At 40.6% G+C, this 72,089-nt stretch overlaps 1 protein-coding gene across 1 annotated transcript; it reads left to right on the top strand.

Moving 5' to 3' along the window:
• The first annotated feature begins 18,006 nt into the window (after positions 1 to 18,006).
• LOC131240151 (probable membrane-associated 30 kDa protein, chloroplastic) lies at positions 18,007 to 58,532 on the top strand. Its single transcript, XM_058238221.1, has 11 exons — positions 18,007 to 18,243; positions 27,458 to 27,582; positions 27,701 to 27,811; positions 27,979 to 28,043; positions 28,139 to 28,220; positions 29,267 to 29,341; positions 54,897 to 54,967; positions 55,056 to 55,138; positions 56,621 to 56,685; positions 56,783 to 56,857; positions 58,091 to 58,532. The coding sequence occupies exons 1-11, from the start codon at positions 18,117 to 18,119 to the stop codon at positions 58,208 to 58,210; spliced, it is 999 nt and encodes a 332-aa protein (XP_058094204.1). The 5' UTR covers positions 18,007 to 18,116; the 3' UTR covers positions 58,211 to 58,532.
• The last annotated feature ends 13,557 nt before the right edge of the window (positions 58,533 to 72,089 follow it).

Genomic DNA, 72,089 nt, shown 5'->3' with positions numbered 1-72,089 from the left:
AGGTTGTCCTACGAATCAGTTTGAATCAACGTTTTAATACTAGTGTGATTGAGATTTCTGATTTATTTACTTATTCAACATTTCATTCGATTATTTGGCATAGTCCTATTCACCCCCCTCCTCCTCTAGGACTTTTTAAGCTCACCTTTTCAAAGACCAAAGCACTCGTACAAATTTTGCCCATCAATGGGGTACAACACCCATTGTTTATTTATTTATTTATTATTATTTTAATTCTAATGAGTGGTGTCCATGATTCAATGATCCAAATTAGTGAACTTTTGTATCCCATTGTAGATATACCGGATCCCCATTAATGGAATTTCCTCAATTGGGTGGGTGCTGCTACTTTTCCTTTTTTAACCGTGTATTTTTACTCTACAAACTAAAAGGTTAGGGTTGTAATATGAAGAGATCTTTCGGTAATGGGACATCACTGGTATGATGTAACATGCAGCACTGTTCATGACGTCGTGTCCCGCAGATGGACAATTAATAAGGGAAATAACAAAAGATCCAAATGCAATTGATAAATATCCCCAATATGGATGAGATCTTCCAATCTGGTTGATCATTTGTTGTGATTTTTAGTTAAGGGTCAGTGATGGAAAGGACCCAACAGATGGACGGCTAGGATTCATTGCTGGACCTCCCACCTGCCATGCATTGAACGCAACGCACCGTATTGGATTGAGGGCAAAACTGAAAATGAATTGGCTATTACCCCTGCCACCAGCCCGGTGGCTGGTGGTCGGTGCTCTATGGGCCCCACCATGATGTATGTGTTTCATCCATTCCGTTCATCCATTTGTACAAATCATTTTAGTCTTGATCCCAAAAATGAGAGGAATATAAATCTCAGGTGGACCACACCACAGGAAAACAATAATGTTTGGATATCCACCATTAAAATCCTCCTAAGGCCCATTGTATTGTTTATTTGACATCCAATCTATTGGTTAGGTTGACATCCAATCTATTGGTTAGGTCATTAAAGATCCAGATGAAAGGAAAAAAACAAAGATCAGCTTGATCCAAAACTTTTGGCTTCCAAAAAGTTTTTAATGGTCGATGTTCATTCAAAAATGTTTCTTGTAATGTGGTCCACTTAAGATTGGAATATATCTCATTTTTGGTCTTATACCATAAAATGATCTATAAAAATAGATGGATGGCATGGATGAAACACGTACATCATGATGGGGCTCACAGAGCAGCGATCACCAACCATTGGCTGGTGGCAGGGGGAGTAGCCAATCCGTTTCTGGCAAAACCTCCCCTAGAGAGACTTCACTTTTTATCCCCCCCCCCCCCCCCTCTCAAGTCTCACATGTCAAAACTGATCACACGAGTGCGATCCTTAGTTGGAACAAACGGTCAAGAGAAATCAATAAATGGACCATATCTAAAGAAAATAGTTGGACCACTTGACTTTTGAGACAAGGAATAAAAGCATCGGGACATGCATGATGAGTGGATTTAGATCTTTCACACATATGCCATATCACCCACATGCCATATGCGGATGCCCGTGATTCTGGTATATTCTCATACAAAACGTATGCCACATCAGCACATTTTTATTGTAATACATTCTGGTATATTCTCATATGAAACATCGGGACTTGAACGGTTGGATCGAATGTCTTGCCAATGATCCTAACCGTTTATATGGTGCGCCTAACAATTGATAAAGATACCCACAAAAATTACTAGACTGAAGTATTTGAACCAATTGATTATTCAAAGCTGAATGAGACTGTCTATCCGTGGAATAGAATTTACATTGATGTAGAATTAAATGAAGGTTTACAATAGCACATCATTTTGTGGATGGTACATGATCATCACTAAGGGCCCCACATAACTTTTTCCTAATGCAAAGCAGTGAATGTTCTTATTTTTTTAATATCAAATTATGATTAATGGACCATTATCCTCAAGGTGTAGGTGATAAATAAGTAATGGATGACTTGGATGAAGAAAAAGTGGCCGCATGTATATTTATTCTTGCTGCAGGAGCATGCGTCTTTGCAGTTTGTGAATACTCTTGTACATACATGTTTAGACAACAATCACGACAAGGCAACGATGAACGAACCAGATTCATCAACTCCATTGTGCGTACTAATGACACAGGCTGTCTAACTCAATTTAGGATGAGTAACATAGGTTTTTCCCGCCTTGCTCAATAGTTACGAGATAAGACACATTTATGTGATAGTAGAAATGTATGTCTGGAGGAGCAACTAGTACTCTTCCTGCACACTATTGGACATAGTGTACGTAATCGGGTTATAGGATACTGATTCATAATTTCTGGCGAAACGATGTGCCATCACTTCCATCGCATACTTGATGCAATCCTTTCTCTCTACCCCAAGTACGTTAACCAAGCTAGACCAGAAACATCTCATGAGATAGCTTTGAATCCCTATTGGACAACATACTTTCAGGTAATACTTGTACTTTTGAATATTCGAAACAATAATACCTTGCCAACACCTTAATATGTAAGATCAATAATCTTTATTTAGGACTGTGTTGGTGTAATCGATGACACCCACATTTTTGCCCATGTATTAGCCTATAATAATGCAAGCTTTTGAAATAGAAAAGAGTTTTTATCCTAAAATGTACTCACAGCTTATTCATTTAAAATGTAATTTTTGTATGTTCTAGCTGGTTGGGAAGGTTTAGCTTCAAATGCAAGGGTTCTTCATAATGCTCTTACCCATACAGATGATCTGTTAATGGTCCCACATGGTAACATTCACGAATGAAAACTAATAACAATCTCTCTCTGATATTTTACTTCTAAATTTGCACTTAAGCATGTTCATGCATTGATAATTGTAGAAAAATATTATGTCGTTGATGCTGGATATGCACATTGGCCGGGTTTTATGACTCCTTACTGTAGTGTTTGTTATCACCTATAAGAATATTGGACTGGGAGAGCTCCCACGAACAAGGAGTTATTTAACTATCGTCACGCACAACTTCAGAATATAATTGAACACTGTTTTGGTGTTGTAAAACCACATTTTCCTATATTGAAGATGACTATTCCGTATTCGTTCGAAACGCAAGTTCAAATTGTAGTGGTGTACATTGTGCTACATAATTTCATACTTTTGGAGGACGAGTCGGGTGAAAGTCTTCATGCTGCTGGGATATCTGAAGGAGATAGAAACTAACCCGACGCCGATTAAGGTTTTATAAATGATGAGAGACAATGGCTAGTTCAAGTAACCCAACACCAAAAGGATGCATGGATTACAATGTGCGTCGAAATTGCCAATCGGATGTGGGCAGACTCCCAAACCAGCAGTAGGAATATATATGATGTTTTCGATATATTCTTAATAACAGTTAGTGATGACAATATGTAGTATAGCTTCAGAATCTCCTTTGCTACACTATTAAGAACTCTTTCTTTTTTTTTTATCGAAATGTATAACATCCGCATCCACATTTTCATGTAATCATTTTTTAATTGCTATATATCTTGCCACATTTAGAGTCGACTTAGTTTATAAGCATATTTGCTTTTCGTAGGTAAGATGGCCGAGTCATGGAGATCACCTTAGAAGACACTTTCACCGTCGCCTACTAGAAATTCACCTGGACCAACTCGTTGCTCACTGTTGAATAGGACTCAAAAGCCCTTAGTTGAGCATTTAGGTAGAGCAGCAAAAGTGAAGTGGAGGAAGTGTTATTCTCTACTTTACTAGAGCAAATTGCACTGAGATGTAAGTCTGATAATGGGTTCAAAAAGTCGGCGTACAAAGTTGCAGCAACTGAAATTACAAAACACACAAATGTGAGCGTCACATGGACGAATGTCTCTAATAGAATGAGGTATCACAAAAGAGAATACAATGATGTGAAAGAAATGCTTTCTGTGAGTAGGTTTAGATGGGATAGTGAGTGAATGTTTGTGACGGCCCCAGATAATGTTTGGGAAAGATGGCTAAGGGTAACATATCGGTCACCACATATTGCATTACATGAATTCTATAAATTATCTTATTATATACTGGTCATTTGTTTCCTGATCATTAATCCATTTTTCTTTATCGTAGTCTCATCCATATGCGGATCGTTTGCGGGGCAAGAGGATAAATCACTTGGGATGATTTAGCTGCAATCGTCAGGGATAATCAAGCCACTGGACGATATGTGAAAGGAAGTAGGAATTTGCGTGCCTCATCATCTCGAGTACAATGGGATTTAAATGAGGCTTGGTCAGACATGGATGACATGATGAATGATGATATTGATCTATCTTCGGATAATTTGGGTGATTCGGGATCGAATTTACGCTACCTAACCGATGGTCACCATTTTAATTTAAATTGATCATTTCGCAATAGTCCAACCCCACCTTCAGCTTCTGACAATATTCTTAGCAGTAGCTCTTCTAAGAAAAAGACACGACCTGCTTGTCCATGTGAGGTACTCGGTGCATCTATAGATAATGTTGCCAATGCAATGCATGAATTTGGCATTCGCATGGGTGATGGTAAGGAAGCCAATTGAATGACTAAAGTGTTATGTGCCTTGGAAGAGGTAGAAGGACCGACGCAAGCCGACCTATTCAATATCAGTGAATTACTCTCCATGGATGAGCGGCTTGCTATCATGTTTGTTAACCTGCAAGGACAAGATCAGTATGATTGGCTGAAAAAAGTTGCTCAAAATGTATGGGGTCCACCTGGTGGAATTAATCCGCCTTAAGTTCACACACCACTCAACTTTGGACCTTCGCGCTCCATTTTTTCTATATCGTAGAAGACAATTTACAATTTGAAGTTTAGTAGCGGTGTGTTTAAGTAAAGGACTTGTTTAAGATTTGCTTAAATATTATTTTGATATTTTGATATGGTATTAGTATAGGTGGACATGTAATATTTTTTACTTTTGTATGTGGTGGATATGACATTTAGACCTTTTGGACTCATATGATTTATTATATCATTTTACTGTTTTTTTACTATTTGTTTACTTAAACAAATTATATGCCTATTGGTATGTCATATGCATATATCCTTGTATTAGCAATATTGTATGTTTTAATTGTTAATGCAAATGCCGAAGGAAAAGTATTATGTTGTATTAGTTGGTCGTCGACCTGATATATATACTTCATAGAAGGAAGTACGGCTGCAGGTCGAAGGATTTACGGTAATAATTATCGCTCGTTCACACGTTTGAAGGATGTGATGGAGGAATGAGAGAATTTTTTGAGCTCCCATACATCAATTGGATCAGGCCAGAGACGAGTGATGGAGACGTCTCCCCTTGCTGACATGGAGTCTTACGTAAATATTTGGACTCTGAACTCAAACATCTCAACCCAACCCCAATGTCGGACATCAACAATGGTTCCATAAGGTACATCAATGGAAAACTTGAATATGACATTCGGGATGCCCATAACGGTTTCAAAGGGTACATCCACAGATGACTTAAATCTGATCATTGGGACGGCATTTGTTTTCTTTTTCGTTTCGATTCTAATTTTTTTTTCATTGTACGTTGTGATCAAACTATATGAACTTTACTTACGCTGTCTGCATGTTTGTTGTTATCTATCGCAACTTCTAACTTGGACCATAATACTCTCTGTTATGTTACATGTAGCTATTCAAGTATAGGTGAGAGCAATCCATGATCGGCACAATTTTTGTTCAAATCTCTTTCATTAATTGGGTGTTCATATAAATTAATTGCCGAGGTGAATCGATGGTGTGGATTATGAACAACATATGTGGGTCATGTACAATCCAACTATTGCAATCCCGAATCTATTTTCAAACATGAACAACATATGTGGGTCATGTACAATGCAACTGTTGTAATTCTGAATCTATTTCCAAACATGAATAGAGAGAAATAGTATGTAACTTTTGCAATCCCAAATCTATTTTTAAACATGGATTTGGTTCAATACCGCGGGATTAAAGATACTCTCACATCTTCAAAACATGGCATTACAAAGCATGGGATAAACCCACTTTATAACCAATACCTTGCATATGCATTAATTGCAACTTTTTTAATTCCATCTACTTTAATCCCACTTAATGCAGGTGACCAAACAGGGCCTCCATGTATAGAAAATTTTCAGTAAAATTCTCAATATATATACACACACGCGCGTGCGCGCGGAAACGCTCACCTGCGAACCGGTTCGTACGTACTACATACGAACTTTTTTGAGAACCCATCATATGTGATGTGGATCTAAAATCTGAACCGTTCATGTGAAGCAGCACCTCGTAAAACCCCTTGGGACCAAGTTTTACTTTGATCTAAAACTTTGATGGCCATAAAAAATGAAAACAGTTTCCTCCCTTGATTTGCATTTCTCTTTGCTATGGCCTGCCAGAATTTTATATCAGGTTGAAATTTTGTCACAGAAGGTTTCATGGGATTCTGCATCACATGGACCGTTCAGATTAGACACCCATGACACGTGTGCAAAGGTGCGCATGTGCGTAGGTGCGCAGGGGAGCATGACTCTATATCTATAGAGAGAGAGAGAGAGTGTTGTGCTTCTTGCACCGACAGCCTCTTGAGAGGCGGTGGAACACCCGCAGAGATTTGGGCATACAGGGATCGGGCCATTCATCGCGTTGGGTGCACTTTCCACTTGCTATGGCTAAAAATAAAGTTGGCCAAAATGGGGCATCATAGAAACAAAGTTCAACGGTCTAAATTCAAGGCACATGTGTGGCTACTCGATGAGTGTAATATGGTATATGGCACACTCACAGTGCTAGGCGATGGATGGCTCAAATCTCTGACGCGTGTTTGTGGTTGCCTGGATAGCTGACACTTGTTCACCTCTTCACCTGATAGGCCCTCATTGGATAAACGACTCTAATACATCCCACATACAAGTCACGTGTATTTTCTAACTGCGCGATTGGTGGACACTCAATGGACGGTTGAATGAAAGAAATCAACGGTCAAAATCCCCCAAAAAAAAAAAGAGAGAAATTTGCGACTGTACGACCCATTTACGGCCCATTTAGGAAACTACGCCCACCTCATTTTCCTTTGCGAGAATATGCCCGAGCTGTACGGAAGGCTTGCCAAAGGTCGAAAATGCCCCTGCTTGTTCCTTCAAGCGGATATGTGGCGCTCGAAGACAAGCGCTGACACTCCTCGAACTTCGAGTTGTACGAACGGTTCAAAAGATATCAGAGTTACATGGGCCCCACAGTTACGTATTTATTATATCCACAACGTTCATCCATAGTTCGAGATCATTTCGGAGCATTATCAAAAAAAAAAATCCTATCCAAAGATCAACTGGACCACACCACAAAGAGCAACGGGAAAAATGATTTTAACCGTTAAAAATTTTGTAGGACCCACCGTAACATTTATTTTCCATCCAATATATTCATAATGTCACAAAGACCTGGATGAAGAGGAAAAACAAATTTTGTAATGGTCCAAAACTTCTGGGACCCCTAAAAGGGTTTCAATGGTAGACGTTCAATCTTCCACTGCCTTTTACAGTGTGGTCCGCTTGATAACTAAATCTGTCTTATTTTTCTTCCCAAGCGTTAGTACAAGTTCGCCAAATAGATGAACGGTTTGGATATAACACATGCCTCATAAAAGGACCCACAAAGGCGGTGGGGATTACAACAGGAAAAAAAAGAGCTGGTATCTTTGGCTACGGATTATAACCGTAGCGATAACCGCAGCCAATGCTTTTTCAATATGTCCTCTACTATACATCGAAGGTCTTTCGATATATACTTCGATATATCGAATGTCTTTCGATTAATCGGAAAAGGTCCAAAACTGTCCAGCAACTTTGCATAAAAAATCCTGCAATTTTTGATTAATCGAAGTGTATTCGATATGTATCGAAGATATAGCTACAGATTATAGCTGTAGCCATAACTGTAGTCCGTAAAAGTCTATGCAAATTTTTTAATTTTTTTAATTTTAAATTTTTATTTTTACATGGAGAACTTTATTCTACCTACAATTTTCTCTAATACATATTTATATAAATATGTATATATAAGCATATAAAAAAATTCTCTCTTTTTCATTTATTTCTCTATTCATTCAACAAGAATATCTTATAAACCAAAATTAGTTACTTGATGTACCCTATATGATTTTGGGGTAGGAGAAGATACTTTAGCCAACTAACCTAGTTATTTTCTAAGATTCCATCAGGTCGATGGTTGAAAATCCATTTCATTCACTTTGCGGTCAATTTCAATCAGTTCGTGGTCATTTCCATGCATTTCACCGTCAATTCCCTCCACTTCATGGACAATTCCATGCATTTCACAGTCATCCCAAACTATTTCGTATTGATTCATGGTCGTTTCATTGCATTTCGCGGTCAATTCCCTTCACTTCACGATCATTTGCATGCATTTTGCGCTCAAATCGCTTCAAACCATGATCATTCCCATGCACTTCACGGTCATCCCAAACAATTCCGTGTTGATTCACGGTCGTTTCGAGGCATTTCGCGGTCAATTCCCTTCACTTCACGGTCAGTTGCATGCAACTAACCGCTGATCATGAATTGATGCGATTTGAGTGCGAAATGCATGCAAATGACCGTGAAGTGAAGGAATTGACCGCGAAATGCCTCGAAACGACCGTGAATCAACACGAAATTGTTTGGGACGACCGTGAAATGCATGGGAATGATCATGGTTTGAAGCGATTTGAGCGCGAAATGCATGCAACTGACCGTGAAGTGAAGGGAATTGACCGCGAAATGCCTCGAAATGACCGTGAATCAACACGGAATTGTTTGCGTCAACCGTGATTTGCGACTGAAAATGATCATGGTTTGAAGTGATTTGACCGTAAAATGCATGCAAATGATCGTCAAGTGAAGGGAATTAACCGCGAAATGCCTCGAAACGACCGTGAATCAACATGGAATTGTTTGGGACGACCGTGAAATGCATGGGAATGATCATGGTTTGAAGCGAATTGATCGCGAAATGCATGCAAATGACCGCGAAATGAAGCGAATTGACTGCGAAATGCCTCGAAACGACCGTGAATCAACACAGAATTGGTTGGGACGACCGTGAAGTGCATGAGAATGATCATGGTTTGAACCGATTTGACCGCGAAATGCATGCAACTGACCGTGCAGTGAAGGGAATTGATCGTGAAATGCCTCGAAACGACCGTGAATCAACACGGAATTGTTTAGGATGACAGGGAAATGCATGGGAATGATCATGGTTTGAAGCGAATTGACCGCGAAATGCATGCAACTGACCGTGGAGTGAAGGGAATTGACCGCGAAATGCCTCGAAACGACCGTGAATCAACACGGAAATGTTTGGAATGACCGCGAAATGCATGGGAATGATCATGGTTTGAAGCGAATTGACCGCAAAATGCATGTAAATGACCGTGGAGTGAAGCGAATTGACCGCGAAATGCCTCGAAACGACCGTGAATCAACACAGAATTGTTTGGGACGACCATGAAGTGCATGGGAATGATCATGGTTTGAAGCGAATTGACCGTGAAATGCATGCAACTGACCGTGAAGTGAGGCGAATTGACCGCGAAATGCCTCGAAACGACCGTGAATCAACACGGAATTGTTTGGGATGACAGTGAAATGCATGGGAATGATCATGATTTGAAGCAAATTGACCACGAAATGCATGCAACTGACCATGGAGTGAAGCGAATTGATCGCGAAATGCCTCGAAACGACCGTGAATCAACACGGAATTGTTTGGTATGATAGGGAAATGCATGGGAATGATCATGGTTTGAAGCAAATTGACCGCGAAATACATGCAACTGACCGTGGAGTGAAGGGAGTTGACCGCGAAATGCCTCGAAACGACCGTGAATCAACACAGAATTGTTTGGAATGACCACGAAATGCATGGGAATGATCAGGGTTTGAAGCGAATTGACCGCGAAATGCATGTAAATGACCATGGAGTGAAGCGAATTGACCGCGAAATGCCTCGAAACGACCGTGAATCAACACGGAATTGTTTGGGACGACCGTGAAGTGCATGGGAATGATCATGGTTTGAAGCGAATTGACCGCGAAATGCATGCAACTGACCGTGCAGTGAAGGGAATTGACCGTGAAATGCCTCGAAACGACCGTGAATCAACACGGAATTATTTGGGATGACAGGGAAATGCATGGGAATGATCATGGTTTGAAGCGAATTGACCGCGAAATGCATGCAAATGACCGTGGAGTGAAGGGAATTGACCGCGAAATGCCTCGAAACGACCGTGAATCAACACGGAATTGTTTGGAATGACCGCGAAATGCATGGGAATGATCATGGTTTGCAGCGAATTGACCGCGAAATGCATGTAAATGACCGTGGAGTGAAGCGAATTGACCGCGAAATGCCTCGAAACGACCGTGAATCAACACAGAATTGTTTGGGACGACCGTGAAGTGCATGAGAATGATCATGGTTTGAAGCGAATTGACCGCAAAATGCATGCAAATGACCGTGGAGTGAAGGGAATTGACCGCGAAATGCCTCGAAACGACCGTGAATCAACACGGAATTGTTTGAAATGACCGTGAAATGTATGAAAATGATCATGGTTTGAAGCGAATTGACCGCGAAATGCATGCAACTGACCGTGGAGTGAAGGGAATTAACCGCGAAATGCCACGAAACGACCGTGAATCAACACGGAATTGTTTGGAATGACCGCGAAATGCATGGGAATGATCATGGTTTGAAGCGAATTGACCGCGAAATGCATGTAAATGACCGTGGAGTGAAGCGAATTGACCTCGAAATGCCTCGAAACGACCGTAAATCAACACGGAATTATTTGGGATGACCACGAAATGCATGGGAATGATCATGGTTTGAAGCAAATTGACCGCGAAATGCATGCAACTGACCGTGAAGTGAGGCGAATTGACCGCGAAATGCCTCGAAACGACCGTGAATCAACACGGAATTGTTTGGGACGACCGTGAAGTGCATGGGAATGATCATGGTTTGAAGCGAATTGACCGCGAAATGCATGCAGATGACCATGAAGTGAAGGGAATTGACCGCGAAATGCCTTGAAATGACCGTGAATCAACACGGAATTGTTTGGGATGACCGCGAAATGCATAGGAATGATCATGGTTTGAAGCGATTTGACCGCGAAATGCATGCAAATGACCGTGGAGTGAAGGGAATTGACCGCGAAATGCCTCGAAACGACCGTGAATCAACACGGAATTGTTTGGAATAACCGCGAAATGCATGGGAATGATCATGGTCTGAAGCGATTTGACCGCGAAATGCATGCAAATGACCATGAAGTGAAGGGTATTGACCGCGAAATGCCTCGAAACGACCGTGAATCAACATGGAATTGTTTGGGACGACCGTGAAGTGCATGGGAATGATCATGGTTTGAAGCTCATTGACCGCGAAATGCATGCAAATGACCGTGGAGTGAAGGGAATTGACCACGAAATGCCTCGAAACAACTATGAATCAACAGGGAATTGTTTGGAATGACCGGGAAATGCATGGAAATGATCATGGTTTGAAGCGAATTGACCGCGAAATGCATGCAAATGACCATGGAGTGAAGCGAATTGACCGCAAAATGCCTCGAAACGACCGTGAATCAACACAGAATTGTTTGGAATGACTGCGAAATGCATGGGAATGATCATGGTTTGAAGCGAATTGACCGCGAAATGCATGTAAATGACTGTGGAGTGAAGGGAATTGACCGCGAAATGCCTCGAAACGACCATGAATCAACACGGAATTGTTTGGGACGACTGTGAAATGCATGGGAATGATCATGGTTTGAAGCGAATTGATCGCGAAATGCATGCAAATGACCGTGAAGTGAAGCGAATTGACTGCGAAATGCCTCGAAACGACCGTGAATCAACACGGAATTGTTTGGGACGACCGTGAAGTGCATGGGAATGATCATGGTTTGAAGCGAATTGATCGCGAAATGCATGCAACTGACCATGGAGTGAAGGGAATTGACCGCGAAATGCCTCGAAACGACCGTGAATCAACACGAAATTGTTTGGGATGACCACGAAATGCATGGGAATGATCATGGTTTGAAGCGATTTGACCGCGAAATGCATGCAAATGACCATGAAGTGAAGGGTATTGACCGCGAAATGCCTCGAAACGACCGTGAATCAACACGGAATTGTTTGGGATGACTGTGAAATGCATGGGAATGATCATGGTTTGAAGCGATTTGACCGCAAAATGCATGCAAATGACCGAGAAGTAAAGGGTATTGTCCGCGAAATGCCTCGAAACGACCGTGAATCAACACGGAATTGTTTGGGATGACTGTGAAATGCATGGGAATGATCATGGTTTGAAGCGATTTGACCGCAAAATGCATGCAAATGACCATACAACTTAAGAGATTAGAAGAAGCACACTATGAACACAACTTGGAAAACATGGAGTGTGTACCGACATGGGTGTGTACTAACAAGCTAACCTAAAAAAGTAAAATAAAAAAAATATATAAAAAAACACATTAGAAAAAAAATAGAAAAATTGCACTAAAAAGCAGTTCGACGCTGGACATTTTCTGACAATTTTCGATATATCAAAATCTAGTCGATATATCGATACCTCGATATATCGACATCTACTCGATTATATCGATAATACAATTTAAAAAGTATTTTGTCGCTGGACAGTGTGTGACTATTTTCGATCAATCGAATAATAGTCGATATATCGGTCGGTTGTAAGGATGACTTACTAATATTATATCGACTAGATTTCGATATAATCGACAACTTACTCTACCATTAATCGATTAGGTTTCGATTATATCGAAGAGTTTCGATATATCGTGTTCTATTCGATATATCGAAGTTTATTTTTCTGTTTTTTTTAATGTGTTTTTTATTTTTTTAAATATATTTTTGTTTTACTTTTTTTGTTTTAACACACCCATGCCACACACTCCATGTTTTCCAAGTTGTGTTCATAGTGTGTTTATGAACATAGAGTTGGGGTCATTGATGCATTTCATCAAATGCTTCAAACCATGATCATTCCCATGCATTTCACAAAAAAATTTTATTCCAAACCCAAATTCACTTATTTTTTTCGGGCCCAATTCCCAAAATTTTGCATTTCCTATCCCAAACAATTCCGTGTTGATTCACGCTCAAGCATATCGCGGTCAATACCCTTCACTCCACGGCAATTTGCATTTCGCTGTCAATTCGCTTCAAACCATGATCATTCCCATGCATTTCGCGGTCATTCCAAACAATTCCATGTTGATTCACGGTCGTTTCGAGGCATTTCGCGGTCAATTCCCTTCACTTCACGGTCATTTGCATGCATTTCGCGGTCAATTCGCTTCAAACCATGATCATTCCCATACACTTCATGGTCGTCCCAAACAATTCCGTGGTGGTTCACGGTTAGGCATTTCACGGCCAATTCCCTTCACTCCACGGCCATTTGCAGTCCAAATCGCTTCAAACCATGATCATTCTCATGCATTTCGTCATCCCAAACAATTTCGTGTTGATTCACGTTCGTTTAGAGGCATTCAATTCGCTTCACTCCACGGCCATTTACATGCATTTCGCGGCCAATTCGCTTCAAACCATGATCATTTCCATGCATTTCACTCATTCCAAACAATTCCGTGTTGATTCACGGCTGTTTCGAGGCATTTCGCGGTCACTTCACTCCACCCCGATGCATTTCCCCAATTCGCTTTAAACCATGATCATTCCCATGCATTTCCCATCCCAAACAATTCCGGTTGATTCACGGCCGTTGAGGCATTTCACACGCTTCACTCCACAACAGATGCATTTTGGTCAATTGCCAAACCATGATCATTCCCATGCATTTCCCTATCCCAAACAATTCCGTGTTGATTCACTCTCGTTTCGAGATTTCGCGGTCAATTCTTCACTTCATGGTCATTTGCATGCATTTTCCGCCAATCGTTCAAACCATGATCATTCCCATACACTTCACCCCCAAACAATTCCGTGTTGATTCATTGTCGTTTCGAGGCATTTCGCTCTCAATTCCTCACTTCACGGCCATTTACATGCATTTCGCGAATTCGCTTCAAACCATGATCATTCCCATGCATTTCCGGGCATTCCAAACAATTCCGTGTTGATTCACCGCGAGGCATTTCGCTAATTCCCTTCACTCCACTGGCCAGATGCATTTCGCACAATTTGCTTCAAACCATGATCATTCCCATGCATTTCCTTATCCCAAACAATTCCTGGGATTCACCGTTTGAGGCATTTCGTTCAATTCGCTTCACTCCGGCCCGATGGCATTTCGCCCAATTCGCTTCAAACTATGATCATTCCCATGCATTTATTTCATCCCAAACAATTCCGTGTTGATTCGGTCGTTTCGAGGCATTTCGCCAATTCGCCTCACTTCACGGTCATGCATCAATTTCCTTCAAACCATGATCATTCCCATGCATTTCATGGTCGCCCCAAACAATTCCGTGTTGATTCACGGCTGTTTCGAGTTTTCGGTTAATTCCCTTCACTGACGATCATTTGCATGCATTTTACCCAAATCACTTCAAACCATGATCATTTTCAGTCGCAATCATTCGAAATAATTCCGTGTTGATTCACTGTCATTTGCATGTTTCTCGTTCAATTCCCTTCACTTCACAATTGCATGCATTTCGCACTCAAATCGCTTCAAACCATGATCATTCCCATGCATTTCACTTCCGTCCCAAACAATTTCGTGTTGATTCACGTTTGTTTTAGGCAATTTTCACCCGGTCCAATTTCCCTTCCACTTCAGGCATTGGCCATCAATTTACCCAAACCTCAAACGCCAATCAAATTTTTTCCAATGAGGGTTCGGTTTCGAAAATTTGCATGCAAAGCGTGAAGGAAGGGAATCGCGAAATGCCTCAAACGACCAATCAACACAAATGTTTGGGGCGTGAAATGCATGGAATTGTCCGTGAAGGGAGGGAATTGCGGTGAAATGCTGGAAATGAAAAGTTGAAATTGAGAAAGTGAATAAATGGATTTTCACCATCGACTGATGGAATCTTAGAAAATAAATAGGTTAGTTGCTAAAGTATCTTCTCCTACCCCAAAATCATATAGGGTACATCAAGTAACTAATTTTGGTTTATAAGATATTCTTGTTGAATGAATAGAGAAATAAATGAAAAAAAGAGAGAATTTTTTTTTTAATATGCTTATATATACATATTTATATAAATATGTAATAAAGAAAATTGTAGGTAGAATAAAGTTCTCCATGTAAAAAATAAAAACTAAAAAATAAAAAATAAAAAAATAAAAAAATTTGCATAGACTTTTACGAACTACAGTTATGGCTATAGCTATAATCTGTAGCTATATCTTCGATATATATCGAATACACTTCGATTAATCGAAAATTGCAGGATTTTTTTATGCAAAGTTTCTTTTCGATTTTTTTTCGATTAATCGAAAGACATTCGATATATCGAAGTATATATCGAAAGACCTTCGATGTATAGTAGAGGACATATTGAAAAAGCATTGGCTGCAGTTATCGCTACGGTTATAATCCGTAGCTAAAGATACCAGCTCTTTTTTTCCCTGTTGTAATCCCTGCCGCCTTTGTGAGTCATTTTATGAGATATGTGTTATATCCAAACTGTTCATCTATTTGGCGAACTCGTACTAACGCTTGGGAAGAAAAATAAGACAGATTTAGCTATCAAGTGGACCACCGTAAAAGCGTGGAAGATTGAACGCTACCATAAACCCTTTTAGGGGAAACCATTACAAAATTTGTTTTTTCTCTTCATCCAGGTCATTGTGACATTATGAATATATTGGATGGAAAATAAATATTATGGTGGGCCCTACAAAATTTTTAACGGTTAAAATCAATTTTTCCGTTGCTCTTTGTGGTGTGGTCCAGTTGATCTTTGGATAGGATTTTTTTTTTGATAATGCTCCGAAATGATCTCGAACTATGGATGAACGTTGTGGATATAATAAATACGTAACTGTGGGGCCCATGTAACTCTGATATCTTTTGAACCGTTCGTACAACTCGGAGTTTGAGGAGTGTCAGCGCTGGAAGGAACAAGCAGGGGCATTTTCGACCTTTGGCAAGCCTTCCGTACAGCTCGGGCGTATTCTCGTAAAGGAAAATGAGGTGGGCGTAGTTTCCTAAATGGGCCATAAATGGGTCGTACAGTCGCAAATTTCTCAAAAAAAAAATGTCCATCAATAAGTGGTTAAGATTGCTCAAGCGTCCAGATTTTGCAATGGAGATATACACCATCATAGGTCCCAACAAATGGGCGGTTTATTTTGAGTCGACGTATACTACGGGTACCATTTTCTGAGTGCCTGCGTATCAACGGTCATACTACTGGAGTAGCGAGTACCATTCGCTGTGCTCGCGCGAATCGCCCCATCCTTTTATCTACGAGGCTTCAGCGGATCACCGAATTCACCGGGTCGGTGGATCGCTGATTATGAAGCCCACCTAGATGTACGTGTATTATATCCCCTCCGTCCATCCGTTTCCCCCGATTATTTTAGGGCATAAGCCCACTAATTTAGCAGATCCAAATTTCGAGTGGACTAGAAAGTTTTAGGGCGTGTTTGGGCGGTGGGATTAGAAGGGATTGGGTGGGATGGGATTCGAAAAACAAAATTATTACCCATTCAAAAAACATAACTATTACCCATGGCAGGGATTGTCCCTGTTGGCTTGGGATAAGATTAATGCCATGGTTTGTTGATAAAACGGTGGTACATTAAATAGATATACCAACCATCTATTGAAATTACTTAGAATAACAAACATATGTTATATCTAAAGCGTTCATTTGTTTTGTAACCTTATTTTATAGCATGGGCCTAAAAATAAGTAGATCCAAAACTTATGTGGCCCCAAAGAAATTTTCAACGGTAAGTATTCAATCCCCGTTGCTTTCTCTGGTGGGGTCCACTTGAGTTTTAGATTTACCTGTTGTTTTGACCCATGCTCTAAAATAATCTCAATAAATGGGTGGACGGTGTGGATATAGCCCACACATCATGGTGGACCTACACAACTTGTTAACATTGAGTAAAGTTGGCACGGAACCCAATGCAAGTCCATTTAAGGTAATTCTAAGCTTTTCCAATCTTCCCAGGAGTGGAATTGGCACAGAACCAGATGAATCCCATCCCATCTAAACCCTTTAATCCCACCGCCCAAACAGGCCCTAGTGAAGCTGTGGTCCATTCATCCAGGTCATTGTGACAGGTTGGATGGCAATGGTAAATAAACATTTCGGTGGCCTCAAGAAGTTTTTAACGGTGATCATTCAATCACCACGGTTTCCTTTACTCTGGTCCACTTGAGATTTGGATGTTCATTTTTGAAGTCATACCCTACAATGAGCTGTCAAAACGGATGGACGGCGTGGATATGAGGCACATGTATCCGAGTGGCGCACAGTCTGGGATCTACCCAGCTCGGAAGAAGATGGTGAATATATCCACACCGTCCATCAATTTTTACACATAATTTTATATCATAAGACCAAAAATTAGGAAGATACAGTGATCAAGTGGACCACACAGTTGGGATTAAACTCCTACCATTAAAACATCCAGGGAGAGGCAGAAGTTTTGGATCAAGCTGATATTTGTATTAAATAAACATGATGGTGGGCCCTAGGAAGGTTTCAACGGTGATCGTCATTTTCACAGCTGCTTCTCGTGATGTGGTGCATTTGAACCTTGGATCTGCCACAATTTTGGACTTTTACCCTAAAACGATATGGAAAAGTGGATGTAAGGTGTGGATAAACCCATACATCACGGTGGGCCCTTGGAGCCCCAGCTTTTTCCGAGTTCGGAACCGGCGGGGGTAGTACCCAATCCGTGTCCGACCCAGGAATCCACCGAAGCGGGTTCTCATTCCCCTCCAAAGCACAAACGGGCCCACACCTTACAGTCCATCTTCCCACATTAGTCCAAAGAAAATCTCTGATCTATCGGCCCTGTTTCTTCAAAGGGCTCTTTTCTATTCCTTAATTCAGCAATTGGGTCGGACCTGAAAATGGCAATCAAAGCCCCAATCAGCGGATTAAGCTTGGCTGCATCACCATCTTCTTCGTTTGGAGCATCTTCTCACAGGGTTGTTTTTCCCAGAAAACCCTTCAAAACATCGTTTTTCAATGGTGGAGGTATGGCACTTCGATAATTTCAAATCTATTCATTTCTTGTGTCTTCTTTTTGCATATTTTTCCATTGGGAGCGAAGAGTTCGAATTGGTCCTCGACCTGGCCTGACTCGGCCGTTTATATATATATATATATATATATATATATATATATATATATATATATATATATATATATATATAGGAAATTAGTTGAATTTGACGGGTTGTTTGGATGTTGGTAAATCTCACTTCACAAGTAATGCAAAAATCTCACTTATATATTAGTTGAATTTGACGGGTTGTTTGGATGTTGGTAAATCTCACTTCACAAGTAATGCAAAAATCTCACTTCACAAGTAATGCAACTAGATTGAAAGGCTGAAACTAATAGCGGGAATGAAATTCTACATTCTGGATCGAGTGACCAAAATCACAAATTAGTGTAGGAGAATCCACAAAACAAATAGATAGAAGGAGCAAGACTGTGAGCAAGCTCAACAGCCCTCTAGTTGGCAACTAGAAATCACCAAAACCCACTCTCCGATGCATGTACTGTTAGAGAATTCAACAACTTTTATTAAAAAAAGATATCATTCTGTCCCTCTACGTATGGCTATAAAGCCATTTTTATGGAGTTGTTTGGATACTTGTAGAGTCTTTACCAGATAAACAGTTTGTGTGTTTGGATACTGGTAAAGAGATTTTAGACATACATTGTGGGTATTCACGCGGAGCTTGAAGAGGTTAATTGCGCACCACTTTCAAACCACACATGTGCACAGGATAAAAGATATGTCCATTGGGCTGAGGAATAAGCTAACCCAATCATCTGGTGGACCTTGAAAGTGGGCCCACTAATTTAGATGTATTTGTTGTGTTAATATTCAAGTAACCAAGAGGCAAACATGAACTAGTCCATATTATGCAGATACATAGCATTACTATATAAGTGTGATACCATTCCAAAAAAAAACTATATGAGCGAGAGATCATCCAATCCATATGAGTGAGTGATCAAGGTGCAAATATGGTGATAAAGAGCAAATATTTTAGTGAGTGTGATACCATTCCGGGGGGGTGTCCGCGGTTACCTTTGCCCGCGGTTGCCTCTGCTGCACTATTGCACAGTGGCCAGCTTCGCTGTCAAACCCTCTTCTTTACTTTTAATTTTTTTTTTATTAAATCTCTTTCATTCATTTTATTTTTATTTCATCCCTTTTTTTCTCTCTCTCATTTGTCTAATCCATTCTTTTCAATTACTCTATTTTACCATTTTCCTGACCCCTATCTCCATACATCCATGTGTAAGCTAAGAAAGTTTTAGCCTTGATCTTTTGATCCATGGTCAAATTATTTAGGTTATAATAAAAAAAGGGTGTAATATGATGAACGATATATTTAATTCAAAAAAGGATTTGTAATATCTATATATATATATTGTTTTTGTTTTTTGTTTTTTGGGATTAAGTAAGAAAAGGGTACTTACAAGTTACAACAATCATAGACTACACAAGTTGGATATCCGTGCTAAATTGCTTTGATACTATTGAAAGACAACCCATATGGGTGGGCCTGTAGGATTTGACGTTCTACATGATCTTGAAATCTTCGTAAAAAGCTAAAGATAGATGGTCTATGTCCAATGGTCTGCCTAACCACTATGGGAGCAGAGAAGATCTTGTCACCCCTCTGATTTTACAATTAAGATGGCCTCGGATCTGATCAATGGCTTGAATTGTGTAGAGGCAGGGCTAGATGGACAAAAAGATATTTTCCTCCCTATTTACTCTCTTGGGACTCTCATTTTGGGATAATTTAAACAAGTGAATTCTTTCCCTTTTTATAAGGGAGGGACCGATAGTTAAGGTGGAGTTTGGATGAGGCAAGAGTTATCCCATCTCATCCGATCTCTCCATTTCCCCAGTCGAATTCTTTAATTTGAATTCAAATTTAAATTTAAATTCAATAATTTGGAAAGATAAAGCAGAAAGAGGGATACGAAAGAAACTCGTGTTGGATCCACCCACTAGCGGTTACCCACAAGTAGGGCTCATAAGCCCATGTCTAACAAGTAAAGAGTCAAATATTTGAGCTAGTGAGAGTTCTAGCACACCCGAGCGCATAGAATGGGCCACAATTTGGACTCTAGATTGGACCAAATGGAGTGCTAGCACAAGTACGTGTATAGAATGGGTCATAACTTGGACTGTCTAAACCATTAACATTCAATCTGCATATGCTGTCTTCTTGATGAGCGTACAAGCCCCACATCCCATGGGTTAGGACGTCAGCCGAACCCTCCTCGTGGGCCCCACTTCACATGGACCCGCCTCACACGAGCCACCTACCTCAAACGGGCTGCCCACCCCGTGTGTGTCCCTGCATCCCACATGCTACCTCACTTGAGCCCAGTGTGAAAATGCTCCTGCATTAATCACTCCTAGTAAGGAGTCTCGAACACGAGACCTCCTGCTCAGATATCAATTTGACTCAGGACAATTAGCCATCTGCTCTAAAAGCTCGAACTGATAGAGAATGGTGAATCAATGTCTTTATCTCATAGCCCGGGCTCCACATCCCATGGGTTAGGACGTCGGCTGAACCCTCCTTGTGGGCCCCACTTCACATGGGACCGCCTCACACGAGCCACCCGCCTCACATGGGCCGCCCACCCTGAGTGTGTCCCCGCATCCCACAGCCTACCCACCTCGAGCTCGGTGTGAAAATGCCCTTGCATTATACATAAATGGAATTGATTTATTTTTGGGCTCATCTAACACCAAGGTCAGTGCCCCATACGTGTGCCATGGTTGGCATATGTGGTAGAGTGAGGGTGCACATGGGCCTTGGAGAATTTATGAAATGCATGAGTGAGAGGGAGAGTGATTTTGCAAGGGGAGAGCAAGAGAGAGTGAGAGAGTTACAAGGGTGTAGGGAGAGACGTCACATCTCCCCTTTTATAAGGTATAAGGGCATTCAAAAAATAGAGTCAGTGCTCCGTAAATACTTGTAAAGTGTTACTCAGCTTCTAAGGAGGAAATGTAAAAGGGGGGTTTTGGGTAAAAGAGTTTACACAGGTAACTTGTTTCCTCTGTTTTCACCCCATCTAAATGTGGGCAGTGGAGTGGTTTAGGTCAAACTATTTACCTTAGTGGGATTTTACCCACATCCAAAGGACCTGTAAAATTCAATGGAATTGTGAGATGCAAGAATCATACATTTTATTTTTCGAAAGGCGTGATTTTATTATAAAAGACCAAAGCTTGAAAGAATACATAGAACAAAACAGGAGATAGAAAAAAAGGAAAAAGTTACAACCCTAGCCCATTCCATTGCATACATTTTAGCCCTCTTGAATAAGTCCATTGCCCGACTACTTCGATTATGAAAACATCTATTGTTTCTTTCTTCCCACAGAAACTAGATGCTGATCATTAAAGCTATCCGCCAATTTCCCTTGTCTTCTTTGCTAAACCTTCCCCCATTCCAAGCTTGAAAAAAAATCTTCAACGGAACGTAGCATGACCCAATATGCACGAAATCTTTGAAGAAACAATCTCAAACCTGATTTTCAAATGAGCAAAGGATGAAAGGATGATCAATTGACTCTCCATTTTGCATACACATCAAACATGCATTTGTCAACACCATCCCTCTCCTTCGAAGACTATCAATGGTTAACACCTTTTTCCTTCCCATTAACCAAGTCAAAGCTACCACTTTGGGGGAGCCTTGTACTGCCGCACACAAGCTGTATGACTGATTTGACCAACCGATGAAACCCCATAGATGAAAAGTTAGAAGGATTTACTAAAATTTGCCTGATTTTGCTTTAGTCCACACTATAAAGTCTCTATTTCCCACCAACGGTGAAGCCTTTTGAAGCAATTCCAATAAGATGAGCATTTCTTCCTCTTCTTCTTCCAACCAGTTCCTTCTACATAGTGGTGTCCAACACACCTCGTTCCCTACTTTATAAAAACAATGAGCAACTAAGATGTATGAATTGACCAAAATTCTAGCTAGGCGAGGGAAAATTTCTTAAAGTGGTTGATCTCCCAACCAAACATCTTCCTAGAACTGAATAACCTGTCCATCACCCAAAGAAAAGCCTATCCCCTCCTTGAACTTGTCCCTCATTCATCTAACTCCCTAATATTGATATTTCCACCCCTACAAGACTTATTTGTTCAGAGTAATATTTTGTATGGGTCCTTTTCAGACTTTGTAGTGACCAAATTGCCTTAATGGAGGCATACTAGCAAATAATGATGGATAGGCTTTTGAGAGGTACTTGGATTTTTCATGATATGTGTTTTCAAGAGTGTCTACGAGTGTCGTCGTCGTCATCATCATCATCATCTAAGCTGTATTCCAACCAATTGGGGTTGGTTACAAAAATTTTGTTTCGCCGTTCCACTCTTTCAAGGACCATTTCCTCAGTGCTTTTCTTACTACTTGCTCCACGACCTTTTGGGCCTTCCCCTTGCCCTTTTAGAGCCTTCAACCGACGGAACTTGCTCGTAACTATTGCAGTTCTTGGTTTTTGTTACACATAGCCAAACCATTTAAGTCTACCGTCCCTCATCTAATTACCTATTGGTGTTACTCCTAAGTTTTCCTAAAATGCATTCATTTCTAATTCTATTCTTCCTTGTCTTGCCACTCATTCATCTCAACACCCTCATGTTTGCTCATCCTGTGAACATGTTAATTGCCCAACATTCTATTCCATAAAGTAGGGTTAGTCTTATAGCTATCTTACAAAAATTTCCCTTTCAGTTTGATTGGTATGCGACAATCACATAGAACTCCAGAGGTGCTTCTCCACCTCTTCCGCCTAGTTTGAATTCTATGAGTAACATTCTTCTCAATCTCTCCACTCTCATGAATTATCGACTTGGGATATAAAAGCGTAATTTTGCATTACTTTCTTTTTGAAAGGTAACAAAAAATTTTATTAACAAAAAGCACCAAAGCGGCGCAAAGACTATAGAAGGAGAAGAAAAACACCCCAAAATTTACAGCAGAAATTTACAATCTATATTCCCTCCCAAACTTGACACCCACTCACTAACAAGGCCCACCACCTTGACGGCAACCCAACCTGGAGAGTGGCTCACATTTGGACAATGATGTTAACTAATTCCTTGTTTCCACTCCTATAGTTACTAAAATTGCATTCCATATACTTGTTATTAGTCCAACTAATTATAAAATCTTTAGATTCTAAAGCATCCCTCCATAATTCTAGCTTTGTGTTTTCCCTTTTCTCGTCTCGTCAATCAAAACTATGTCATATGCAAACAACATACAAGATGGGTGCTCTTCTTGTAAATGCCCTTGTAGATGCCTTGTTGACTCATCCATAGCTGGTGTAAAGGATATGGGTTCCATGCTGACCCGTTGTGTAAGCTTACAATAGTTAGAAACTCACTTGTCTCTCCACTAATGGTCCTCACTCTTCACGTTTGTTACATTCCCTCATACATATCCTTAATTATGTCAATATATCCTCTCGAGACTCTTTTATTTTCAACACCCACCAGAATAACTCTCTAGGGACCGTATTATATGCTTTCTTTAAGTCTTTGAAGATTATGTGGAGATCCTTCCTCCTCTCCCTGTATTTCTCCTTTAGTTGTCTAAAAGGGAAAATAACCTCATTGGTTGGCCTTCCTAGCATAAATCTGAACCTTTTTTTTTTAATATACTGTCTCGCGCCCAACCTTTGCCTAATCACTTCTCCAAAAGTTTCACATCATGATTCATAAGTTTAATCCTATGATAGTTAATGCAGCTTTATATGCTTCTTTTGTTATTGTAAAGGCACCACGGTACTTTTCCTCCATTCACCTGAATTTTCTTTGATCTTATAATCTTGTTAAACAACATTCTCAACTAAAATAAGCTAGTCTCTCTCATGCTTACAAACCTCCGTGCCCAACCTTTGCTTAATCACTTCTCCAAAAGTTTCACATCATGATTCATAAGTTTAATTCTATGATAGTTAATGCAGCTTTATATGTTTCTTTTGTTATTGTAAAGGCACCATGGTACTTTTACTCCATTCACCTGTATTTTCTTTGATCTTATAATCTTGTTAAACAACATTCTCAACTAAAATAAACCAGTCTCTCTCATGCTTCCAATCCTCTACTCGTATAGCATCCAGTCTTAGGGCCTTTCCTATCTTCATCCTTTCCAAAGCTTCTTTCACTTCTAATATCCTAATCATATGAAAATATGGTCTTTGGCGTCATTTAATTTTATAATTCCTTCTATCTCTATGCTCTTAAAGTGCTCATCATTTATTCATTTAACAAGTTTTGAAGATAGCTTCACCACCTTTCATTGATCTCATTGTTTTGAACTAGTACCCTCTAGTTACTACCACTGTTTTAAATATCGATGATATCAGCCGATATATTCTACGATATATCTTGCATCCCACTTGTGTGATACGAAATGCACAAAGTAGTGGGATATATCCCACATGTTCTATCCAGTGAGCATTTATTATTATTTTTTTCCGATCATTTTTTTTCTGGAAATCATGTTAAATTAGTGACAAATTGTTACAAATCCATGATTTTTCATGTTTGTATGAAAAATCATGGATTGGGAGCTTTAATTTCGAGATTTCACGAAGAAGAACCGAGTTGCGGAAAATTGAAAAAAAATCAAAATCGAACATGTAACCTAATCTAATGATTTTTCTTTTGCTTTTGAATGTATTGCTTGTGTTTCCACACATCTTCTTACATTTATAAATTATATGAATAGATTTTGAATATATTTGTACCAATTCAGTTAGACAACACATAGATTAAGATCCCATACAAAGAAAACCTATTATGTGCACTTGTTTTTTGTAATGTTTTGATTTATAGGTGTGTATTGATGTCTTTTTTAACAATCATTGAAATTTCATTGAAAAAATCGACCAATTTCCAATGTTTCCCCATGTTTCCAACAACAACGATACATTACGCGATACAACCGATATATCCCATGCGATAACTGATATGTATCCGTATCCCAAGGGTGCGATACATAATGCGATACGTAATGCGATACTGATATTTCAAACACTGGTTACTACTCTTAATGCATCTAACATGATCTATGTCCCAAAACTCCTCTTAATGCATCAACATGATCTGTCCCAAAACTTATTCTCTCATTAATGCAAGTTTGAATACATCGTTCTCACATTATCTTGTTCAATAATCTTTTATATGGACCATCATATGCCTTAAGTTTAGCCTCACATGCTACTTTCGTAGCCCTCCTTTTGTTGTTCCTACATTCTTCAAAAATTTCCTTGTTTCTAGTTGCTTGTCAGGCCTTGAAACAAGATTGTTTCTTGCTAATAGCCTTTTGGACGTCATCGTTCTACTCCTAACTTTCCTTATTTGAGTGGCTTTTCCTTTTAGATGCCCCCGAACTTCTTTCGCCACTTCTCTAATTCACTCTACTATCTACTTCCATATATCCTTAACTTTTCCTCAACATTTGACTTTCCTTCTTCCATCAATTTATTACTAAATAGACTACGTTCTTTTCTTTTAAATTCTACCACCTTGTTTTTGGACACCTACTAATTCCACTCTCTGTTCCATCTCTTAATAACATCCATAGCCATTAACCTACGTTGCATAGTCAAATCCTCTCTTGGTATAACCTTGCAGTCTTTACATATTGATCTACTGCATATGATTTGCCTTCGAAGGTTATTACATGTTCATCTTGTTTTTTTTTTTTTTTTTCCAGTATTTGTTTGCTAGAGCCAGATTGTATGCCATGACAAAATTAGGGACATCATCTCCTACCTCATTTCTTCTCCCAAAACCATATCCTCCACGTACCCTTTCATTTCCTATAATATCTTTTCCTACCTTGACCTCTCAAGTCTCTGTCAAACAACCATTTACTCTAAAAGCTTAAGCTGTCAAAGTGTGGTGTATCAATGTATATTGAGGGACTTTATCACTTCAACACCCCCCCGCACGTGCGAGGTGGGAACTCTGCACGGGAACATATTGACGAAGGTGGAGGGACACTCACACCATAAATAGGCCGGGCTTAATTTCCCGGTCCCTGGGCCGGACCTGATTTTCCTGACCCCTCGTGGGAGAATAATATATTAGCATGGCATATTTGCTGCTCTCGAGATTCGAACATAGGACCTTCCGCTCTGATACCATGTCAAACAACCATTTACTCTAAAAGCTTAAGCTGTCAGAGTGTGGTGCATCAATGTATATTGAGGGACTTTATCACTTCAACAGTCTCTTCCTACAAATATCCTCTGTCCATTTGGAACTCCTTGCATCAGTCCATTTATGCTTCACAGATTTCTCTTGATTCCATCCTCCAACCCTACATATGGCGCACATGCACTAATAACATTGATTATCTCCTCATGTGACACAAGCTTTATTAAGAAAAGCCTATCACTTACTCTCTTATGAATCCACAGGTCATCCATTATATCTATGGCTTCGTGAATGTTTCTTCTCAAGCTTTTGCAGTTTATGGTAACATAATCATGGAACCATCTTAATGAAAATATCGTCTTCCAGGACTGCAGATTTGGGCTGCTCACATGCATTTAGTTTATCCAGCCACTGATTTCATTATTATGAATGCAATCTGCATATGTCGCTTAGAAACAGGTGTGCTTTTATGTCAGATACAGGAAAAAAACTGTTCGACGTGGTGACCCCTGCTAACATGAGAAAACATTGTCTGTGCAGTTATATGATGAATTGAAAGATGTATTATTAATTTATCACACAATTGGGAAAATACTTGAGAATTTTCTATTTACTCATAGATATAAAAAACTATATAAATAAGTTGCCACTATTTACACCCCCATCTTTTGATGCCCATACCTGTTTTTTCTACTTTTGGTATTAGAATAGTTTTGAACCATTCTAACTGCATAGTAGAAGAAAAGAGAAGATGCCTATGAATACTGTATAATGAGCACCTAGGGTGTCTACAATAATCATAAACTAGAACTAGAAAACAAGTAAAAGAGATGCATTTAGGTTTTGTCCGAGCAACCATGTTGATGTGTACCTGTATGGATTTTTTTAGAAAGTGGAGTGCCTTTTTTTTTGTATTTTTATTGAAAGATGCATTATAGATATTCCTTTGTCTTGTACTTGAATTATATGACATACTAGGAGCTTATGATATTTCACCATGTCTCTTGTTTCTAGTGGGAGCTCTAAAGGCTACAGGGATACAAACAGCAATATCCAACAGACCCAGATGTGATGCACACGGTGGGGGTGCTCTTGGCGCGCAGATGAACATTTTTGGTCGGCTTGCTAGAGTTATCCAGGTGAGATGTTGGAAAGGTGTTTCAAGTTAATCTGATATTACTATACATGGCTCATAGTTCAATTTCTTTGGTGGTTCTTTTGCCAACGTTACATTTATTATTTCTCCACCAAGTGTAGTCATATGCAAATTCAATTTTAAGTTCTCTGGAAGACCCAGAAAAGATATTGGAACAATCCGTGACCGAGATGAATGATGACTTGACAAAGATGCGACAAGCCACTGCACAGGTACTTATCAATTCATCGCCTTGGAGTTAGTTCTGTGAGAAAAGTTGTTACCTTGCCTGCAATGTAGATTTCTTTCCCACGCACGAAGTATTGATCTTTTAAACTGTTACTTTTCATCCCCTGCGATGCATATTACTAATTTTCTTTTGGTTTTGTCTTGTTTTAAGGTTTTAGCTTCTCAGAAGCAGTTGGAAAACAAATATAAGTCAGCACAACAAGCTTCTAACGATTGGTAGAAGTTTCGGATGAATTTTTATTTTCAAGCAGCTAGGATTATTGGTCTACATGTGAATGTTACCTTTACCTTTTTCCCCCTCCTAAATATAGGTACCGTAGGGCACAACTTGCTCTTGCAAAAGGTGAAGAGGATCTTGCTCGTGAAGCTCTTAAGAGGCGTAAAGCTTATGCTGTAAGTATTTCTCACAAAAGAGAGTAAACCAGTTGCTTAATCATTCTTCAATATGTCATGATACTCGCGCATATTCATTTCACAAGAAAGAGAGCAAACTAGTTGTGAGATTTTCTGTTTCTGGTTAATTACCTAACCCCCCAACTTTCTGTAATGAGTTGGGTGTTTATGTGGTTGGATCGCTTTACAAGCAGTTATAGTAGCCCATGATTCAAAGATCCAGCCTGTTGATTTGATGAACCCCACCATGGATAGGGTATGCCATTTCCCTGACAATCTCCCAGGCTGGAAGATCTTATCTTACAATTTTGGCCTTTTCCCCATCCTTTGCTGTTATTTTTAACAGTCTATTTATGGGTCATCAATCAACGGCCTGGATCAATGAACTTTGGCATCTTGTTGCATCCTGATGCATCAGGGCACCATTCGCATCTTGTTGCATTAGGACCCTACAATTCATCTTGTTTTGTCATTGTCAAAAAGTGTGTAACCATATCTCCTAACTTTCAGTAATGAGTTAGGTGTTTATGTGGTTGGATCGCTTTACAAGCAGTCAGTAGCCCATGATTCAAAGATCCAACCTGTTGATTTGACGAACCCCACCATGGATGGGGTATGCCATTTCTCCAACAATCTCCAAGGCTGGAAGATCTTATCTTACAATTTTGGCCTTTTCCCCAGCCTTTGCTGTTATTTTTAACAGTATTTATGGGTCGTCGATCAATGGTCTGGATCAATGAATGTTGGCACTTGTACATCCTGGTGCATCAGGACACCATTCACATCTTATTGCATTAGGACCCTACAATTCATCTTGTTTTATCACTGTCAAAAAGCGTGTAACCATATCCACTTCCTTTTCTGAGATTACAACTTTGTTCATGCTTGTTCCCTTATGGAGACATATTAGAGAAGGTGGCACAAATCCTTTCAGATGGATTTGGACGAAAGCGACATTTAAGTTCTGGAAAATTGCTATGATGCTTGGTAGCTGCTAACTTAAGGTCTAGAGTCTGATCAGTTTGCATTTTTGTTTTGTTTTGCAGGACAATGCAAATGTGTTGAAAAATCAGCTTGGTCAACAGAAGACTGTTGTTGATAATCTTGTCTCCAATACTCGGGTGTGTTGCTGTTTTCTGTTCATTACCCTATTCCCATGCGTAAATGGTTCTTATTCGTCTTTCGTCACATGTTCTTACTCTATTCCTGCCAGTGTTTTAAATAGCAAATAGCATGTAACGTAGGGTTCACCTGCTTGAAGCGTGAGGCATAATCTATGTAGCATGTAGCATGTAGCATAAGCTACCTGCTACTTCTAGATTTATAGTTATTATAATATGATAAACAGGCAAATAGTAAACATAAAGATTAAAAAGCAATGAAACTTATTTAATACTATTCGTCATCGAGAACATTAACTGATTAGTATTTTAGTGAAAAATAGCATGCGGCATCTGCTACATAAGGTGCAGCATACCCTACATGCAACTTGCTCTAGTTTCATACACTGCATAGCGTGAAGGCAATGCTACATTATGCAGCATACACCACATGCTATGTAGCATACACTACTTAAAACATTAATTCCTGCTAAAATTAGCTGAACTTTAATATGTTGAAAGTTCTCAGTTAGTCTCTCTTTAAATATGTTCACAGCACAATTTACATCTCTAGTTGCGACTTCATGGCCTGTAGTTGTAAGATTTGGTGGTTGTGTGCGCGTGCGCGTGCATGTGTGAAGGTAGGCCATATCATTTGGAACCAAGTACGTTGTTGTAGTTGACAATGAGCTCCATATATATTGACTTTCCACCATCCCTTCCCCCAGAGTGGAGAATGGCTGCGGTCTCACCCCTAATGGAGAAAACATCCCACAAATCTCAGCTGAAGCATGTGTCCTTCTGGCCCTCTTGTGCAAACCTATGAATCTTAAGCACAGGATTGAAACTCGTTGAAACCAAATCGACTTGGTTTCACTGTAGAATGAAACAAAACATACATCATCAGCAATTCCTGACCAATTGGAAGTATGCTGCTATGGCTACCTGGGCAATGGGTTGTCTTTGTACTTCGTGGCATACCTCACCCACATGGAGTTTATATTCAAACCCTTGATTGTCTTTTCCTGAGCTTTCTTAGCAACCGGATAGGCACATCCCCTCTATTGCTAGCAAGTGACCCTCCATGGGCCTATCACAAGGCTGCCATTCTACTAGCAGACCTCCAATTACATGAGCATCCTCTAGCGAGACACTTCTCTTGGTTGGTGATGAAGGTGCATATGTGAATGCACCACAGGGGCATCAATGTCCTTAACACTAGTGTGTATTTCAGAACTCAAGAGGTGGAGAACCGGATTGTGTCCATAACTTCAGCCCTCACGAAGTTCTCTAAGAACTTGGCCACTCCTATGCTGCCTTAACGCTATAAGAGCATCAACTTAACACCAATATGCATTTCAAAACTCGCGAAGTAGAGAACTGGACGGGGTCGTAAATCCAGCCCTCACAAAGTTATCCAAGAGTTTGGCCACTCCTAGGCTGCCTTAATCTAGGGCTTCCGCTCTTTGCTTAGACTTAACCAACCCATGAACTTAGTTGTGGCCAGCTCATTCATATTAGTTATGCAGTTAGCAGGTAGCTGGGAACCCTGCCACGAAGGTATTCCATAACGGTAATGGTGACCATAATGCCAGCGATCATAAAAGCCCTGCAACGGTCAAAATTTTGTTTAAAGGAAAAAAATGCACCGGCCCTGTACAGGACGTCACGGGCTCGTATTGGCTTGTTACGCCCTCGTATTGGCTCATTATGATCTCATAACAGTGTTATGCCCATTACAGGGCTGTTATTGGCCCATTTCGATTATGTCTAACTTGTTTGGAATCAAATCTTGGATTTGGGGGAGAAATCACAACTCGAGTGAAAACGGGCTGGAAATCCTAGGAGAAAGATATAAGGAAAATTCTATTTATTTGCACATTTTTTTTTTTTGAAAGATAACGATTATATTAAGATGAAACTGAGAAAAACAACACGGAGAAAAAAGAAAACGCAGGAGGAAAGATCCGCTGAGATAGCAGAAACTAACAAACTCCAAAAAAGAAAAAATCAGCATCCTAGAAAAAGAAATTCAGCATCCTTAAGGGAATCAACTTGAGCGGCCCATTCGATCACCAATCTTTTGGCTTTTGACCCTACGACCTCGGCTGAGTTAGAGGAATTTCTGAAGCATCTATCATTTCTTTCTATCCAGACGGACCACCAAATAGCGAGAATGACCATTCTCCATATCCGTGTCTTCTTTTTCCCTATCCTGATACCATGCCAGGCTTTGAGGAGAAGGTCTGTCGAGCCAGGGAGACACCTATTGACTTGAAAACGAGAGAAAACATCAGCCCAAATGGTTGATATGAAGGAACAGTGGATAAGCAGATGGTTGGGCGATTCTGTGGTTGTCATGCAACAGAGACAGATGTTGGGGATCACCATCCCTCTTTTCCTTAAATTATCAATAGTCAGAATCTTCTTATTGGCAGCCAGCCAGCCAAAAGCCATTATCTTTGGGGGGGAATAATACCAGAAGTGGGCGGAAGGCTGAGCAGAAATAGGATGATGGGACGATAGAATCTGGTTGTAAAAAGATTTTACCGAGAATGAGGCAGATTTATCCCATCTCCAGGTGATTTTGTCAGCACACTCCTGACTTGGGCTTGTTTTGTAGATGCAATTCATCAGATTAAGGTCTAGAATCTCCCAATCTTCCAAGTTTCTTCTACATCGCAGATTCCAAACAGTCTTCCCATCCTCTATAGCATAGCAATCCGCCACGGATATGTCTTGATTAGGGGAGAGGCGGAAAATTGACGGGAACCGATCTTTAAGAGGGATATCCCCCTCCTAGGGGTCTTTCCAGAAACGGATCCTATCACCTTTGCCTAACTCGAAGCGAATGCCTTTGCAGATTTCGTTTTTAAGGCGGAGAATGCCTTTCCAAATGGTGGAGGCCCTATAAGCTAACGAATCTTTCGTCCACCACCCACTCGGCAAGCTTCCGTATTTGCTTTTGATTATGTTGTTCCAGAAATTGCTGCTTTCCGACCCTAATCTCCAAATCCACTTTCCGAGTAAGGCCCTGTTCATCAACTTGAGGTCTTTTATACCTGCTCCCCCTTCTTTAAAATGCTTGCACACCTGATTCCAATCCATGAGGTGAAATCTCTTCTTATCCTCTTTCCCGTGCCATAAGAAGTCACGTCTGAGTTTGTCTATAGCAGCCAAAACAGATGACGGGCATGTAAACAAGGACAAAGTACAGAGGAAGGTTTGAGAGGGCAGCCTTAATAAGCGTTAGACGCCCGCCTAGAGATAGGAAGTGGCATTGCCATTTAGCTAGACATTTTTGAAACTTGAGGATTACCTTGTTCCAAAGAGACTTAGGAGGGGGACCAACGCATGGCGGAAGGCCGGCATAAGAGGTAGGAAAGGAGGCTGAGGAGCAGCCAAAATGGAGCGCGAATTCTCTAACCTCTTCTTCCTCCAAATTAACCCCATAAAGCCTCGATTTGCTCATATTAACTCTTAAGCCGGAAACTGCCTCGAAACAACGAACCGTGGTCCGCAGATTGTCCATCTTGATTGGATTTGCATTTGAAAAAATGAGGATGTCATCTGCAAATTGAACATGTGAAATCTGGCTGCACATACCTTTCACACTAATGCTACCAAGAATGCCTACTTCTAGGCCTTTGTGGAGCATTCTAGAGAGGGCCTCTCCCACCATGAGGAAGAGGAAAGGAGATAGGGTATCTCCTTGGCTTAGGCCTCTCGAGCTTTTGAAATAACCCTTCGAGGATCCATTGATAAGGATCGAGAAATGAGGTGAACCGATGCATTTTGCTATCCACTTGCTCCATCTGTCCCCAAATCCCATCGCTTCATCATTTATAGAAGAAAACCCCAATCGACGTGATTGTAGGCTTTTTCTACGTCCAGGCCGCAAAATATGCTTTTAGAACCTGATCTATGGCTGGAGTCGAGGCATTCATTGGCGATGAGAGCGCAATCAACTATCTGTCTACCCGGAATGAAAGCGTATTGATTTGGGGAAATAAGCGAACCCATAACCTTTTTCAGCCGAGAGGTCATCACCTTTGCCAGAATTTTGTAAGGGCCACTGATTAAGCTGATAGGTCTGAAATCGTTGAAGGACGTAGTGCCCGAGGTTTTCGGAATAAGGGCTATAAAGGAGGATCCGAGATCTTTAGAGAGTCTGCCACAGTCCTGGAATTCCCTTAGGGATTCCATGATATCGACTTGGATGGTCTCCCAGAAGTGATGAAAAAAATGGATAGGAAATCCATCAGGACCCGGGACCTTGTCACTGCTTAGGGATGCAATTGTCAATTTCACTTCCTCAACTGAGAACGGGGACTCTAGGGAGCTAGAATCAACGGCAGACAGTGTTCGCAATATCGATACTATTGGCCGATATTATCGGTGTCGCGGTCTAGCGATACGAAACCCTTAGGAAGATACTAAAAAATTGAAATTTTTTACAGAATACTTTGTATCGATAGAAATATTACCAAATATCGTTCGATATCGCTAAATATTGTTCTAAATATCATGCGATATCAATGATACTATCACTTTTATCGGGATTTTATTACTTTTTTCAAGAAATTTCCTATACAACACCTATCGGGGCTACTGTAGCCAACTCTGCGATGGAGGGAGAGCATCATTATCCGAAAAAAATGAAAAAGAAAAATGAAAAAGAAAAAAGAAAAGAAAAAAGAAAAACTTTCAACGGTAGATTTCGGTACCTGTAAAGAAGATCGCCCTGATCGAAAGTTGTGTTTGATGGGCCATTCGAATCGAAGCCTCTGATTTGGAGAGATTTGAGCGCGAAATCAGTCTAAATCCTCGAAATCATCGGCATTTAGGAGAGATTTTAGGGTTCCGGCGTTCCGGAACCCTCTCTGCTTTGAAAAAAAAGGGCCCCGAGCCCTTATTTACAAGAAGCGGACGGATTGGTGTATTGCACATCACCGACCAGGATGGTGCGTTGACGTCACCAAGTTATGTGGGTCCTGTCATGAGGTATATGTTATATCCAAACTGTTCGTCCATTTGGCGAGCTCGTCATAAGGCTTTAGGGGAAAAATAAGATAGATCCAAAGATCAAGTGGACCACACTTGAAAAAGCAGCGGGATATTGAACATCTACCACTGAAACCCTTTTGGGGGTCACAGAAGTTTTGGATCATATGATATTTGTTTTTCCTCTTCATCAAGGTCTTTGTGACCTCGTGAACAGATTGGATGGAAAACAAACATTATGGTGGACCCTACGAATGTTATAATGGTGAGAATCATTGTCCTCACTGCTATTTGTGGTGTGGTCCAGTTGAGGTTTGGATGTGACTCATTTTTGGGCTCATGGTCTAAAATGATCTCTTCAAATGGATGAACGGTGTGGATATAATAAATACATTATTGTGGGGCCCATGTAACTCTGATCTCCTTTGAATTGTTTGTACCACTCGAGGTGGACGATTGTCAGTGCTCGTCTTGGCGGCTTCTCATGAAGTTCATGCGCTGGAAACTTAGGTGGGGTCCACCGTGATGTTTGTGAGAAATCCACCCCGTCCATCTGTTTTTTGACATTTTAAGACATGGGGCTAAAAATGCACCGGATCCAAGACTCAAGTGGGCCAAAAACGTGAGGATTGAAGGTCCACAGTTGAAATATTCGTGGCGCCATAGAAGTTTTGAATTAGTCTAATATTTGTGTTTTCAATTCATCCCAATAGTAATGACGTTATGAACGGTATGGATGGAATGTAAACATCACTATCGACCCAGGAAGGTTTCAACGGTAGGAATTTCCCTACCCACCTTTTTCTTTAGTGCGGCCCACTTGAGTCTTGGATCCTGCTCAATTTTTGCCTCAAGTCTTAAAATAAGCTCACAAAACTGATGGATGGAGTAGATTTCTCACAGACATCACGGTGTGCCCCACTCTTGCGAAAGGATTTAGTAGGAAATCCGCATCCCATCTTCGCACGACACATACCCATACCTCGCTGATGTGTGGTACACCAGCCAATCCACACCCTCCATCCATTTTCATAAGTAATTTTAAGGCATGAGCCCAAGAAGGAGACGGATGTAAGATCAAGTGTACCACACCACAAGTAAATGTGGTGGCAATGATGTCTGCCATTGAAGCTTTTTAGGGCCCACTGTAATGTTTATTTGCCATCCAATCTATTCACGAGGTTTGACAAACCTGGATGGGAAAACATACATATTATCTTTATCCAAAAAATTTATAGCCCCAAAAAAATTTAATGGTGATCATTCAATGACCACCATTTTGTGTGGTGTGGTCCACCGCAGATTTGGATCTGCCTTATTTTTCGGCCATGCCCTAAAATGATATGTTAAAATGAATTCCAATTGAGGTTTGGATATGACTCATTTTCATACATATCTTTATACATTTATAAATGGTATGCATCGTATTTGAATATATTTACCTCAATTTAATCAGATAACACATAACTTAGTACCTTATACAAAGGAAATTTATTATGTGCACTTCTTTTTTATATTTCTTTTTAAATAATCCCTGAAGTTTCATAAAAAATTCAACCATTTTGCTAATGTTTCCCCGTGTTTCCCAAAAAGTGCGATAAATTATGCGATACAAACAATCTATCCCGTGCGATAACCGATAAGTATCTGTATCCCAAGGTTGCGATACATTGCGCGATACCGATATTTCGAACACTGGGGGCAGATAACTGGCCTGCCTCCAGATTATCAAGGCGAGGCCTGATCCAGTTATCCCCTTTGAGCTGATTACTGAAGTGGGAGAGCCTCGAGAACGATCGAATCTTGATCTTCGATGCGACGGTCTTTAATGGTGATGCCGCTGATTTTATTGGCTCTTGAATGCGCATGCTGGCTAAGCTGTGGAAGTATCTTGTGTTCTTGTCTCCCTCTTTTAACCATTTCAATCTGGATTTCTAACGCCAAGAGATCTCATTTTCAAGAACTCTGGAGGAGAGGTTTTGAATGAGCTGTATTCTCAAGGCAAGAATTTCAGTCGACATCGGAGTAACTTCATCTTGCGAATTGATCGATTGAAGTTATGAGATTATCAATTCCGTTTCTTCTTCTCTGATGCGCCACTCTTGCTGCTTCCATTGCTTTAATTTTTCTTTTAGAAGTCTGAGCTTGGAGCTGAGCCTGTAGCCAGCAAAACCTTTGACCTGAAAAGAAGCCCACCAGTTGGCCACCATTTTATGAAAGCCTGAAATTTGAAGCCAAGCAATGTCTAACCTAAAAGGTTTGGGACCCCAGTTGTAGTCTTCTACTGAAAGAAGGATCGGCCAATGGTCAGAGGTAGTTCTAGGGAGAATTGACTGAGAAACTGAAGGAAACATGTCCATCCATTCTGGCTATAGAAGGAATCGATCCAATCTTAAAAGGATCGGGTTCAACCTTCGGTTGGTCCAGGTGAATCTAGAGCCGAGTAATGGGAGATGCACAAGATCGTTGTCGTCGATCCAGGCGGAGAAAGCTCTCATGGCTGGGGTGATTCTGGACGCAAATGATTTTTCGTCGTTGAATCTGATTGAATTGAAGTCCCCAACAAAACAGCAAGGGCTTGAATGTCTTTGTCTGGAGATGCTCAACTTGTCCCAGAAGAACTCTCTTTCCGCATCTACTAGAGGGCCATAAACAGAGCAAATAAGGATAGAGGAGGCAGACGCAGAATCCTGAAGGATAATCGAAACTGAAAATTTACCGCACCAACTTTGTTGTAGCACCCAGTGGGAAGAGATCTATGCCACTAAAATGCCCCCTGCACTGCCGACAGCATCGAACGAAACCCATTTGATATCATTCGCCTTCCATAAGGATCTCATCAGACGATCATCAAACTGCTGCACTTTTGTTTCTTGGAGACAGATAATTTGAGGCTTGTGTCTCCCGATAGAGTCTTTTATAAGGCGTTTGTTTTGCTTTGAGCCCACTCCCCTAACATTCTATGAAGCTATCTTCATTTGACAACTAAACTGCCCCGTTTGCCCTTGCGCCCTGAATCATTGCCGATGCTGACAGGCACTCCCGAGTTTATTTCTAACTGCTGGAGTTCTCTTGAACTGCATGACTTGGAGAGACGCTTCCTGGGAGATCGCGTGGAGGATAGAGGTCTGCCGCGAGACTCAACGCACTGAAATAGTGCGATGTAATCTTTAGGGCAATCCCCGAAAGACAAACCCAAGAATCTTCCAACGTGCCCCATGGCATCCCGGATCCATTTCTTCTTATGGATATCGTTGCTAATTTTCTCTCTGCTTTCTTCGTTATCATTCTTATCGACGATAGAGACCCCCTGCTGATCCGGATGAGCGGCTTTGATTTGCAACGGTTTTGCTTCAACAACTCTGATTTATTTACACATTTTAGCATGGATTGTAATAGAAATCCACATCGATCCATGATTCTTATGCATTGACATGGATTTGAAGTGGAAAAAGTGAAAATTTGAGTGATGGAAAATTGAGGAAATCCTAATTTCCTCCACCTGAACTCATTTTGGATATAGTTGCACTGCTTTTGTTAGACAATGTAGGGCTTAGGCCCCTATAAAATGGATACCTATTATGCACATGCGCACACATATATTTTGTAAAATTATGTCTCTTAAGTGTGTAAATGTGTCTTTTAACATCTCCTGAAGTTTCATTGAAAAATTCCATCTTTTTCCCAATGTTTCCCTCGCGATCATGGTGTGCTGTAGAGGCTGTTACGGGGTCGTAAAGGCCGTTATGTAAAGGTAACGGTGGCAACCGTTATACGTTACGGGGTCGTAACGGCCGTAACAACTGTTATGGAAAAAAATGACCCGTAATTACCGTTAACGATATATTACATCCCCTATAAAGGCCATAATAGCCCCGTAATGGTCTATTATGGGACAAATACAAGTTTTTCATATTTTTTAATCAACATTACGAGGCAAATACATGTTTTTCGGGGATTTTTTTCGATAAATAAAAAAAAATAAAAAAGAGAAGACCGTAACGGTCGTTACAGGGCCGTAACATCCATTATGCCCCGTATCGTAAAGATAACAGCGGTGGCTGTTATGGCCACCGTTACTGTTACAGAACACCTTGCTTGCGATGCATTCCCCGGTACCTGAGATATTATTGATGATATCAATACATGTTTCTGTATCCCAAGTCATCAACACATGTAACAATGACCGTGCTTTGAGCACTGCTTGCGACCATTTCTTCTGCACCTTTAAGGGACTTCCATGTGTTTTGCTGTTATGGCTTTGAGGTTAAGTTTGATGGACTTCAAAGGTTCCTATGACATCTTGATAGAAATCTATTGGAGAGTTTGGTCAGAAAATTGAAAATCCCACCTGAAGGAGAATAGGTATGGCTAGATAAAATCATCTTCAGGGGAGTCCTCAAATCCTCGATTTCACCCTTTTGTAGACTTCGCTGAGCTGAGACATTTATGCAACGTCGCCTTCGCTCGGAGAAGCTTGATATGTGGTGCTTGTCGGTTGGCTCATGTTAGAGTGCCTTTCCGATGCTCTAGTTGTCACACCATTTTGGTTACTCATGTGATGACATGATCTGATTTGTCCGGTTGGCACCATACCATCATTATAAGAAACCTTTCCAAGAGTCCAAACGGCTACCAGCTGCCTCAATTCTCAGGCTCTGTACCTGAGGAAGCTCAAAGATCTCCCATCATTATCTCACACCTGCCATCCTTCTTGTTCTGCAAAGTCTGAACTCTCTGGTCATGCTAAAAGTTTGCTACGGTTATGTTTTTGGCTTGCTTTGTAGCTTGTACCAAAGTGCGGATTATCTCTGATGATGTTTACCCAAGGAGGTCCAGGTTCACATTAGTGTCAAGATCTCAAGTGGCAGAAATCAAAGGATTTTCTGGAGATCCTAGCCTGCTAAGTCCCCCTCATCACTATAACACGTGTCCTTAGCTGATTCAAGATGTTAAGCTGATCCAATCAGCATCTTTGAATAATCTAGGTGGACTTGGATTCGCCCATCTGTGAGACCAGCTGCAGTGCCTTTAACTCGTTTATCTCTGCTAATCTTCTCCTTATAATTTCCTTGTTAGCCTTGAGAGTCAAGCAGTTGGCATGCTTGGTTCAGCCTCTGAGTTCTTTCCTTTGAAGTGAGTCTCCATCTTAGTGGGCCAACACAGTTAACTGTGGGCAGCAGAAACATTGGCCCCAACGCTTATGCGGCAACCTGCCTACCCCCAGCTGTTTTGCCAATTAATACAAGTAAATTTCTCAGTTCATATTTCTGCCCCCTCATTTGGAATTCAACAGTAGGACGAGTTGTCTAGCACCGTCGCAGCTGTAGCACTTGACCTTGCTGCATTCCCCACAACGCAGGTGCAGACAATTGTATTGCCTGAAAATAAAGAAAGCCCTTGAAAAAAACAATATTTCCAGCATGTTTCAGGCGATGAATCTTTTTTTTCAGACTGGAGTTTTTGCGACCTCACCATTGCTACGCCAATGTGGCACACTGAGGTTTGATATGAACCATTTATTAAGTGGTTCTTACCAGTAGAACCCCTTGACATGAAAATCATGACGGCTCTACTATTTAGATGGGCCATAAATGTTTGTTATATGGTTTCTCCTTTTAGGTAAGACAACTCTTTCAATGATGTTTGCTGTGTACACCTAATAGGTCCCAGTTTGTGAAAAGTGATGTGATTATCACCCAAATGGGCCGTATAATTAGAGACAAAGTATCTTTTATGAGGCCAAGTAATATGTACGAGGCAGAGGTTTCTCACAACTACAGGGTGAGGGGGTAGAGTGTAGTCTAGGATTCATGCTTTCAGTGCAACTTCATGAACCTGAAGTCGAGGAGTTCATACAGAGGCAAGGTGTTCTTCATGATGCTAGTCTTTCCTTGGATATGCCGGATTGAACAGGATGGCTCATTGAACGAGCAGGCTGATCTTCAACGAATCATTCCGTTTTCGTACGCAGTGGCTGGAAGCACCAACGGCAATGATCTGGTCATACCAGTCCCAGATTGATCTTCAATGAATTGTTCTATTGTCTTTTGCAGTGGGGAAGTTGATGAGCTGGAAAGACCAACACCATGGACTTGGTCGTACCTTGGATAGTTGGTAGGGAAGGATAAGGTTCCCACAATTGGTCACATCAAGCACCACATTATGCATATAACTGATGGATGCATCTTGAGCTTGAGGAATCCGACAATCCTCTAGTCATACATTGGGAGCTTGCAACAAGCATCCCGTGGGGGTTCATCGATTGATCGCCTTTGTTTTCATTGCATGGGGTAGGGTTTATGGGGATATGACTCGGGGGCCCATGTGGAGATTGGCTCATTTAGCAAGTTAATGATCAACATGTAAGGGGAGAAACAACAATATTCAATAATAAATTGAAATAGTTGGATGTGGTTTTTGTTAGAGCAAAAGGGAGATTGTAGCTTTGGCAAAAGGCCTTACATTGGATCAAGGGTGGGCATAGGATGAATTGATGCCCTTACAGGTAGTTTGTTACATTTTTCCAGTTCGGATGATTGCTCATTTTGGCGTTTTCTTTCCCCTCTTTTGGTTCAATCTTTGGAGCATTTTTAGTTTGCCATTTTTCTTTAGTGAAGTAACTGCTGTTGGAGAAAAAAAAAGAAGAAAAAAAAGAAAAGAAGGAGAAGATGAGGCTCCATCATTATGCAAAAATGGAGGAGAAAATGAAGAGCAAGAGGATGGTATTGAGATCCATGATATTTTGCTTGGGCTAGAGAGGAACTTGCTAAACAGGTTTTACCAAATCTTAGCCAAGGACAAGATCACAGTCATGGAGTTGTCACCTGAAACTTTCTTAAATGCTTTAAGTGTTCCCCATTTAGAAGTTAGAACTCACTCTTATGAGTTTCCACTGAGGAAGACAAATGTGAATCTTAATGTTTCTGAGAAAGAAGAAGGCAATGAGAAGGAAGAGGAAGTGATGAAAGAAGTTTTAGAGGGCTGAGGGCCTCAAAAGGAGAGTCTCATGATTTAAAGAAGCAAATCTACCCAAACTGAGAAGAGCAATCAACACAATTTCTGCACGCAATTCTTTATGCAAGGAGAAATCTGTAATGTCATCATGTGCAACATAAGTTGCAAGAAATTTGTGTTGAAACAAGTGGTGAAGAAGCTCAATTATGATGCATGTTTGAGGCCAAGCCACACGATATCTTTCTAGGCGTGTCCCACCACATACCTCTTCTCTTGTTTGGTGGTCCTTTGGAGCATGGAGTGAGTATTCTGTCGTCTCCTCCTGCCATTTTTGATCGAGACTACCTCCCTTACCCTGCCCCTATAACTCTGGTCGATCCATTTCCTTCGATCCTCCATCCCATCCTTCTCATTCCCTACCATGAGAGAGTTGATTTGGGATTACCATTGCCTTTTTCTTTCTCGCACAGAGTCTGGCCGCCCTTAGCTCAGCCCTCGATTGCAACTAGCTCCCCCCGGCAAGCGTCCACCTCCACGAAAACTTTTATGAACCAGAGTCAGCGGAAACTTCCACAACTGCACCCATGCCTCGAACCCAAATGTGGACCAATGTGCCCATCTTTGAACAGTCACCACCGGACGGTCTTTGAACAATGTCCCTACATGAATCACCTTTTCTAGATTCACTGCAGGACTCATCAAAATCCAAATCTTGTTCGAACTTAAGAGGCCTGAGGATCGTCTCCTACTCTTGAAGATCACAACATGAGAGCAACTACTCTTCCAGCTCAGCAATCGAGCAACCTTCATCTTTGCCACTAGGCTCCATTGAAGGGCCTTCCAAGCTTGGTTGAGAACTGACAGTGTGACCTTCACCACCTCCTCCCTGCCGGTCCGCTCCCTTTAGACCCCTCTGTCCACTATCTTAGACACCCCTCCTGGAACTCAACACCTCCATGACCATTATCCTGCAAACTTTCCGCCACCTACTGAAGAGAGTCCACCACCCTCATCCTCTTCACCCAAACCTCATGGTTCCTATTATAAAACCCTCTTCCCTTTTCCTTTGGGGTCTTCACCTCTAGTTCCCTCTAATTGACTTCTCCCCACCCTGTGCCCCTGCTCTGATGACCACTTCTCTTCGTAGACTCTCCTCCCTTGCTACGAATGCAACTTCTCCTTACTAATGAAAACGTATGTCCTCTTTCCAAGTAATCACTTCCATCTCGCCTCACCGATCTTCTTGTCCCGGAGCTTTGTCCTCTTGATCTTCGATGTTGTCCACGTGCCATATTTTTCCCTCTGCACTCCCCCATTATATATCTTGACAGGTCATGGTACTAGTTACACTCCACCACCATATATGCATTGTAGGCTGTGCTATAGGCTAAAATACCCCTTTCTAGCTCACGGCTTGTCTCATCATCATCATCCAAGCGTTATCCCAATTAATTGGGGTTAGCTACATGAATCCTTTTACACCATTCTGGCCACATATTCAGACGGACCATAGGTCTTCAAGTCTTTTCTTACTACCTCTACCCATGCCCTTGGGGCCTTCCCCTTGCCCTTTTAAAGCCTTTAGCTTGCACCAATTCACTCCTAACCGGCACAATTCTTGGTCTCCATAATGTCTAATACCCTTTTCTAGCTCACGGCTTCTCTAAAGAGTCTTTAAACAATCGAGTTTCCCTTTATAACATCTATAATGTGCAGTTCACCAACTGTATAACTATGCAACGCTGTATGGTTACTACCAGCACTAAATACTGCATCTCTAGGACTATTTAGTGCCAACTAAAGGTCCAATTCCAACTGGACTTGCACCTGCATCAGTAGTATAGGCTGCTACTACACAACTGTATGGATATTCCGTGCTGTACAGTTGACTATACAACTGGATACACATACAGCTGCATGTTCCGGCCTCAAAACTGAAGGCCAACTGACACGCATGGCATTAAATGGTTTCAGATAGGATTTGTGGGGCCCACATCCAATTGGGTCCCACTAATTAAGGAATCTGGCATACAAGGCCTGATATGTGGCCTGGATGTATCTTGGAGGCATCAGCTACTATCACATTTATGTGCCCGCACAAATCTTGTAGTATTTAGTGGTTTATCATCGTCATAGCCTTGCCCCAGCTATTTGGGGCTGGCTTTATGAATCCTGTTTTGCCAATCATTATATTCAAAACAGAAAATTCTCATAATTGCTTTGCAAAGGATTCAATGACTGGCTGCCTACCTTACATCAGCCTCCACTGGGCTAAGGACCAGCTGGCACATCGAGTAGGTACAATTATACTTTGATGGTTAGTTCGTATCTGATTGAAATCGTATTTGAATGCTTGGATTTTCTCCTGCTGGAATTAGTAGTGCTGAAAATGCACTCCTAGTTGCAGGAAATTGTTAATAGCAATTGGAAAACAGAATTTATTTGACAGTCTAATGCAGTCAGCAGCATTTATGGTTAAATCTCATTGTGGTCCTGTGCTGTGCATCACGGTTTTAGATAATTCCTAAAATAAACCGAAGATTAAACAGTCAGTCAAGAAAATGGCTTCACAAGAGGAAAACAATCATGAAAGAGTGCTTGGATCAGTACAAGTTAGGTGCACTTGTTTTCAAAGCAGAGAATTTCGTAAACCTGGTAGCAAATGCTCAAAGTTGAAAGGCCTTTTTATTTTTATTTTTGAGAAATAATTCTTAGGCAAATTTCTAAAATCATCAAAAGCTAGTACTCTTTCCTCCCATAATTGGGATTTTGACCGTACTAGCATTGAGGTATGGTAAAAATCTCTAAATGGATGGGAAGTTTCAAATATTCCGAGGGTAGTCATTTGACAGGTTTTCGTTCGAAAATCTTTTGGACTAAATTGCCCCTGTCCTTGGAACTTGGTATTTATACGAAGCTTATTTTTCTTCTTTCTTTGCAGTTTTCTTGAGGCTTCTTCTTCCTTTTCAAAAATATTTTCCAATGACCCACCACCACTTTCAATTGCATTTTCTGGTGTACGTTCACCGCCATCAACTTCTCCAACATATGGGAAAGCCGCTGATACGCGGAAGACATTTTCAATGAATTCTTTATTTTATTTTTTTAGAATGTCATTTTCTTACAGATGGAAGCCACTTTTGGTTATGGATAAAGATGGATGGTGGTGGTTGTTGTTGTCATGGGGATGAGTGATTGTCAGAAGGGATTTGAGGTACATAATGATGGTTGTGGTTATCATGTGCAAGACAATGAAGGAGATAAAATTTGGATTTTATAATGCATTACCTTGGAAGATAATGAACATATATCATTTTTTAAGGGTTGAGGTTGTGTGTTAAGGGTTTGAGTCGTGGTTCTCATGTGTTAAGGGTCGAGGTTGTCATGTGTTAAGGGTCTGGGTTATGATAAGGGTCGAGGTTCTCATGTGTTAAGGGTTTGGGTCATGGTTGTCATGTGTAAGGGTCGAGGTTGTTATATGAAGGGTCGACATTGTCATGTGCTAAGGATCCAGGTCGTGGTTGTAATGTGTTAAGGGTTGAGGTTGTCATGTTATAAGGGTCGAGGTCGTGGTTGTAATGTGGTAAGGGTTGAGGTCGTTATGTTATAAGGGTCAATGTCGTGGTTGTAATGTGTTAAGGGTCAAGGTTGTCATGTTTTAAGGGTCAAGGTCGTGATTGTAACATGGTAAGGGTCGAGGTTCTCATGTGAAAGGTCGAGGTTATCATGAGCTAAGGGTCGAGGTTATCATGTTATAAGGGTCGAGGTTGTGGTTGTAATATGGTAAGGGTCGATATTGTCATGTTATGAGGGTCGAGTTTGTAGTTGTAATGTGTTAAGGGTCGAGGTTGTCATGTTATAAGGGTTGGGGTCGTGGTTTTAACGTGGTAGAGGTCAAGGTTTTAACGTGGCAAGGGTCGAGGTTGTCATGTGTTAAGGGTTATGAGTCCTGTTGTGGGTTATGTGTTGAATCCACTCTGTCCATTGGATTTAGAATTTAATTTAATGTCATGGGCCAAAAAATGTGTTACATCTAAAAATTTTATGGCCCTCAAAAAGTTTTCAATGGTAGGTTTTCAATCTCACTGCTTTCTGTGGTGTGGTCCACATGAGCCTTTGATATCCCTCATTTTTGGGCTCATGCCCTAAAATTATCTTTCAAAATGGATGGACGGCGTTGATAAAATATATACATCACAGTGGGCTCCACAGGACCATCCATCTCTAGATAGGTTTGGTTACCTGATCCGCATCACGTCACATTACATTGGCGCGGATTTCGAGAGAAGCTTTTTGGAGGCAGTTTCTACTATCGTAAGCTATGTTGGGCTCACCGCGATGTTTGTGGGAAATCCACTCCATCCATTCATTTTGGAAGATCATGTCAAGACATGAAATAAAAAATTGGATAGATTTGAAACTTAGGTGGACCACACGACTGGAAATAGTGGAAAGGAATTGCCCACCATTCAAACTTTTCTAATCTCCACTGTAATGTTTATATGCAATACAAACTGTTCATAAAGTAGCCCAAATGCTCATAAACTCCTTACCATGGGGATGGACTGAAAGAATAAAAATACTAGCCTGATCCAAAGCTTCCGTAACCCCATGAATGTTTCAACCGTAGGCGTATGATCTCCACTATTTTCTGTTGTGTGTTCCACCTGAGCTTTGGATTTACCTCATTTTTGGGGTCATGTCATGAAATGATTTGAAAAAACATGTGAGTGGTGTGGATTTCTCACAAACACCATAGTGGGCCCCATAATGTTTACCCCATCTGAAGCCCTCTCGCCATTGTCGCACGCTGGCTCAACACAAAAGGCAGCCAGGGGTAATTTCGTCCCAACCTTTTTTTAAAAGGTGTCAGGTGACTAGGTAGGACATTTGTTTAATCCTTCTAATGTTTGGGGCATTTGGGAATACCACAATATTTTTTTGGTCAAATCCCTTTTAGTAACGTAATGTAACAAAATATGGAAGGTCTAACTAAACTAGGAAACACCCATATGTCAGGTCGTAAAAGGAACCAAATTAAGCTTAAACTACTAAACATGATGAAGAAATCCCCCACAACACAAATCATCAATTATGTATGAGGTCATGCTGACATCCTGCTCGAAATCAGTCCCAGACAATCCAATGGTCCTGTTGGCTTGATCCTTTCACCTAGGTCGAAAGCATCACTTGTAGATTTCCCATTTCGAATCATAATCTGAATGAACTATGATTTGATCTTTTATCTTCTTACCCCTAGGAAAATATTAAATGGAAGTGGATTCGTAATCATCTGGTTAGGATTGATCTAAACCAACCCATTCTGTATACTATTCAACACTTGACTTGTCATGTCATCCAGACTCTGCTAACCCTTTACTGACCAACATAAGCAATCGAGCGGCATCCCATCATGATGAGGACATTGTGCACACGCACACCCACACACCACCACTCCTATGCACGTACGTACACAGAAGGAGGACCCCACCATCGATCTGGCTCGATGACGATGTCCAGAGGGCCTCCTATCTAGAAGACAAGTTTTGGTTCAGAAAAGTGAGACCGATAGTCAAGAAAAGCCCATCATGGGATCTCATGATTGTGGCCCACTCGTCGGATTGATTTCATATTTTAGGTTTTGCTTATTGTTATTATTTAGAACATTGTGAACGCTTTAGATTTCTCTGTTTGGTTTTTATTTTAGTTTACTTCATCGCCAAGTAATAGGTTACGCACATGGTGGGAGTTTTAGGGTATAGGATTTTCCCTATAAATAGGCACCCCTTGTAGTTCTTTTGATTCATTGAAGTTAATAAAAAATTTCTACTTTATTTTTCTGCTCTCTTCGTGAGTTGTGGAAGAATTCAAAAGTAGGTGCGAAGCCCTCCCTTTTCGAAGGGCTAACTACCGTGGTACGAAGCCACATCAATCCCAATTCACCCCCATCTTCCATCATCTTTTTTACCATCTTCCCCCACCATCCGTATTTCGAATTTGTCCTTTTGTTGCATCAGATTTCTTCATTACAGCAGGTTTCCAGATTTCAGCCCGTAGGCGAGCTGAAACTTCGGCGGAGCACCACGCACAAACCGTACATCGGATCGAGCTGAGATTTAGGGGTTTTGGAGTCCATCCCTGGCCGACCAGGGCCAAGGTGGCCTTTTTTGAATAGTGGGCCCCACATACGTGCGGCCGGGATCACACGCACGTCCGTCTGGGCCATTGTTGCTGTCCACAGGCGGGATCATCTTTTGGCTCAGGTTTTTATTTTCTTTTATCCTCTCATAGCCGTTTTTCATGAATCATAGCTCTAGATTATATGATCCCTAATTGATTTGCCACTTTTTATCACCTTAGGGTTCCTTGAATTGAAATTAGGGAATCCCTTGGATTAGGGACTGATTTTTATGCATGAGTAGTTGATTTTATTTCCCTTTGACATCGTTTGGTTTATAATTTTTATTGGTCCAGTCCTAGCCTGTGTCGGCTTGGACCCTCATAGATTCCCCTTTTTAATTGTATGTTTGGATTTTCATGTGGGACGTGGAATTCGTGTGATTGTTTCTGAATTGGTAGGATCTAAGCCTGAAATCTTGCATATCATATTTAATTTTCCATGTCCTACATCAAATTTGGTATCAAAGCCTAGGGTTCTTGTAGGGAAATTCACCATATATTTAGGGTTTAGTTTGTTTGAGTCCTTCATGCATTCAGTCCATCATATATAGCTGAATTTTATTAACAGTGTGTAGTCTCCTTCATAAAGAGTCTCGTAGGGCCATTTAGTTTTTAGACGCATATAGTTGTCATAGTAGGTCTTTAGGTTGAGCAAGTCAGTGTATGCCCACACGTACGGGTCGCGGTTTCGGTTTGCACCTCACACTAAACTTGGAGCAGTTACAAGAAACAGTGGCCAAGTTAGCCCAGCAAGTTGAGTTCTTGAATAAGCATTTGGAACAACACATATATAAATGCCTCGAAGATATAGAGGCCTCCTTCACTGCAAACCCCACCACTGGGGAGGATGCCCAATCTCAGGCAGTTGGTCAGGAGGTTAGACCAAGGAATGGAGGCGGCCAAGGAGTTGGTCATGGGCGCGTACCTATGCACCCACTCCGTGAGGGACATTATGATCAATATGACCCAGATACATAACTCCTCAAGGGAGTTAGGGTAGATGCCCGTACTTTTGATGGCCACTTAGACCCTAAAGCTTTTTTAGATTGGTTGGCGGATATGGACCACTATTTTGAGTGGTATGATATGTCGGATGCTCGACGAGTCCGATTTGCCAAGATGAAGCTTGTGGGTCAAGCAAAGAGGTTTTGGGCGACGGTTGAGCGAAAAAAAGAAAGAGCGAGGGAACTTCTAATAGTCCATCAGGGAGAAATGAAAGAAACGCTGAAAGAGAAGTACCTCCCTTTCTCTTATCGCATGCGGTTGATTGAGTGGCAGGCTCTTTGACAGGGTTCCATGAGTATTGCTGACTATATTGATAAATTCAAAGAGTACTCGACTCGCTGTGAGGTTGATGAGGACCCCGTACTCACCCTTGCTCATTTTAAAACGGGCCTCCGTCCTGACATTAGGAGAGAATTGCTCGCCAAAGACATAGACACTATTGAACAGTTGTACCAAGTAGTGTTAGATGTCAAGCAATACCTTAAAGCATCTATGGGAAGGCGGTTTGACTTTCGCGAATCTGGTACTAAGGCCAATCCCTTTGGGGCTAGACCTAACACGGGATTCCAAAACAAACTTTCCCTTAATGTTCAGCCTAGACCTAAGGATGATAAGGGTAAAGAGATTGTTGGGTCTAGTTCACGTGGAAGTGGGGCCACTAGGTGTTTTGGGTGTTAGGGGTTTGGTCACTTTGCTCACCAGTGCGACACGCGAGAGGGCACCAAAGTACTCCTTATTGATGGGCAAGTAGAAGGAGTGCCCCCAGAGAGTGATAGTGAGGAGGAGGAATATGAGCCAGTTGGAACCCCTAGTGATGAGGAAGAGGGAGCACAAGAGTCTGTAACCCTCGCAATTGTGCGTTACGCCCTGGCTCAAGCCAAGAACACTGATGACTGGCGCCGTAACACGATCTTCTATACTTATGCAAAATGCGAGAAAAGAGCTGTAAGATGATCGTGGATAGTGGTAGTTGTGCCAACGTGGCATCGACCAGTACTGTGAGTCGTTTAGGCTTGAAGCTGGAAGCCCATCCTCAGCCCCATAGAGTCTCCTGGGTTGATGAAACATCCATTCCAGTCTTGCACCGCTGTCTTGTCCCTATTCAGTTCGAATCTTATAAAGACATAATTTGGTGTGATGTTGTTCGTATGGATGTAGGCCATGTCATTCTGGGTAGGCCGTGGCTCTATGACAGGGATGTTACCATATTTGGTCGTTCAAATGTGTGTACATTCTGGTTTGAGGGCAAGAAGGTCAAGCTAAATCCTCTACTACCCAAGAATGCAACTGGAAAAAAGTTCACCACATAGAGTGGTGTGAGCGGCCGAAAAGAAGTGAAGGGGTCGAAGTCCAAGTCTAAACCGCTCCATAATTTGAATGCCAAAGACTTTGAGCGAGAGACGGAGGCGGACTCGATGATATACGCCCTTGTGGTTAGCGAGAGTGTACCAGAGACTAGCGTAGAGTTACCCACTGAGGCCATTCAGGTAGTACATGAGTTTCGTGATGTTTTTCCTGATGATTTACCGAATGAGCTTCCCCCTATGAGGGATATACAGCATGCCATTGATTTAATCCTTGGGGCAACTCTACCAAACCTCCCACATTACAGAATGAACCCGAAGGAGCACGCTGAGTTGAAGAGGCAGATTGATGAACTCCTAGAGAAGGGTTTCATTCGAGAGAGCATGAGTCCGTGTGCCGTGCCCGCCCTTCTTACACCTAAGAAGGATGACACATGGAGGATGTGTATTGATAGTAGGGCCATCAACAAAATCGCAATCAAGTATCGATTTTCCATACCGCATCTTGATGACATGTTAGATATGATGGCTAATGCTACTATCTTCTCAAAAATCGACCTCAAAAGTGGGTATCACCAAATCCGTATACGCCCTTGTGATGAGTGGAAGACGGCCTTCAAGACTAAGGATGGGCTATATGAGGGGCTAGTTATGCCTTTTGGGTTAACTAATGCCCCAAGCACTTTCATGCGTGTGATGACCCAAGTGTTGAGACCCTTCATGGGGAAGTTCTTGGTCGTATACTTTGATGATATCTTGATTTATAGCATGACTAAGGAGCAACACCTCAACCATTTGAGGCACGTTTATAGGATCCTTAGGGCCGAGAAGTTGTACGCCAACCTAAAGAAGTGCGCGTTCTTGTCTAGTAGTGTGATCTTCTTAGGTTTTATTGTGTCAACTGAGGGCGTATCGGCGGATCTCGAGAAGGTCAAGGCCATCGTTAATTGGCCTGAACCCCTCAATATTCATAAGGTGCGTAGCTTTCATGGCTTAGCCACTTTTTATAGGCGGTTCATTCGAGGCTTCAGTTCCATTGTGGCTCCCATCAAGGACTGCATAAAAAAAGGAGAGTTTCAATGGACAAAAGCCGCCTCGAAGGCCTTCAAGGAGATAAAGGTCAAGATGACCGAAGCTCCAGTCACGCGACTTCCAGATTTTTCAGCTTTTGAAGTCGCATGTGGCGCGTCAGGAGTCGGCATAGGAGTACTTAGCCAGAAAGGGCACCCTGTCGCCTTTTTTAGTTAGAAACTGAATGAGACGAAGCAAAGATATTCCGCCTATGACAAGGAATTTTACGCGGTAGTGCAATCACTACGCCATTGCGACATTACCTGTTACCGCAAGAATTCGTCTTGTTCTCGGATCACGAGGCCTTAAGATACTTGAACTCTCAAAAGAAATTAAGTCCCAGGCACGCTAAGTGGGTTCAATTCCTTCAAGAGTACACTTTTGTGCTTAAGCACAAGGCCGTTGTAGAGAATAAGCCTGCCGACGCGTTGAGTCGTCGAGTCGCATTACTCAACTCCATGAACGTTGAAGTTACGGGCCTTGAGCGCATCAAAGAAGAGTATTCTGAGTGTCCAGATTTTGGGGTTGTGTATATGTTTTTATTAGAGAGTCTGTCAGGAGCTAGCATTGAGTATTTGATTTTGGACGGATATTTGTTTATGAGTGACCGCTTGTGCATACCACGCACCTCCCTTCGCGATTTTCTTGTCTGGGAGTTACATTCAGGGGGGGTTGCAGGTCATTTCGGTCGTGACAAGACCATCGCCCTAGTGGAGGATAGATTTCATTAGCCAAGCCTCAAGCGGGACGTGGCTAAAATTATAGGGCAATGTCGTACTTGTCAACTGGCAAAGCAGAGGAAACAGAATACATGATTATATACACCTTTGCCAGTCCCATTCATCCCTTGGCAGGACATCAGTATGGACTTCATGCTTGGACTTCCCAAGACTATTCGAAAGCATGACTCCATATTCATTGTCGTGGACCGTTTCTCTAAAATGGCCCACTTCATTCCTTGTTCTAAGACCTCCGACGCCTCTCATGTTGCCAAGCTGTTCTTTAGTGAGTTTGTCAAACTGCATGGGTTACCAAAAACCATAGTGTCTGACCGTGACGTGAGATTCATGAGTTACTTTTGGAAGACACTATGACACATGATAAATACTAGGCTCCAGTTTTCTTCTGCCTACCACCCTCAGACCGATGGCTAGATTGAGGTGGTTAATAGAAGCCTAGGGAGTTTACTTCGATGTTTAGTGGGGGAGCATACCAGGACATGGGACGCCGTACTACCCATAGCCGAGTTTGCATACAATAGTTCTGTCAATAGGTCCACAGGTATAAGTCCTTTTGAAGTCGTTACTGGTTATAAGCCTAGGAAACCTATTGATCTTATCCCCATGTCATTGTCCCATAGGCCATCAGAGTCTGCAGAGTCTTTTGCGCATTACATACATTCATTGCATCAAAAAATCAGGCGAAAGATTACTACTAGTAATGAGCATTACAAATTTTCTGCAGACCTACATAGACGTTTCAAAGAGTTCAATATTGGGGACTCTATGATGGTCCGTATCAGGCCCGAGCGGTACCCTCCAGGGCCGTTCGTAAGTTACACTCACGTAGCGCTGGGCCCTTCAAAATTATAAAGCGAAACTGTCTCAATGCGTATGAGGTAGATCTTCCACCTTCCATGAAAATTAGTTCCACATTCAATGTGGAGGATCTAGTTGCTTTTCATGGACCCACTGATACTTTGTCCGGCCCTTCGCCCACCCATCCTGATGTCCCAACCTTACCCTTTGATCCATGGCCTCTTCCCGACCTTTCATCCCAGCTTTTGCCTCCCATACCTAGTCTTCACACACCCAGAGAGGAAATAGAGGATATCCTGGACCATGAGATAATTTTCACGTCGGATGGCGGGTTTCAGAAATACCTAGTTAAATGGAAGTCACGCCCAGCTTCGGACAGCGCGTAGCTTACTGAGGAGGAGCTTCAGAGACTTGATCCCGACATCCTAGAGCGGTTCAGGAGTTTTGTTTCGCTAGTGGCGAAATTTTCACAGCCGGGGAGAGTTGATGAGGACATCGTGCACACGCACGCTCACACACCACCACCCCTACGCACGTATAGTACGCAGAAGGAGGACCCCACCATCGATCTGGCTCGATGACGACGTCCAGGGAGGGCCTCCTAGTTAGAAGATAGGTTTTGGTTCAGAAAAGTAGGCCCGATAGTCAAGAAAAGCCCATCATGGGATCTCATGATTGTGGCCCGCTCGTCGGATTGATTTCATATTTTAGGTTTTGCTTAATGTTATTATTTAAAACATTGTAAACGCTTTAGATTTCTCTGTTTGGTTTTTATTTTAATTTACTTCATCGCCAAATAATAGGTTGCGCACATGGTGCGAGTTTTGGGGTATAGGATTTTCCTTATAAATAGGCACCCCTTGTAATTCTTTTGATTCATTGAAGTTAATAAAAAATTTCTGTTTTATTTTTCTGTTCTCTTCGTGAGTTGTGGAAGAATTCAAAAGTGGGTGCGAAGCTCTCTCTTTTCGAAGGGCTAACTACCGTGGTGCGAAGCCACATCGATCCTAATTCACCCCCATCTTCCATTATCTTTTTTTTCCATCTTCCCCCACCATCCGTACTTCGAATTTGTCCTTTTGTTGCATCAGATTTCTTCATTACAGTAGGTTTCCAGATTTCGGCCCGCAAGCGAGTTGAAACTTCGGCGGAGCACCACGCACAAACCGTGCATTGGATCGAGCTGAGATTTGGGAGTTTTGGAGTCCATCCCTGTCCGACCAGGGCCAAGGTGGCCTTTTTCTGAATAGTGGGCCCCACACACGTGCGGCCGGGATCACACGCACGTCCGTCTGGGCCATCGTTGCTGTCCACACGCGGGATCATCTTTTGGCTTAGGTTTTTATTTTCTTTTATCCTCTCATAGCTGTTTTTCATGAATCATAACCTTAGATTGCATGATCCCTAATTGATTTGCCCCTTTTTATCACTTTAGGGTTCCTTGAATTGAAATTAGGGTATCCCTTGGATTAGGGACTGATTTTTATGCATGAGTAGTTGATTTTATTTCCCTTTGACATCGTTTGGTTTATAATTTTTATTGGTCCAGTCCTAGCCTGTGTCGGCTTGGACCCGCATAGATTCCCCTTTTTAATTGTATGTTTGGATTTTCATGTGGGACGTGGAATCCGTGTGATTGTTTCTGAATTGGTAGGATCTAAGCCTGAAATCTTGCATATCATATTTAATTTTCCATGTCCTGCATCACATCACGTTCAGGAAACTGCCGAAATCATTAGTAAACCATGCTCCAACAATCCGGAAAGCCATTTGAAGATATCTCCAAATTCATCTCACCTCTACGGTTTGGTTTTGGGAGAAGGAATTGGAAAGGGAAGTTGTATCTTTGTTGGCATATTTTCAGTTTAAAAGGTTGATTTGGTAGTGCATGGGGAGACAGGTAGCAAATGAGTGTCTAAAGCTACTGAATACAGAAGAACAAAAGAAATTCAGCTGAAACTGAAAATGAACTTTTTTTTTTTGTTTCACCATTCTAAATCTAGCAGGCCAACATTAAAAAAATACTTTGAACTTGTGATTTCTTTGGAGTTGGTGCTTATTCCCCCCTCTGAACCAATTATATAGGTTGAGTACTAATTGTGTTCTGAGTTTTAACATTTGGGGTGTGTTTTGGATGCACCAGTGAACTCAATTGCAGCTATTAGTCTAAAAAGGTGTCCATTACCAGTTTCTTATTTCCTTCGATAGCATTCATACTGAGGCTCTAGGCTGCAATTCCAACTACACTGTTTTTAAGACCCTTAAGAACATCTGCTAATTTTAAGTTGGACTTCAACGGCAATGCAAGGGCTACTTTCTCATATAGATTCTAGGAAATGCTCTTGATGAAACAATGCGTCTGCAATTCAATTCACTTGTGCATCAAAACCTAGCCTAAATTGCTATTACAATTTGACTTTCATCATTTTAAGTTTCATGTTTTATTGAGGTATGAAGATACCACTGTTATCAATGAGCTTATGCTGATCAGATTCATCAAATTCCTGTCATTGTTAGCTTTTGGAGAGCAAGATACAGGAGGCCAGGTCGAAGAAAGATACTCTCAAAGCGCGTGCTCAGTCTGCGAAGTTTGTCCAATCTCCTAACATCTTTTCTACTTTTATCAAAATGGTTGGTGAGAATGAATACTGAAAAGGCTAGTTTGTATTGCTTTAGGACTGCAACAAAAGTAAGTGAGATGTTGGGGAATGTTAATACAAGCAGTGCTCTTTCAGCATTTGAAAAGATGGAGGAAAAGGGTGAGTTCTTCAATTTTCTCTACACTCATGCATGTCACCTCAATCATACAACTTCTGTACATTTTTTTTCCATGTGCTTATTATTGTTTTAATGTGATGCAATTATCATCAATGCCTTAGCCTTTCTCCTGGTATTTTGGGACCCAGGTCTTGAAAGTCAAGGAGGAATTTTTCGTTCCTTGAGCTGAGGATATTTACAAAAGCACAATATGCTTTTCAGCTTATTCAAGTGGGTCCATGGTCTAGCGATACAGACCAAGGGCCCGTTTTGATGCACCGTCAAAAGAGGCAATTGAGGCCTACAAGCCAATTTAAGCCAAACTCCTTTCTTGTTGTGTTTGGATGTACTTTTGCAAACTTGTTTGCTCCCCCATTCATCGAAATAGGCTCTAAAAAGTCCACTCTTTGAATTTTTGGAAAATCAACAAAGTTGATACGCACTTGCTTTTCCGAGAAAACCCCTTTCGTGGAAGTTGCATAGAAACAGGCTGTAAGGTTTTAAGACTGACTCGAACTGACTAGTGTGGTCCTTTGTCCAGTCGTAACATGGCCATGATGGGCCGAGTCACCCTCTATTTTCAATTTTGAATCATCATGTCCAACTGGGTCGCGTCAAACTGAGTACAATTCTACTTGGACTATTCACACAGGATTTGTCTGAGTCTTAAAACCTTGATCCAGACCATTCATATGTTGGGACCTTCTGCAGATGGACCGTGCCCTGGATTGGAGGATCCCATCCACTAATCTTGGTTCAGTTTTTTTAACGCAGATAATTACTGTATTTCTCTCTTGAACGGTTCACTTGCAAGCCACAATTCAACAGATTAGGACTTGGAATATCATATTGGGAGGAATTTTGGGGCATGGATCATCCATGGGGGAGCCCAGCAGGCCATTGATCTCGAAGACTGAAGATCCGAGTATACTGTGTTAACAGAAGTGGATATGGTCCACCAGGCCCACCTAGCTCTTATTCTCTTATTATCTTTTTATGTCCTGGAGTACCCAAGAAAAAGATAATAAGAGAATAATTGGTAGGTGGGCCATATCCACTTCCGTTAACACTACGCATATTCTCAGGTTGAAGATCAGATAATCCCACCAAGTGGAGTTGCCTCAGCCTGCACTTGGATACCTGAGTTGGATTGCAAATGCACTGTTGGAAATGGCAAAAAGTTGACAGCATCTCCTTGCACTCATAATGAGAGCTCGAGTCCAACTTAGAAGTAATGTAATTGCAACCTACTGAAAGAAATAACAGTTGGTTTATTTTACAAGTCAATTCGATAGTGCATCTGAACTCACCCCTCAATGAGTTTTCTGAGTACTAAATTGAGTTTTTTAAACATGGTTTGTATCTAGGGGCTTGGATTTTCCTTGTGCATAATGTACAACATGTATTAGTCTCTTTGGTTGATTCTGAACCCAAACCGTTGAAATAGACATGGATATAGTTTATAACTGATTCTTTCTCAACAGTGTTGGCTATGGAGTCCCAAGCAGAGGCCCTGAATCAATTAACCACTGATGATCTTGAAGGAAAGGTAGTTTGTCTTTTCTGTGTATCATTTTGGCATGTTTCTGCTGTTGGGAGTTATACAAATATTGAATTTTATGTGCAAATCTGTTGGTTCTTTGCAGTTTGCATTGCTAGAGAGCTCATCAGTGGATGATGACCTTGCGAAGTTGAAAAAGGATCTATCAGGGAGCGCACCGGTAGAGTCTCTTGACACTTATTCTTGCAATGTTAACTAAGAGGAGTGCTATTTGCAGACAGGCATCTAAAAATACCATATGCATATTCCCGGACATGCCAATGCGGCATAGATATGCAAGATCCGGGCCATTCGTTAGGTGGTCGGTGGTCCTAACATTGAATGTGCCATAGTAGCTTGAAAATGGGGCTTGTTTACTCATCAGGTGGGTCACATATACGAAGTGGTTAGAAAAGAATGACTAGTGGTTCACATTCAACATACATGCTATGATCAACCTGGTGGGTGGACTGCCTCTTTTTCGGTCTATGCCATTTTCAGCTCATGCATGTGGGGCATCTGTGTTTTGTCAATGCATGCAGGCAGGTAGCATTCTCAAACTTACAAGTTAATTGCAGAAGCTAGAGGTTTATTAGCCACATATAGCTCTACTCAAGAAGACATGCCACCCTGGCGTGTGTAGGAGGAGATTCTGAGCTTTTTTCAGGTGGGACCCAGTTTAGATCATCTGGCCAGAAATTGAGTCCAGCGAACTGTTAGGTGCACCATATGTATGAAAACAATGAACGGCGTAACGAAATTGCAATATAGATTCTTTTTAGGGATTTTTAGAAACAGCAACCCTTTCAATGACTTAAGTAGATAGAACCAACCAAAAAGTTTTGGGTTTAGATTTCAGCACCTACATTTTTATACCCCTTTTATTTTACTACTTTCCACCAAATTGAAGAAATGTCCGGTTTTTTATTTTTTTGGAAAATGACTAAAAATACTCCTGGTATTTGAGATGATGAAAATACCCCACCACAGAAATGACAGAAATACCTTCTCTGAGCCGTTCATAAAGTGGGTCAACTTTTTGTTATTTTCAGAAAATGTTGATGGTGGTGACTTCAATCTGAAGAAAAGTGGTAAAATAAAGATGACATTAAAATTTTAAAATAATAGGTGCTGAAATCTAACTTGAAATTGTTTTGGGTGGTTCTGTCTAGTTAAGCCATAAAAGGGTGGCTATTTCCACATGTCTGGGCTACCTGATAGTTGACTGGCCTGAGTTTTTTGCCCGATGATGTAGAGGAGTCCCATATGATACATGGCCCGATGGGCTACAAACCTGTCAGGGTGGCACATGCATCTGAATATAGAACTACCAAACCTCAGGCAGGTATCATTATGTGAAATTCCAGTTGAATATGCTCTATCTGCTGCATTTTTCATTCCCTTTTTTCAATAGAAAGGAGAGCTTCCAGCTGGTAGAACGGCGGTTGGCAGCACAAACTCATCATTTCCTTTTCGAGATATGGAGATCGAGAAGGAGCTCAACGAATTAAGGAGAAAGGCGAAGGAATTCTAGATTTTATTTTATTTTATTTTATTTTGATAGTATGTGTTACAATTGTCCAACCTCACAATGGTTGTGCTGCACCAAAAATTTGAGCCATCTCTTTGACCACAGTTATGGTTGAGCTAGTTTAGAAGTCGAGAACTGTAGGTGGATCAATGTCCTATGCATGCGATGGATGAGATGGATGGTTGGAATGATGTATGATGCCTAGCCATGGGCGATGTCTTGTCTGGATGAAAGATGTACTTATGAGCAGTCCATGGTTGTACATATATAGTTAGTACTTTGGATAAAAGTATATTCTTCATATAAAATGTTGTACTTTGGTTTAGGTATATTTGATACATGGCGTATGATGTGGACTCCATGCATGGACTATCTCACTCCAGTCTTTTGTGTTTATCAAACTAGTGACATGGGGCCTTCGACAGCGTGAAGTAGATTACTTCACGGCTCGAATCATATCGCATTTGTCAAACTTGTGAGGTAGGGTTTGCAACCTTATCATGCAATCCATGATTCAAGTCGGTGTTGGCAGGACGTGATTCAAGCTGCCAAAAATCCAATACCTTGGGTCATGGGCCATTTGAGGCACAGTCCAAGTCCAACTACCCTTCAAGTACAAGACTGACTAAACAACCAGGAACCATCCACACTGGATGGTTTGATTTTGGGTTATGGTCCTATGAGCCCTCTGGATGAACAGTCAGAATGCAAGTTTTGGCATGCCATTCTTCATCTATTTATTTTATTGCATCTAGGTGAAAAGAAGTATGAAATCTTGTGATATGCTGCCTGACTGAATTTCACCTGGCAATCCAGCTAAATCAGCCCACTAAAGAACACGGCACATTCCAAATTCCGGTATGAGTGATTTTCGTAGACCTCATGGTATGAAAGCATGTGGCTTGAAACAATGTGCAGCACTAATCAATTGGTAGGTGGAAGACCATCATGGTCAAACATGTGGGGCATACTCGTCTTGTACGACACGTTCCTCCTTTATTTATTTATTTATTTATTTATTTTTGTTTTGAGAAAATGAATTGCATTGCATCGTCATTGTCACGATATTCTTGTTTCAACTATTAGGGGTTGTTTACAAATTCTGTCTGAATGTTTGTTTCAAGTATTTGTATTTTTTATTTTTACATATCCTGTGTCAAGCCTTATTCAAGATAAATGAATTTATAATAATTGGATCCTGTTAACATTCCTTTCATGGGACATTAGCAATGTTCCAAAGCTTTTAAATGAGATATGGAATGTCCTATGTTGATCTAAACTACTCATTCATTCATACAACTATTCATTTATTCATACGAGCCATGGTGCAAAAACCACACCTATCAGAATAATTCTAAACATCTTATCAATAGTGCGGAAGATGGTCAAAATTGAGCAGAGAAACAAAATAGGTCCAATAATCATCTTGAAACATCAATTTGATTCAAAGATCTATTAGAAAGATCCCACTTCGTATTGCTTATGATTTCAAAGTAGCTTTTTGGTCTGATGATTCTACCCATATGATTTATGGTTAGTAAACAATGGATAGTTGTAACAAATTGGCATATGTTTTATGGCTTGTAAACAATAGATAATTGTAACAAATTGGCTCCATTTAAAGGTTAGGATCATCCAATCATCGTAATTCTTGCATTATGGCTTGCTCCCAACGGTACTTGGTGAATGGAATGTCTTGATTGATGATAATTGGTCATCTCACATGTCACCGGGAAAATTTGGGATATTAAAGGGGCGTTTGGATCTACTTATGCCTCAAGTAACTTATTTTAATTTCTACTCATTAAATTGAAGTGATTAAGTAACTTTAGAAAAACAGTTACATACAATTGATCATAAACCAAACTTACTTATCTCAAATAAGTTACTTATCCACTGCTGTAAATAGCAAAAGTAACTTATTTGGTGGTATCCAAACGGGCCCTAAATGACGACAACAACCATCTCACCGATAACATTTGCAGGCTACAACCCACATTTTCACGTCTTCGTTGTTTTTCAAAGTGTTTTCGTAGACCAAAATTCTATTTGGCGCAGTAGCTATCATTAACTATTTTTCGGCCATCGCCAAGGCTTCCCAGAGAAAGTGGACGGCCGAAATATTGAAAGGGTATTTTCGTCATTCCATGAATTAAGGTGGCATGTTGATTGCTCCTGCTCCGCTCGACGCACTCTTTTCTAATTCCACCGCGCTCGCGTAAGTGTGACGAGTGCCTCGCAGCCTACGTGGGACAAACATGCATCAGATCCACTCCATCCATCAAGTGCAACGTCACATTTACACGGTGGATCGTAAACATCATTCCAATCCAAGATTGGATGGGCAGTACCACAGGGAATGGTGTAAAATCATACACAAAACTCATAAATTCCAGCGGTGTGGCCCACATAAAGCTTGGAATGTCTTCACTGTAGGGAAATCCATTCATCCTGCGTTGCACATCAGATGAGTAGAATAGATGGCATGTTACGTAACACAGCGAACGCCACCGACAATTTGGACGAATTTAATGGGCGGGAATATTTCTCATCTCAATGGTTTCCCATGCAGCCGACGTTGTTGGTCCAAACACAGGGTGGCATACTTGATGGAAGGGGTGGAACTATTCACATGAATTCATATTCCACATCAGCAAAAGTCAGGGCCGTCTGCCTGCGAAAGTCACATAAACGTTTCCTTTTCCAGCGCGAGTACCTCAAAACTGTAGTCATTGGGATGCTAGGGTCCTGTCGTTAGTTACCAGACCCCAACGGATGATCAGATACATGTATTCATAACAGATGATATAATCCTGCCTGACCAATTTAAAGGGCCTTTACGGTTTTGATTGTGGAATACCAATCGTCGCTCTTCATTATCTGTTCACATAACAACGTGGGACACATTTGATTGGACAATCCATGGTGCTTTTTCACTCTATATATGCTACCAACGTTCATTAGTAGTGCAAACTTACTCATAAAATTCTAAAAGTGTAAAATGGAAAGAAAATTAGAAAACAGAGAGAAAAGAAAATCCATATCGATTTTACTTGAAAAACCTTCTTAATTTGATAAGGAAAAACCATAAAGGAAGTTAAAGAAAAATCTATCGTACAATAATTTGAGGAGAAAAATTTATTGTGAAATAATTTGAGTATTACAAAATCTCTCAAAACTTAGCTTGGTAATCTTCTCCTCATGTGTGTGTGTGTATATATTATTATTATTATTATTATTATTTTACAAGTCTATTTTAATACGAGAGGAAGAATAAATCCCTCTCGGGTTTCTCAACATATATTTCAATACAATTCTCTCTTCTTATATGAGAAAGATAAATAAGTCTTTTTTTTTTTTTTTAACTATCACATATGTGAAAAACATCAATAACATAGCTCAAGTACTCCACAAATTATTGTGAGTGGTTCACACAGGAGGATGGACCATACCTAATAATCTTCATTTTCAAACTTATAAAAGGAGACCACAACCTTGCATAGGGATTGACCCAACAAACTAAAATGCTCATCTATTAAGGCCCATTAGAGTTTGACAAAGCTCAACTTTGCCTTTTGGCATTACCTCTATTATCATATCTGGTGGATTCTTATGTTAGAAATAATGTGTTGTTTTAAATAATATTAAAAAAATAGAAAATTAAATAATAAAATAAAATAAGAAAAGATGACTATTTGTTTGAGTCAAGGTGTGATTGGGTTACTCGGCTTGAAACCAAATCTGCCTTCCTTGAACTGCGTCCCAAGTGCAACGAGAATCTTGCAACGATCCTTTTTTCTTATATGAAGATGAATCAATGTATTCACAACAAAAAATGATCTAAGGATATATGATTTTTCACAGAATAAAATATTAAAAGCTGCAGATTCAATCATCTATTCTCAAATTGAGTATAGGGGACTCTTTCATTGAATTTAACAGTACTTGAGAAGAGAACTGAATAAGTTAAAAAATAATATAAGAATGATAACATAAATAACTTAAAAAAGAATAAGATTTTTCTCTTTTGTTTCTAGAAGTTTTTTTTTTTCCCTACTTTGAAATAGTAAGAAATGATCTCTATTTATAGCCAAAGATATGGATATTCGGTCAGCCTAAGAATCCCTTTGGCTGGCCGAATTTGCATGATTATGTTTTAATGGTAAGAGGATTTTGCGGGATCTTATTTTGAAATAAATTTAGGCTGGCTCGAGACAAACTTCAGCTGGCCAGAAATACCTTCGGCTGGCCTAAGTTTCTGGGAAATAAAAAATCTACATTGTTATAAACTTGACCTGGGTCACTCTCGGGCTGACCCGAGCTGGTTCGGCTAGCCGAAGGCAGTGTCGGGATGAATGAAGTTTCATAAGAATCAAAATCCTTTGTTACTGGAAACTTGACCTAGGTTGATCTGGGACTGACCCAAGATGGTTCGACTAGCCAAAGACTGGGTTGGGCTGGTCGAACACCCTTAATTTTTCATGTAAAAATTACAACAAGTTAGATCTTAGAAAACTATTAAAATGTAATCTAACACATGATCTTTCCTAAGGTCATCTTTACCAATGATTCTTCTCTTCAAATCCTTCCGAGCCTTGTAATCTTAAGATGTTGAGTTGCGCTCGAAATGCTGAAGAGAGCTGAAGTTCTATACCCTATACATTTTGTCTATAAAATTTGACAACTTACTTTTGTGCTTAAAACATTAAAACTTACAACAAGTTTACAGAAATTAAGTGACTCCTGGTCTTTAACCTGACCCTTTAAGCGTAAATGGCTATACATGCCACTCACATAACTTTTTCGTTACAGTTGTTTATGCGGTTTGGTACCTTTGGCCATACACCTTTACTTGTATTTTCGTAAGTGTTATAAAGAAATGACCTATATATTTTCATAGGAAGCGGCCTCACTTCCACAATCATATAGGTGAATTCTATCAAGTGTACATAACAACTGGATACACAAGCACATTTGGTTATGGATTCATTAAGAGTTCAAAAACTCATCTTACACATTGTTGCTTGCACTGCCTACACCATAGGAAGGGATAAGTTCTCTACAGTGCTTCCCAGTCTCCTGGTGTCTTGTTGTTTACCTATTGAACCTATCGCATATGATCTTCGCTTGTATAGGTTGGGTTGCCAACACTTGTAGCTCATTCGGTTAGGCGTAGCCCCATTTCCTTCGATGTTTCTATGACTACTCCTTTAAATAGTCCTTAGGTTAGAGGATCTACCAGTTTCTTTTCTAATTGTATGAAATCAATAACTATGACTCCATTTAATAGGTGTCTCACAATATTATGTTGAAATCTAATATGTCTACTTTTATCATTATATATTTTACTCTTGGCCCTTACAATAGCTATTTAACAATCATAGTAAATAGTAACAGACATGGGTTTCGCCCATAGAGGTATATTTGTTAACAGATTTCTAAGCCATTTAGTTTCAAATCCTATCTTTTTAAGGCGACAAACTCAGATTTCATAGTCGAACGAGTAATGCAATGTCCGTTTAATAGACTGCCAAGATACTGCACCTCCACCAAAGGTGAAAACATATCCACTTTTGAATTTTGTTTCATCTGAATCAATATGCAATTGGCATCACTATATCTTTCTAACACAGAAGGATAACCTGTATAACGAATACCATATGCAATAATACTTTTTAAGTATTTTAATATTCTATTTAATGCATTCTAATGATCATATTAATGATTATGTGTATATCTACTTAACTTACCTACTGCAAATGTAATATTAGGTCTAGTGCATCAGATACATTAGGCTACTAATTATTTGAGAATATTCAAGTAGAGATATACTACTTTTTATATTCTTCTTGAGATGCACGATACGATCATAAAGTGTACTAACAGGTAATCAGTTAAATGATTAAACCTTTTTAATATTTTTTCAACATAATGAAATTGAGACAGAGTAATGTTATCATCTTTTCTGATTACTTGAATATCCAATATCATACTTACTTCTCCTAAGTCTTTCATATTAAAGTCGAATTGACTAACTTAACATTAGCACCTATTGAATCCGAACCATTGATCAGTTTCTTTTTACCAACCCATTTGACATCTATCAACTAGACGGTTAAGATCATTCGTTCGGTATGTGATTTTCACTCTATCCTTCCTCTATAATGGTCCCTGCAATTCAGACGGTGAGGATCATTACACAATTATGTCACATGTATTGTTGATGAGTTTGATCTACCCCTAGTCTTTCTCTGTGTAAAATGACCAAACTACCTTCCACTATAGCTAGGAGACCATTACAAAGCCTTCATATCACCAGGGACGTTTCAGTAATTTAGTCATTGTGAATCTATAGCCATTTATCCATCCATTCAAATCAAGAAATCCAAGTTCATATCACCTTCACATTTCAGTAATTTAATTATATATATATATATATATATTAAATCGAGCCGAGTTGAACTGAATCAAGTTGGCTTTGAGCCAAGTCGAGTCGAGCTCAGCTCAAAATTTTTTAAAACTTAAAAAAAAAAAAACAAATAGCTTGGATTGGCCTGAACCCAACTTTCGAGTCGAGCTTATCCAAGCTAAGTCAAGCGAGTTAACCAAACTAGCTCAACTCATCTCTGGCCCTAACTGGGATGCCCGATAATTGACTAGCCTGATTTTCTTACCAGTAATGTAGACATTGTTGTGAAATATGTTGGAAAAATGAAAAATAAAAATAATTAAAGAAAATTATTTCCTTTTATCACCAGGAAGAATCACGTAAAATTATACTGTCCTTAAAGCGTGATTTGCCCTCTTATTAATTGCTGATAGGTTACAGGCGAATTGCTTCTAGGATAAGACAAGCCTATCTAGATCCCACGTGCAGCTATCATGAAAGGTCTACTTAGGAACTTTTCAACACAACTGATCTTCTAACAAACTCAATTAGCGGAAGTATTTGCAATATTCTTAGAAGGAGATGAATTTTAGTGATATCTGATGGTTTGGGAGAGATTTGTCAGAGTTGATTGATTTTGGATCGGAATGGTCCAGTTTATATATGCGTCAGGGGAGTGGACTGTTGTTAGGTGGCTATCAATGGTTTGGAACGTTTGAAAAATGTTTCTATCCACGCCTATGCCCGTGCCCGAGTGCATGCGTGTGTGAGCGCGTAGCATTGAAACGCGCAACACAAATATTTCAACCTCCAAGACTCCATGTAAGAATACTACATACACCTTTACATATAAAGCACAAAACTTCTTTTCTCATTTATGATGTGGAACTAAAGAAAACTGTACTTTTCTTTTGAAAATTTTTAACATCGTATTGGTGGAAAAATGAAAATTTCATATAGTTGATTATTTCAAAAACCAAATTTCAACGGACATGGAGTCCCATATGGTATGGCTTGATGGCCTACAAATTTGCCAAGGTGGCACATGCATCTGAATATAGAAATACCAAATCTCAGGTATCATTATGTACTATTCCAATTGTATATTGTCCCATCTTGTGCATTATGCCCCATTTTTCCCAAGAGAATGGAGAGATTTCAGCTGTTGAACCGCAGTTAGTAGCACCAACTCAGAAATCCGATTGTGTAACTATTAACTCTATGCTTCATCGTACTTAATAAACTCTGTTAGGCCCATTGTGGATATACGTGGTTTATCCATGCTGTCCATCCATTTTTCTAGATCATTTTAAGGGTTGAGCACAAAATTGATGCATATCCAAAGCTAAGTGCACCACACCACAGGAAATGTGAGAACAACGAATGTTCACCGTTGAAACCTTCCTAGGGCTCACAATGATGTTTATTTGTCATCCAACATATTCATAAGATCATACAGAAAAGGATGAAGGGAAAACACAAATATCAGACTGATCCAAAACTTCTGTGGTCCCCAAGAATTTTTAAACGGTAGACATTCAATTCACACTGTTTCCTCTAGTGTGGTCCACTTGAGCTTTGGATATGCTTCTTTTTTAAGCTCAAGCCCTAAAATTATTTGGTAAAATGGATGGATGGAGTGGATAAATACATAAATCACAGTGGGTCCACAGAGTTTACTCAGTACACTTAGCCTACCAATTTGATCAGTACGTAATGGGCCTCCCACCTGCTAAACATTTGCTTTTCCAGATATGGCAATTGAGAAGGAGCTTAACGAATTAAGGAGAAAGGCTAATGAATTTTTTATTTTTTTTATTTTTTGATAATATGGCTGTGTTACAATTGTCCAATCCCCAACGGTTGTTGGCCAAACCGCAGTTACAGTTGAGCTCATTTAGAAGTCGAGAATTGTACACAGGTGTTATTATTTATGCATGAGATGGAAGAGATGGAAGGATGAAATGATGTATGATGCCTAGCAGGCGTGAAGTCTGTGTGAAGGATGAGTAGTCCATGGCTGTACATGTGTAATAAATACCCATGGATAAAGTACACTCTTCACAGGCGCATGTGGTGTGAGTGCGTGTGTAAAGAAGAAAAGAAAAGAAAAGAAAAAGAAAACTACACTCTTCACATGAAATGGTTTACTTTCGGTTTAGGTACATGTGATACATGATGTACGATGTGGACTCTTATGTATGGTCCGTCGCACTTCGGCCATTTGTGTTTATCAAAGTTGTGAGATGGGGCCTGCGCGACGTGAATTCGTGCTCTGCGGCTAGAATTAGAATGCATTTTTCAAACTTGCAACGTGGATTTGCAACCTTATCACGTGCCCCATCGCTGAAGTCAGCATTGGTGGGATGTGATTCAAGCTGCCAACCCACCTTTGAATCCAATTTCTTGAGTCATGAGGCACTTAAAGGCGTCCAAGTCCAGCTAGCTACACTTCAAGATAGCTAGTACTGTTTATACGGTTGGTTAAAAACAAGACACTGACTAACCAACAATGAACCATCCATAGAGAATAGCTAGCCAAGTCCTGGCTTGGATTGTTTGGATGGTGTGACTCTCGTTTATGGCCCATTGGCCCCTCTGGATGAACAGTCAGGATGCAAGTTTTGGAATGCCCTTTTTCTTTTATTTTATTGCACTTAGGTGAAATATAGTACTTTCTCCTGTCCTTAATTTTGGGCTAGAAGTATGAGATTTTGTGATATCCTGCCGGATGCTGAATTTCGCCCGCAATCCAGCTAAATCACAGCAATTGAGATTCTTGCATTGGATTTTCTTAGACTAAATGGAATGTAAGCATGTGATTTGAAAAGACATGGGGCACGTGTGGATTGGTAGGTGGAAGACTATCATGGTCAAACATGTGGGACGTGCAATTCACACAACACAATTCTTTTGAATTTTTAGAAAATGAACTGCAATATCATAGATATGGTCATGATATTCTTGTTTCAACTATTTTGGGTTGTTTAAAAATCTGTTTTAATGTCTTTGTCATAAATATTTTGTGTTTTTTTACATATCCTATTTCAAGCCTTATTGAGGATAAATGAACTTATAACATTTAGATTTGTTTAGTCCCCATCAACATTTGGAACACTCTTAAATGAGACATGGAATGTCCTATCATTTATTCATATAATTAGAAGCAAGCCATGGTGCTAAAATCATACTAATCAGGATTATTGTAAACATCCCATCAATAGCATTGGAAAATAGACAATAGAATTGAGCGGATAAATTAAATAGGTCCAATAATCATCTTGAAACATTGATTTGTTGGTAACATCTATTCGAAAAATCCCAGTCTACATTGCTTATGATTCTAAAGTAGGACTCTGGTTTGATGATTAAATAGTAAGATCTATATAGCTTTTAACAATATAAGAAATTGGCCCCATTGGAGGGTTAGTCTTGCACTATGGTGTGTGTGTGTGTATATATATATATATATATATATATATATATATATATTGAATGGACTTATTCAATTGATTATTAGACATCTCATATGTCATTTGACTTAGCAACTTCCTCACAAGGGTGGGAAAATGTAGCAAAATCCATTTTTCGTTTTTCTTTTGGAATTTCGAAATGCATAAAAGATAGTTGTAACAATAAGTCGCTGGAGATTAGTCCAAAACAAGTTTTATTTCAAAGCGTTTTTGTAAGCCATAAGGTGGCGTGAATCAAAGGCAGAGAAAATAGACGGCTAAAAATATTCAAAAGGGTATTTTCGTCGTTCCATGAGTTAACGTGGCGTGTTGGTTGCTCCTCCCGACGTACTCTTTTCTTATTTAACTGCGCTGGTTTGACTCGCCTCGGCATGTGGAGAGCCTTGCAGCGCTAAGTGGGACAAATGTGCATCAGATCCACCCGGTCCATCAGGTTCAACGCCATGTTTTCACCATGGATCTTAACCATCAGTCCAATCTATGACTTATTAGGGCCACATCATAGGGAAATTTGTAAAATCATACTCAAAACCTATAAATTCATGTGGTGTGGCCCACATGAATCTTGGGATGTCATGATTTTAATGAAATCCATTCATCCTGTGTTTCATGTAAAATTATTGGATTAGATGGTATGTACACAACATCGTGAACACCACAAACAATTTGGATGGATTTTAACGGTGGGACTTCTCATCTCAACTGTTTCCGTGTAGCCCATGTCAGTGTTGAGTGGATCTGATTGGATCCAGGCCAAACATAAGGTGGCACACTTGATGGATGGAGTGGATCTCATACACATGAATTCGTTAGTCCACGTCAGCGAAAGTCATCTGCCTACAAAAGTCACACACGCTTTCCATCTCTGATTCTATTCCCATGCGAGAATCCTTGATACTCACACAAACCTACCTATTTCTAAATTCCATTCCAAAACGAGAATCCGTAGAATAGTCTGCCCGAGTACCTCAAAACTGTAGTCCGCGGAATGCTTGGGACCTGCCTCAGATACCAGATCCCTATAAGATGATAGAATCCTGACCGACCAATTACGGAACATTGTGGGACCCGTTTGATCGGGCAATTCGTGATGCATTTTCACTCTGTTCTAGGAACGTTCTGGCCCACCGAATTTAGTATCCCAAACAGCAATCGCCGGCCCAACCCATAGTAGAAGTCCCGCGAACTATGGTTTAAGCGTACACCTCCAGGTTACCAGTTATTTTCCGTTCAAGACTGACGCAGTCAGAATAAAGTTTTAGACTGCAGTCGCAGACAAATACCACAGATCCGGTTCGCGGAAACTGTTATAGTAGTGGTAGACTCTGTGATAGTTGATCACCATTTAAGGATTGTTGTTGACTCAGGAGCTGTACACGTGGCATATACAACATCAATCAGGACCATTCGCCATTGTGGATGGAGCGTAATTTGAAAACCTCACTGATCTGTCCATATTAACTATCTGATTCCACCTATTCAATCCAAACCATTGATCAATTTCTTTTCACCTGTCCATTCGATATCTATCAATTTAGATGGTTACGATCATTCGTTTGGTGTGTGGTTGTCACCCTATCTGATTCCACCTAATGATACCCCATCGACAATGGTCCCTACAATTCGGACGGTGGTATTATTCTCCTACGTGTAAAATGACCAAATTACCCTTCGCAGCAGCTGGGAGACCCGCTCGACTCGAAAAAGCTCGGTTCGACCCGTTTTGAAACTGAATTTGAGCCAAGCCGTTCTGATTTTTAAAGCTCGAGAAAATTTCGAGCGGAGTTGGAGCTTGCATTGACTCGGATTGAACCACAACTCGAATTGACTCGGTTCGATTCTGTTCCATGACTCGGATATTTTGATATTGACGCTGCTCACCGAGTGTTTGATGAATGACTCTTCTCTGCGGGATGGCTGGTGGCAAGGAAAGTATGGATATAGAGTAAATCACTACAAAAAGAAAAACTTTACGTAATGAAATTACATCTTGATTTTGATGCTATCTGCAAGTATTTGATGGAATACCCATAAACTATTGCTGCTACTATTTTCTATACTTTGAGAAATTGAAGGTACAATCTATGTGTTCGAGAAAATGTCCCACAAACTCGAACTGCCTGGTTTGCTAACTGAACCAAGCTAAGCTGACTTGTAAGGCTCGAGGACTGAGCCGAGCCGAGTTCGAACTAGGGTCAACTACTGGCCGAGCCCAGTCGAGCTGTGCCAAGCTCGACTCGTGTACAGCTACAAAGCCTTCATGTCACAGGGGTGTTTTAGTAATTTAGCCATATTGAATCTATAGCCGTTTATCCATGCATTCAAATCAATAATCCATGTTCCAATGCAAGGGAACACACCTTCTTTTACCATTTGCCTGACATTTTGGAAGCCACCAGGTCAACATGAAGTTTTCAAAGAGTTTGAAAAAAACAGCTGCAACAATAACAACAACCTATATTCTAACAAAGTATCCAAAGCAGAATATTATCTGTGAGCTTTGATTATTCAAAGGGACATACACACACAAACACTATAAGTATATACTCAATGCGACTACCACTCCCGCACATATATACATCCACATACATTTCAACAAACACATACAAACCACTCTGGTGCACCCACACTTCTGCTAGCAAGACCTTCCTGGCCTTCTTAATTCCTCCAACACCATCTCCGACGACGATGAGTCCGCAACAAACATGGGCACTTTTTCTTGTTTTCTTCATCTGTGCTGTCATTTTGCAGCATGGAAGCGTTGAGGCAGTGAGGCTGATGTCTGAAGATTTTTCCAGCAGAAATCACCTGGCGACGTACCCTTCTGTGTACGAGAAGGCGAAGTCTGCTATGGAGTTATGGATGGGCCGACTAGTGTCTGGACCGAACCCCAGTGGGCCTGGTCACTAGTTCATGATGTATGCCGCAGCGATTGTGTCAACAGTAGGCATAATATATTTGTTTTTGTTTATTTTTTTCTTCGCACAGAAATTCGTAGAAATGTGCATGAAAGTTAAATTTTTTGAATTTCTGAAATACGATAATTATAGTATTATTTAGTTTAAGAGATATTGGGATATTTTCGTTTTATTTATGTGACTATGGATTGTGTGCATTGGCCGAGTTGAATGGTGCTTTGTGAGTAGAGGGTTTTGAGAGAGGGTGGGACCGGTGCCATAGCTTTGATAGGAGGCTATTTTCGGTCGTAGGATGCCATGTTATATGTGATATACTGTGACAACTTAAAAGGTTTTTGATGGGAGGAGAGCCCTTGTACCAGCTACAATATGGGGCCTGGTTGCACTGTTGGATGGTATGCATATCAGGCCGACTTATTTGTCAGCAAGGCTGGCAATAGGCCAGGCCTGAGGTAGGGAAAATCGATGTTTTGAATATGATCAGCTGAACTAGTTCAAAATCCCAGCCTACTCATCAAGTTACACCGCATCGTGACTGTGATATGGAGAGAATAATACTGGTTTTTAGAGAGGTGGGAGAACACCACCAGTACATTTGTTGATTTGTAAAAAAAAATAAAAAAATGTACAACCATTCAGGTGGGCTCCTACAAAAACAACAACAGGCCTCACCTATTGTATAATTCTAAGAATCTTCTTCAACATAAGAAAAACAAGAACAAAACAACCCAAAGCCATGATTTTTTTTTAAAAAAAAAGAAAAGAAAAAAAGAAGAAGAAGCTATAACCAACCCTGCTTTGACAGAAAATAGGAAACAAGCCTGGTTGAAAACCAAATATGTAATTCTACAAACAAAAGGCTGCAACCCATTGCAGCTACTATATTGGAAGTGTTTTGAATAAGCTTCTGGGAGGCAACAGATCATGGCAGGAGCCTCAGGCCCAACCCCAACAAAACTTAGTTCCCTATAGCAATTCCACTTGCTAAGCGAGCTGCACAAAACCAACCAAACCACACTCCCAAAAAATCACCTAAACTAGCATCACTTACCTCTGTGGATAGACAAGATCAACCTAAGAGATCTGGGAAAAATACCAAACAT

Source organism: Magnolia sinica, chromosome 3 (genome assembly GCF_029962835.1).
Source record: "Magnolia sinica isolate HGM2019 chromosome 3, MsV1, whole genome shotgun sequence".
NCBI classification, from domain to species: Eukaryota; Viridiplantae; Streptophyta; class Magnoliopsida; order Magnoliales; family Magnoliaceae; genus Magnolia; species Magnolia sinica.
The sequence above is the reverse complement of the archived record's forward strand: the minus strand, read 5'-3'. Positions and strand labels throughout refer to the sequence as shown.

Bases quoted from the DNA above. Each gene is read 5' to 3' on its own strand.
- LOC131240151 (XM_058238221.1), top strand. From the start codon at position 18,117: ATGGCAATCAAAGCCCCAATCAGCGGATTAAGCTTGGCTGCATCACCA. The intron at 28,044-28,138 runs GTAGAAGTTTCG...TCCTAAATATAG, and splicing joins CAACAAGCTTCTAACGATTG to GTACCGTAGGGCACAACTTG. The intron at 56,858-58,090 runs GTAGAGTCTCTT...TTTTTTCAATAG, and splicing joins ATCTATCAGGGAGCGCACCG to AAAGGAGAGCTTCCAGCTGG.